General features: G+C 39.1%; 1 protein-coding gene across 2 annotated transcripts; it reads right to left on the bottom strand.

Annotated features, from left to right (window-relative positions):
• Window positions 1-22,906: 22,906 nt before the first annotated feature.
• On the bottom strand, window positions 22,907-71,625 carry HPSE (heparanase). 2 transcript variants are annotated; one of them, XM_028506252.2, is made up of 12 exons: window positions 71,256-71,622; window positions 57,322-57,467; window positions 55,222-55,347; window positions 48,000-48,173; window positions 45,962-46,130; window positions 45,582-45,629; window positions 44,996-45,089; window positions 44,221-44,327; window positions 42,894-43,008; window positions 37,377-37,495; window positions 36,112-36,258; window positions 22,907-24,512 (listed from the first exon to the last, which is right to left on the bottom strand). In XM_028506252.2, exons 1-12 carry the CDS (start codon window positions 71,492-71,494, stop codon window positions 24,353-24,355), a joined length of 1,644 nt encoding a protein of 547 aa, XP_028362053.2. In that variant the 5' UTR covers window positions 71,495-71,622; the 3' UTR covers window positions 22,907-24,352. The 2 variants fall into 2 exon arrangements, with proteins under 2 accessions (XP_028362053.2, XP_035883054.1); XM_036027161.1 differs by lacking the exon at window positions 36,112-36,258 and having other exon boundaries at window positions 71,256-71,625.
• Window positions 71,626-72,089: the final 464 nt, after the last annotated feature.

Here is a 72,089-nt window from a genome sequence, read left to right as displayed (position 1 = left end):
TGTTACCTTTGTTTAATGGAATATTATAGTTCTGAAATCACAAAATACAAGCCTCCCACTTCACTTTCTGTCTTTTAGGTTGTAGCTGTTCTAATGGGTGATGTGGTAGCTCACTGGTTTTAATTTGCATTTCCATAATGAATGTTAAGTATATTATGATATGCTTATTGGTCATTTGTGTGTTTTGGTGAAATATCCATTTGAATCAGTTGTCCATTTTTAAATTATTTTGCTTGTCTATGAGTTTTAGAAGTTTGTTTTACATTTGATAAAAAGACTTAATCAGATAGATGATTTGCAAATATTTTTTTCCTGGTCTGTGATTTGAATTTTCACCTTCTTAATGGTGTTTTTTAATATGCAAAAGTTTTAAATTTTGCTGGAGTCTAATTTATCAATATTTCTTCCATGTATTGTACCTTCGATGTCATACCTAAGAACCCTTTGCCTAACCTAATATTATAAATATTTGCTTCTATGCTTTTTAAATAAATGTTTTATAGTTTTTGCTCTAAGATTAAATATGTGATCAACTTTGCATTGATTTATGTATATGATGTTAGGTAAAAGTTTAATTTTTTTTTTACATGTGGATGTTCATTTTTCTCAGCATCATTTGTTGAAAAGACTATCCTTTCCCCATTGAGTGGCTTTCATTCCCTTGATGAAAAATAAAATGACCACACATATAAGGGTTTATTTTCTGGACTTTTGACTCTGTTTAACTGAATATTTTATATATCTACCTCTATATCTACATTACTTCTTTATGCTAGTACCACATTGTCTTGGTTACAGCAGTGTTGAAATTGGAAGTCTGAGTTTTCCAACTTTGTTACTCTACTCCGAAATTGTTTTGGATATTGTGGGTCCTTTATTTATAATTTAGAATCATGTTGTTAATTTTACCAACTAAAAAAAAAAACAATAACCCTAAACAACCAAAACCTGCTGAGCTTTTTTACAGGGGTTGCACTGAATGTTTAGACTAATTTGAGGAGAATTTCCATTTTAACAATGCTGAATTTTCTTATCAGTGAATATCAATTCTCTGACATGCTTTTAGAAACATGTATGATTTTACCAAATATTTTCAAACAATTCTATTATATCAATGATTTTCAGATAAATAACCTTTTACTTCATGACTGAAGAAAACTTTAAGATAAAGATATATAAACAACTATTCATATCAAATTAAAAAAAACTCTGAGACAATCACAAAGTTAAAGGAAAGTTCCAATAAAAGTAAATATAACTTTTTCTCCCTTGAACCATTTGAGGATGAATCACTGACATTATGTTCCAACAACCTCAAACACTTTAGGCCCTAAAGTTTGGGGATATTTCCAACAAACAAGTATAGTTTCCCCCATAAGTCAATTAAGGCATCAAAATCAGGAAAGTAATTGCTATATTTCTTTTGTCTAACCCTATTCAAGTTCTGCCAATTGTCCCAAAGATATCTGACAGCGAAGGGTCCAGTTCAGAGTCTCACCCTGCATTTTTTAAAATTGTATTTTAATTGTTGTTACAGTACAATTTTCTATCTTTTACTCCCATCCTAACCCACCCACCCAGCCTTCCCCTCTTCCCTCCCATTTCCACCCACCCCTAGTTTTTATCCATGTGTCCTTTATACTTGTTCCTGTAAACTCGTCCCTTTTTCCCCTGAGTTTCCCCTGAAATTCCCTCTCCTCTCCCCTCTGAACTCTGTCAGTCACCCTGCATTTAAGCTAACAACTCTGTCCAGATGGAGCCTTCAGAGTTGCCCTGACCCTGTGACAATGGCATTCATGAAGATGACAAGCCTCTGTGCTGTTGTGTGCTCCTCAGTTTGAGTGTCTGATGTCCTCATAATTAGATTCAGGTGAAAGAGCTTTGATGCAGTTCCCTCACTGCAAGCCTCTTGTCTCACTGTTGATGAGGTTCACTTTGATCTCTTGGTTCAGGCTTCTGCACTGTGAAGGTTCTCTCCTGTCCTTATAATTAACAACTCTTTGGTGGATGGGTACATGTAAATCCATGTTACTCACTGGGCTTTCAATTTGTCCTTTATTTGTATCTGAATGGTCGGATAATTTCCCATTTTATTCAAAGTGTTATAATCTGTTACAGTCTTTATTTGGACACTCAGATTGCCCCAACTTGGCCAGTGGGAGTTTCCTGTAAGCTGGTTCATTATTTTTTTGGCATGTCCTTCCTCATTCTGTGAGCACTTCCTTGATTTCTCACACAGACATTCAAGGTTATCTGGTACATTTCCTGTCCCAGACTGAAACCAGCCACTTCTCAAAGGAGCCCCAGCACATTTGAGAGGAAAGTGGTAATTACAACATTTATGGATGCTGGGCATTCTCACTGCTAATGGGTGGCTACTCTTAGGTCCAGTTTTTAAAGCAGGCCTCTTGGGATCTGTTTCTACAAAGGATTACAGAATGAAAAGGTTCACAGCTATTAGGCATTTATTTTTAATGTTGCAGGGTTAATCAAGAACACTGATTTTGAGACTTCTGAATTTTCAGGAAAGACATTCATTGAATAAAAGTTTGTTGCAACCCTCTCTGCACAACTCCTTTAAAGACCTCCCTGACCCTCCCCTGCTATTGGTGATGCACATAAAAAACTTAAATTCCCTTCAAAATCACCTTCTCTGTTGGCTTGATGACCCTGCAAAACCAGGAAGCACTCTATTCATGAACTTCAGCTTAACCTTTGCCAAGTGACATACAGACAGCTGTCCTAAAAGTTTGATAGTTTGGAACAGGTTTCCTACTCAGTTGGCCAAGTATGTCTAAGGTCACTTTGGCCCTACTGTTGGGACAGTATGTTCTGAACTATTTCCCAAGAAAAAGTTACCCACAATGCTTTTGCAATTTAGATGGAGGCAAAAATCATTAAAATATACTCTTGTGTTCAATTATATGTGCTCTCTCTAGAAGTTTTATTGTACTAATTAGAATGTCAGTGTTTCTCAAAAATACAGAAATTATATTTTAATCCAGTCTAATAATATTAAATATTATGAAGGCATTAAGATAATTATCTTAGAAGAATGTTTAAAAATATGAGAAAAATGCCTACTATAGACTATCAAGAAAAAGGGAAATTATGACTGATTTCATTCTGTAACATCTCAGTTTTATAAATATATCGATATACATTTACAAAATTGTATATGTAACTTAAAGATTTATGGGTGAAATCATGTGTTGGAGTGTTTGCTTTAAAATATAAAAAAGGATGGGAAAAAATGGGCAGATGAATAAAATGAAATCGGCGACAGGCTGATCCATGTGAAGCAGGATGGTGGGCACTGGTGTTCATTGGCGCATCTTTGTATACACTTACATATGCAGACTGTCCAGAAAGTATCCATCCATGTACTATGAAAAGTAGAGACATCTATTGAAGACACAAGGTACAAGAAACATTGTATACAGGACAATGATGCCTCAGTCCCCTTCAAAGTAGGCACTTGAGGACCTCACACAGTTCTCCCAATTGCCATCAGCTGTCGTATTGTATTTTCCTGAGCCTCACTGATGGTCTGAAGTCTCTTCCTTTTCAAAGGTGATTTTAGTTTTGGGAAAAGCCAAAAGTCACAGGATGCCAAATCTGGGCTGTTTGGAGGCTGAATCACCTGGGTGATCTGATGTTTTGCCAAAAAACTCCACACGAGACATGATGCATGAGTGCACACATTGCTGTGATGAAGCTGCCAATCACCAGTTGCCCACAGATGTGGCCTTCTGAATCATTCAAATAGTTTCTACACAGGAACGTTCAAGCTTAATGCAAAATTTGATGCAGATCTGATGCTGTACTTGCTCAGTCATTTTGAATGCAATAGCCACATAGTACACATGCTCACTCAATGGGGTCTACTGTCCCCGCTGATAGTACAGTGAAGTCATCCTAGTTTACACTTGTGCATTCCAGTCCATTCTCATTGGCTATGAGGTTACATCAATGTCATGCAAAGTGTTCTTGTTATAATAACAATGGCTGGACTTTTTCCGGACAGACCTCAGAATGTTAATAATAATAAAAAAAATACTATGCTGCATTAGAAAATAAACTCTGAAAGGCTATATGCCAAATACTAATAGTGAATATTTCTTGGTATCATTAGGTGTTATGGTTATTGATGATTTTATTTTCTTTATATTTTTTATTTTCTAAAGTTTCTAAAATGAGCATATATGTATAACCAGAAAAAATGACAATAACTCTCCATGTTCACCCTCTCTATAAATGCCTGTTACAAGCTGGGCTTGGAGGACTGATAGCTGAGGAGCACTGGACCCTGGAGGGGAGGCCAGTTGTCATCCTTCTTCAGCTGCAGTACTTCCCCACCTGCATCAGGGAGAAGCCCAAAGGAGAGCACCTGCAACACCCACTGATTTAATGCAAATTCCAGGCCAGGGATAACTGCTAGGATTTCAGAGCAAAAGAATGAAGCCACCACCTCTGTGTGTTTCAGTAAACTTCATGGAGACTAATTTTGTCAGACATTGCAGAATGTGGAACCCATTTTACCCTGAGAGCCTGGCTAAACAGGGGCAAAACAGGGATCAATTGCAAGAAATCGTGTATGATTTATTTATTATGTTGAAAGTATTAAAGGGAAACTCACCTGTAGAGACACCAAAGAACACACCCAAGTCTACAGTAAGGGTCCAAGGAGATGGCCACTTCTCTAGAGGGTTAGAGCTCACACTGTAGCTTAATGGATCGGCAGAAGGCACCAATGACTGCGAGACACATCTGCAAGACAGCAGAACCACTGAGTGCATGGAGCCCAACATCAGTGCCCAGAAGTGATTTAGGGCAGGGGACAATTGTGACCAAGCTTTGGCTTTGTTAGGAGAGTGTGGGCTGCTATATTCTTATTAGTCTTCCCATTTTTAATAAGAAAATCATACACACACACACACACACACCTTTCTGGGCCCCTGGATTTAATAACTCTGGCGATTAAAGCACCAACGTCTTGCATTTGAATAACAGATTAGTACACCAAAGGGTTCCTCTGTGACCCCATTACAGGCCTGTGAAGTAGGCAGGGAGATGTCACACTCATGCCCCATCCCTGGGTAGGACTATACCTTATTCACAGTCCATCTCCAGGCCTAGCATAGCACTAGTGGGCAACAGGAGCCAGCAGAGCATGAAGGGTGAATAGGCTCGAATTCAGGAAGGCTCAGAGAAGGCGTAGAGTTTGCTGAAGGTCACAAATCTGAGATGGAATCATAAATCTGTGATGTGAGCTATGGCAGCTACATCTTGGGATGGCAGCCAAAATCCATTCTCAGCCTACCACCTAGAGACAGGAACACACTTCTCCAATTCCAGCATCAGTCTCACTATGGTCAGTATGGAGTATTTTAAAATACTGTAAAAATGTCTTATAAATGACATTCAGTTGTCTCACAAAAGCTTTCTAGCCAATCAAATCTAAGATGAACATGAAAGCAGCATAGGGAATGTTAACACATTCATGATTTTAAATGGGTCTCCAGTTAATGTGAAGTGCTGTGTTCCCAGAGTGGGGCTGTAAACGAGACCAGTGAAAGCCTCATAATAAGGAGGGGAAACCCAGTGAAAAGCCTGGGGAAAGCAGTAAGAGAATCCAGGTAAGGGGCCCCTTCCATCATGACCCATAGGCTCATGGGGAGAAGCCCTGCCCAGAAGGTTTCACCATGGATATTTTACTGAATTCAGACAAAGTAACAAAATTAATCTAGAACTTAACACATAAGTAGTTCTTTTTAGCCTGCTTTTAAAGCCACCATATTTGTTTAAGGAAGAAACAGGGCCAAAGTTATGAAACATTCCTCAACCTCCTACCTCCTGGATCAGGAGTTAGTAAAATCCTAACTAGCAAAATTACTCACATTCTCAGATTAGCAACTAAAGCAAACCTTTACTGAATCCCTGCTCTGGGCAGGCACTATGTATAGCTTGAGAACCAGTTCTTCAACTCAGTGCAACAAATACAAATAATATTAACTGAGCACTTGTTACATATCAGGTGCTTGGGACATAGAAAGAAGTAAAACACGCCTGCACCCTCAGAAGCTTGAAATCTAGTGGGAAATTTAGAGACTTAACCTGAGAGCAGGATTTGTGAACACACAGGATGTAAAGAGAGCAGAGAAAGGATCCTGCATCACTCCTGGGGCTTTTGGAGGGTTCTGGGCTATGAAGGGTAAGTGAGCATTGACTAATTTCAACATAGTGACAAGAACACACAGGTTTAAAAAAACAGCTAGAAAAGTTGAATGTCCAGTCTCTAAACTCATCTCAGTCTTGGACCTGCCAAGGTCACAAACCAAGAGCCCAAGTTGGAGTGCTTTTTTATTTTTTAGAACCTTGTGTTAAAAAAAAAACCTCCCAATTCTTATGAAGACAATCTTATATTTGGATAAAGAATTAGTTTCCTCAATGCCCAGAACAACAAACTCTAATGCTCCACTCTAAAAGACACATTGAGAGTGGATACACAAATGTGGAGGAATTGAGGATGAGGTCACCTGAATTTGTCAGGATGCATCTGTGACTGATCTTGGGTAGGACAGACTGATGTTACAGTAAGTGTTTACTCTCTGGGCACCCATCAGCTGAAAGTGAGCAGGAAAGTGTGACAGACACACACTCAGTGGGAGAGTCACCATGAGTATTGAACTATCCTGTGTGAAAAGCTATAGGTGATTAATCTAAAGTAAATTGTAGATGCTGTATCGGAGTCCTCCATCTGACTTCCTTGATGATGCTGAGCAAGTGTATATCTAGGATCTATTAGGAACCTTCAGAAATTAAATAACACTTTTAAACAGACAGTATTATAAAACTTAAATTTAATATATAAACATATTTATAGGTTTTATACTAAGTCAGACATTCTAGAATGCCCATTATGGGGAAAACAGTTTACAGGATAAATTTGTCTCTCTCAATTCTTGATATTGAATTGAATACTCAATGTCATTTTTGTCCAAAAGCTGAAATTGAGTAAAAAAATTTTCCTGAGAAAAATGTTGACCTGTGCAATCAGAGATAAAGGGCTTTCCTTCTGGAGAAGACCAAAAGCCAGATAATTTCAATGCTATTTATGCTGCTAAGTATTTAAAGCTTATGGGTTTTTCATCAAATGACATCACAATATATTTCATTTCAAGTATTCACCAAAAGCATTTAGCAGTCAAAAGTTTAAGAAAAACTTTTATAAATTTAAGAAAAAGTTTATTCATCTCTTAAGATTCCTAGGGTCTATACTTGTTTTGAGCATAAATATCTTCACTGAATAAAGAGTTACTATTATAGTTTGCACTTGTGTAGATCATAAAAATGTATGATAAAAAGTATGGTTTTGGAAGATAGCAGCATTGTAGGTGGGAGCTGAGCCCACTTGCTTGTGCACCCAACTGGGACACTTAGCCGAACTTCCATAAAACACAGTGAACAGCCAAAAGAACCTCAGCTGATACGAAGTTTGGAAGCCAAAGTGTAGAGGAGATGCTTCAAAACCCATGGTAAGGAAGTTTTATAGGCCAACTGGAAGGTCACCAGGCCTGGACACAGGGGCTGCTATGGGAACATGGGAGGAGACTGGGGTCACTGATATCAGCCCCCGTGGCTCCCTCCCCTCCCATTTTGGGGAAATCCCAGACACATGGCTGGAGAGACCTGAACTGATAAAGTCCCTAAGGGGAGAAAAAGGCAGCAAGCTACACACAGCGGGTGGCATACCCAAGCCTGGGATGCGATCATGGGTGGGATCATTGCCAGATAATTTGGGAGATCCTCGTGACACCTGGAGCTGGGAGAGGAGGTGGGACATGGCTGGCCGTGACCCAGATGGACTCTAGACTTGCCAGAGGGTTGCACTCTGTGGAAAGCTGGGCGGTGGCTCAGAGCGGCAGTGGCACCCAGGAGACTATTTTCAGTAGAACAGGGGCACACTGCAGGGACCTCACTGGCAGCAGCAGGGCCAACAAAGAGGGAGGAGTGTGGGAGTGATTTGCTACCACTCATGGAACCTCATGGACTGGTCAAAGGGGTGCAAAACGAAGTAGCTTGTCCGCAGCCCGGTGCAAATGCACAGAGTGCACAGTGCAGTGTGCAGTTGCACAGTGCTCTGAAGGCCTGGGCTGGAAACTGGGCGCCTGTGAATATTGTAGCCCAGACTGAGCCCCCATCCTGGGGAAACCACAGGAAAGGAAAAAAATGGAGCCCAACACCCCTCTGCCTGAAGGAAATGGGAAGACCTGCAAAACCCACTGGACAAGTTTTTTTCCCCCCCTTTTTTTCTTTTTTCTCAAGAGTAAGACAGTAAGACCTGGAGCTGAGAGAAAACCAGAAACAGAAGCAGAAAGTCAGAAGGTGAACACCAACAGCTGAGACAAATTTCACTTTGCTCTTCATCAGAACTTGCATGTTTTTTTAAAAAAATTTCTCTTTCTTCTTTCCATTTATTCAGTTTTTTTGTGTGTGTTGGTTTTTTATTTTCTCTTTCATATTGCATTTTAATTTTTCTTCTTTCACTTCACTTGTATTCCAAATAACACACTACTCTTTGTCTTTCACTTTTTATTCTTTTTAATCAGATTCTGTATTTCTTATCATACAATTGTTATTCCAGATTCCACACAGCACCCTTCCCTAGTCTTAATCCATTTCTCCATCTTCCTGAGCTTTCTTACTGTTGTTGTAAACTTTATTTTCTCTCACACTATGCCAAGTTTGTATCTATTACTCTCACTACTTCTCCTCCATCTAACCTCACAAAAGCGATTCTCTTTCTTAAGTCAGCTCACATTCTTTTTCCCCTCTAATAAGAGTCTTATTTCTTTTCCACCATTTATAAACAGTGGCTAGTTGGGTGAACTACCATAGTTATTACTGTTCTTCTCCAAAGGATCTCCTATTTGTTTACTACTTGTATGTACTTTTTAAATCCCACAGAATACTCTCTTGCTGTCTTACTCCATTTTGCTTTCCTCCTGCCTGATCAGTTGAGGAAGGAATTTTATTTCATTGTTTTCTCTCTCTTTTATTTTTCCCCTCTCTCAACCTGGGCTTTATTCCTTCCTTTTATTAGTTTGCTTCCCCCATCCTCTCAAAATCATTTTTATTTACTGTAGACATCACTTTTTGTTTTTCTACAATATTCTCATTCCCATACCACCTTTATTAAACTTCATTCAACTTTCTTTGCTATAGACCCCGCTGTTGTTTTTCTACAATTTTGCTCCCGTTGTTCCAGTACCTTTTCAATTTTACTTCAAACTGCATAGTATACTCTTCCTTTGTGTTACCCCATTGTTCCCATTGCCCTTTCATGTTTTACTTACATTTTACATTTCACTGTCTCCCTTTCTTTGCCTTGGTTCTATCCCAGCTCTTAATCAATTCTCCTCCCTGTTACCACGTGATAATATTTTGCCCTCTTTTAGTCATCTCATATTCTCTTTGACATATCTTATAATATCTGTAATTTTTCTTCACCTTTATTAATCTCAGTTCATTTGAGATTGAATCTTAGTTCATCTCAGATTGCTGATGTGGTAGAGGGATTCATTTGTTGGCGTAGGTTTGGTCATCTGGTAATATTGCTTTGTTAATCAATACCTGTACGACAGCATACAAGACAAGGTGGGAGTTACAACTACTGGTAAACCCACTGGAGGGGAGAACCCACCAACAAAGGAGTCACCAACCAAGTATGATAAGAGAGCCCATGCAAATGGAAGTAAGGGCAACCCAAGAGCATCCAGACAAGGAGATCAAAGAGACCACACCACTGAGTCCCACAGAACCCCTACCATGGAAGTTCACCCCATGAAGACAGGTGGCAAAGCAGAGGATCAAGAATTGCAGACATAAACAAAAAGAGATACATAAAATGGGAAGACAAAAAAAGAAACTGCAATCAAAAGGAATGGAAGATTCTCTAGTATAAAAGCTAAATGAAATTGAGACAGGCAAACTATCAGACATAGAATTAAAAAGGATGGTTATAAGAAGGCACAAGGGCCTGGCTGGTATAGCTCAGTGGATTGAGTGTGGGCCTGTGAACCAAAGGGTCACAGTTTTATTCCCAGACAGAGCACATTCTTGGGTTGCAGGCCAGGTACCCATTAAGGGGCATGTGAGAGGCAACCACACACTGGTATTTCTCTCCCTCTCTTTCTCCTTCACTTCTCCTCTCTCTAAAAATAAATAGATGAGGGAAATTAGTAACAACTACAAGCTACTGAGTGGGAACTACAATAGCATGAAAAAGTAACTAGAAACTATAAGCAAGAACCAGGAAGAAATGAAGAATACAATATCTGAAATTTAAAAAAAATACACTTGAAGGAATTACAAGCAAACTGGATGAAGCAGAGGACTGAAGAAATTAGGGAGCTAGAAGAAAAGGTAGAAAGAAGTACCCAAGTAGACAAGCTGCACAAAAAAAGACTGAAAATATGAAGATAGCTTAAGAGAACTGCATGAAAATATGAAATGCAACAACGCTTGAATCTTAGGAATACCAGAAGGAGAAGAAAATGAGCAAGACATAGAAAACTTGTTTGAAAGAATAATGATAGAAAACTTCCCTAACCTGGAGAGGGGAAACAGCACACAAGTTCAGGAAGCACAGAGGGCCCCAAATGAGATGAATGCAAAGAGGCCCACTTAAGACACATCATGATTAATGCCAAATTTTAAAGACAAAGAGAGAGGACTTCTGGCCAAGATGGAGGCGTAGGTATACACACTGTGCCTCCTTACACAACCAAAAGGAGGACAACAACAAATTTAAAACAAAAAAACAATGAGAACTGACAGAAAATCAAACTGTATGGAAGTCCAACAACCAAGAAGTTAAAGAGGAAACATTCATCCAGACCAGTAGGAGGGGTGGAGATGGGCAGCCAGAGGCAGTGGCTGGAGGACTGCGTGGTACAATATCTAAGTGCAGATAAACTGGGAAGAAAAACTGGGGAGCGAGACAGACCGTGAAACCCAGGGTTCCAGCGTGGGGAAATAAAGCCTCAAAACCTCTGACTGAAAAAACCTGTGAGGATCGAGGCAGCGGGAGTAACTCCCAGCCTCACAGGAGAGTTCATTGGAGAGGCCCACAGGGTCCTAGAACATATATGACCCAGGAACCAGCACCAGAAGGGCCCAATTTGCTTGTGGGTAGTGGCTGAAGTGACTGAAAGCTGGCAGAGAGCTGAGCAAGTGGCTTTGTTCCCATAGTGACATGGGTTTCCCCAGCCTGGTGAACACCTAAGCCTCCACCCCTTACTGTGTATGAAACTGGTGCGCCAAGACAAAACAAAAATGGCCCAAATGAAAGAACAGGCCAAAGCTCCAGAAAAAATACAACTAAGCAACAAAGAGATAGCCAACCTAACAGATGCACAGTTCAAAAAACTGGTAATCATGATGCTCACAGAAATGGTTGAGTATGGTCACAAAATAGAGGAAAAAATGAAAGCTATGAAAAGTGAAATAAAAAAAATGTACAGGGGACCAACAGTGACAGGAAGGAAACTGGGACTCAAATTAATGATTTGGACCAGAAGGAAGAAATAAACAGTCAACCAAAACAGAATTAAGAGACAAGAATTCAAAAAAAAATGAGGAGAGGCTTAGGAACCTCTGGCACAACTTGAAACATTCCAACATCTGAATCATAGGGGTTCCAGAAAGAGAAGAAGAACACCAAGAAATTGAAAACTTATTTGAAAAAATAATGAAGGAGTACTTTCCCAATTTGGCAAGGAAATAGGCTTCCAAGAAGTCCAGAAAGCTGAGACAGTCCCAAAGAAGTTGGACCCAAGGACCCACACACCAAGGCACATCATCATTACATTACACATGATTAAAGTGAAGGACAGAATCTTAAAAGCAGCAAGAAGAAAGGAGACAGTTACCTACAAAGGAGTTCCCATAAGACTATCAGCTGATTTCTCAAAAGAAACCTTACAAGAAAGAAGGTTCTGGAAAGAAATATTCAAAGTCATGAAAGGCAAGGACCTACATCCAAGCTTACTCTATCCAGCAAAACTACCATTTAGAATGGAAGGGCTGATAAAGTGTTTCCTAGATAAGGTCAAGTTAAAGGAGTTCATCATCATCAAGCTATTATTGTATGAAATTTTAAAGGGACTTATCTAAGACAAAGAAGATAAAAAATATGAACAGTAAAATGACAATAAATTCACAACCACTAATAACTGAACCATAAAAAAAACTAAACAAACAACTAGAATGGGAAAAGAATCACAGAAATGGAGATCATATGGAGGGTTATCAGTGGGGGAGTGGGAGGAAGAGAGAGGGGGAAAAGGCACAGAGACTAAGTAGCATAAATGGTTGGTAGAAAATAGACATGGGAGGTTAAGAATTTTATAGGAAATGTAGAAGCCAAAGAACTTATATGTATGACCCATGGACATGAACTAAAGGCAGGAAATGGAGAACTATAATCACATAATCAATAAAATATATATGTTTAAAGAATAAAGACAAAGAGAGACTTTTAAAGGCAGCAAGGAAGAAACAGAAAGTAACATTAAGGGTACTCCGATAATGCTAGCAGCTGATATCTCAATGGAAACACTACAAGGCAGAAGGGAATGGCAAGAACATTCTGACTAATGAAAAGCAAATGCCTGCAACCAAGAGTACTCTCTTCAGCAAGGTTCTCATTTAAAATGGAAGGCGTTTCCTAGACAAGAGAAGGCTGAAAGAATTCACCTCCATCAAACCAGCACCACAAGATATGCAAAAGGGACTGCTCTAAGAGAGGAAGGAAAAGAGTGAGAGAGAGAGGAGCACAGGTACAAAGGGGAAAATGCCTAAGTACCTATCAATAATAACCTTAAATGTAAATGGAGCAAATGCTCCAATCAAAAGACATAGGGTAGCTGAATGGATAAGAGAACATGATCTGCACACATGCAGCCTATAAGAGACCCACCTCAGAACAAAAGACCTACACAGACTGAAAGAGGATGGTCGGGGAAAAAATATTCCAAGCAAATGGACAGCCAAGATAGCAATACTCATATCAGACTAAGTAGACTTCAAAACAAGGGCCATAAAAACAGAACCAGAAGGTGAGTTCATAATACGGAAGGGAAGAATCCATCAAGAAGACATAAACATCATAAATATATACGCACCCAACATAGGAGCACCCAAATATATAAGGAAAATCTTGGAGGACTTCAAGAAAGATATAGAGAGCAACATACTTACAGTAGGGGATTTTAACTCCCCACTGTCAATAATAGATCTTCCAAACAAAATATCAGCAAGTATATTGTGGCATCGAACAACACCCCAGATCAAATGGACTGATCTATATAGAACTTTTTACCCCAAAGAAGCAAAATACACATTCTTTTTAAATGCACATGGAACATTTTCAAAGATAGGCCACATGATAAGGCACAAAACAAGCCTCAAAAAATTCAAGAAAATTGAAATCATATCTAGTTGAACAACAATGAAGGAAAAGAAAAGAAATCATGTCAAGCATTTTCTTGGACCTCAAGGGCCTGAAACTAGAAACCAACCTCGAGGAAAAAACATAAAAAATTTCAAATTCATGGAGATTGAATAGCACGCTATTAAACAATGAATGGTTTAGTAATAAGATCAAGGGAGAAATAAAAAAGTTTCTGGAAACAAATGAAAATGAACACACAACAGCCCAAAACCCATGAGACACAGCAAAGGCAGTCCTGAGAGGGAAGTGCATAGTGATACAGGCTTACCTCAAAAACATAGAAACATTTCAAATGAACAACCTAACCCCACATCCACAAGAACAAACAAAGCCCATAGCAAGTAGGAGGAATGAAATAACCAAGATCAGAGCAATATTAAATGACATAGAGACTGAAAGAACAATTCAAAAGACCAGCAAGTCCAGGAGCTGGTTCTTTGAAAAGATAAATGCAGTCAACAAGCCTTTAAGCAGACTCATCAAGAAAAAAAGAGAGAGGACCCAAATAAATAAAATCAGGAATGAAAGAGAAGAGATTAGAACTCACACTACAGAAATACAAAGGATTGTAAGAAATTACTATGAAGAACTATATGCCAAGAAATTTGAAAACCTAGGTGAAATGGACAAATTTCCAGAAAAACATAATCTTCCAAAACTGAATCAAGAAGCAGAAAGCCTGAAAAGACCAATAACAGCTGGTGAAAATGAAGCAGTAATCGGAAAACTCCCAGCACAAAAATGCCCTAGACCAGAGAGTTTCACAGGAGAATTAAAAAAAAAAATTTAAGTAAGAGCCTACCTCTATCCTTCTTAGACTATTCCAAAACATCCAAGAAGAGATAATACTCCAAAACTCTTGTTATGAGGTCAGCATCATCCTAATCCCCAAACCAGATAAAGACACAACAAAGAAAGAAAACTACAGGCCAATATTGTTGATGAATATAGATTCTAAAACCCTCAGCAAAATGTTGGCAAACTGCATCCAGAAATACATTAAAAAGATTACACACCATGATGAAGTGGGAATCATCCCAGGGATGCAAGGATGGTACAATACTCACAAATCAATAAATGTAATATATCACATAAACAAAAGGAAAGACAAAAATCACACAATCATATCAATAGATGCAGAAAAAGCATTTGATAAGGTACAGCACCTATTTATGATAAAAACACTTAGCAAAGTGGGAGTAGAGGGAGCATACCTCAACATAATAAAGGCCATATATGAAAAACCTACAGACAACATCACACTCAATGGGCAAAATCTAAAAGCTTTCCACTAAGATAGAAACAAGACAAAAGTGTCTGCTTTTACCACTTGTATTCAGCATAGTATTGGAATTTCTAGCCACAGTGATCAGACAAGGAAAAAAAGAAAAAGCATAGAAATTGGAAAGGAGGAAGTAAAACTATCATTGTTTGCAGACAATGTGATAGTGTACATAGAAAATCTCGTAGATTGACCAAAATACTACTCAACCTAATAAGTGAATTTGGCCAATCAGTGGGATACAAAGGCAATATTCAGAAATCAAAGGCATTTCTGTACACCAGCAAGGAAATAGCAGAAACAGAAATCAGGAAAAAATCCCATTACAATAGCAACAACAAAAAAATAAAGTACCAGTCTGCAGTCCCACCAACAGTGCACTAGGGACCCCCTTTCTCCACAGCCTCTCCAACACTTGTTGTTTGTTGCTTTGTTTATGATGGCCATTCTGACTGGTGTGAAGTGGTATCTCATTGTGGTTTTAATCTGCATCTCTCTGATGGCTAGCGAAATTGAGCATCGTTTCATGTATCTTTGGATTTTCTGCATGTCCACCTTGGAGAAGTGTCTGTTCAACCACTATGGAAAGCAGTTTGGAACTTCCTCAGAAAACTAAAAATGGATCTGCCTTTTGACCCGGCAACTCCACAGCTGGGACTCTATCCTAAGAATACTAAAACACCAATTCAAAAGAACCTATGCATCCCAATGTTCATAGCAGCACAATTCACAATAGCTAGGTGCTGGAAGCAACCTAGATGCCCATCAGTAAATGAATGGATCAAAAAACTATGGTACATTTACACAATGGAATTCTATGCAGCAGAAAGAAAGAAGGAGCTCATACCCTTTGCAACAGCATGGATGGAGCTGGAAAGCATTATGCTAAGCGAAACAAGCCAGGCAGTGAAAGACAAATACCACATGATATCACCTTTAACAGGAATCTAAACAACAAAACAAAAAAAAACTAGCAAAATATAACCAAAGACATTGAAATAGGGGATAGTCTGACAGTGACCAGAGGGGAGAGAAGAGGGAATTTCAGGGGGGAATGGGTAGGGTTTACAGGAACAAATTTGGAGGACACATAGACAAAAACTAGGGGTGGGGGGTAATGGGGGGGAAGGGGGGAGGGTTGGGTGGGTGGGCTGGAATGGGAGTAGGGGGGAGAAAACTGTACTTGAACAATGATTAAAATAAAATTAAAAAAATAAATAAAGTACCTAGGAATAAACCTAACCAAGAATGTAAAAGACTTTACAAATTAAGTTACAAATTTTACAAATTTACAAACTTAATTTTCTTTAAATTCAGAAAACTACACAACACTGAAGAAACAAATTAAGGAAGACACAAATAAATGAAAGCATATACTGTGTTCATGGAATGGAAGAATTAACATCAGTAAAATGTCCATATTACCCAAAACAATTTATAGATTCAATGCAATCCCTATTAAAATATCAATGGCATATTTCACAGATATAGAACAAACATTTCAAAAATTTAAATGGATCCAAAAACTACCTCAAATAGCCTCAGCAATCTTGAGAAAGAAGAACAAAGTAGGAGGGATCACAATACCTGATATCAAACTGCATTACAAGGCCACTGCAATCAAAACAGTCTGGCCCTGGCTTGCATGGCTCAGTGGATTTCCTGTTTGTGAACCAAAGGGTCACAGGTTCCATTTCCAGTCAGGGCATATGCCTGGGTAGTGGGCTAGGTCCCTAGTTGGGGCACATGAGAGGCAACCACACATTGATGTTTCTCTCCCTTTCTTTCCTCCTCCCTCCCTCTGTCTCTAAAAATAAATAAAATAAAATCTTTTTAAAAAACATTCTGGTACAGGCATAAGAACAGACACATAGATCAATGGAACAGAAGAGAGAGCCCAGAAATAAACCTTTTCTCTATGGTCAATTAACATTTGACAAAGTGGGAAGGAGCATAAAATGGAGTAAAAATAGCCTCTTCAACAAATGGTGTTGAGACATCTAGGCAACTACATGCAAAAAAAATGAAACTCGACCACCAACTTACACCATACACAAAAATTAAGTCAAGATGGATAAAAGACTTAAATATAAGTTGCGCCACCACAAAAGTCCTAGAGGAGACCATAGGCAGGAAAATCTCAGATATCCCATGTACCAATATTTTCACTGATATGTCCCCTAGAGCAAGAGACATAAGAGAAAGAATAAACAAATGAGACTTCATCAAAGTAAAAAGCTCATGCACAGCTAAAGAAAACATCAGCATAATGAATAGGAAACCAACCATATGGAAAAATATATATGATACCTTAGACAAGGGTTTGATCCCCAAAATATATAAAGAACTCACATGACTCCTTTCCAGAAAAAAAAAATCCAATTAAAAAATGGACAAAGGACCTGAACAGACACTTCTCCAAGGAGGACATACAGAGGGCCCAGAGACATATGAAAAGATGCTCATCATCCCTAGCTATCAGAGAGATGCAAATTAAAACCACAATGAGACACCACTTTACACCTGTGAGAGTGGCTATCATAAAGAAATCAACAAACAACAAGTGCTGGCAATACTGTGGAGAAAAGGGAACTCTAGTACACTGTTGGTTGGAATGTAGGCTGGTGCAGCCACTGTGGAAAGCAGTATGGAATTTCCTCAAAAACTAAAAATGGGCCCTGGCTGGCATGGCTCAGTGGATTGAGCGCGGGCTGCGAACCGTAGTGTCGCAGATTTGATTCCCAGCCAGGGTACATTCCTGGGTTGCAGGCCATAACCCCCAGCAACCACACATTGATGTATCTCTCTCTCTCTCTCTCTCTCTCTCCCTCCCTTCTCTCTCTAAAAATAAATAAATAAAAACTTAAAAAAATAGTTAAAAAAACAACTAAAAATGGAACTTTCTTTTGACCTGGCAATTCCACTGCTGGGATTATACCCTAAGAATCCTGAAACACCAATTTGAAACAGCCTATGCACCCCAAGTTCATAGCAACATTATTTACAATAGCCAAGAGCTGGAAACAGCCTAACTATCTATCTGTAAATCAGTGGATCAAAAGACCGTGGTACATTTACACAATGGAATATTAGACAGCAGAAAGAAAGAAGGAACCCCTACCCTTTGCAACAGCAGGAATGGAACTAGAGAGCATTATGCTAAGTGAAGTAAGCCAAGTGGTGAAAGACAAAAAGCATACGATCTTACCTATAAGTGGAATCTATTCAACAAGACAAACAAGCAAAATATAATCAGAGACATTGAAATAAAGAACAAATTGATAGTAACAAGAGGGGAGGGGGAAGGAGGATAATGGGGCAAAGAAAGGGAAAGGTCACCAAGGAACTATATAATGGACCCATGGACAAAAAACAGGGGAGGGGAGAAGGTTTGAATGTGGGAGGTGGGGGTGGGGAGGGTGGGGGAGAGAAATGGAGTAAAATGGGGACAACTGTAACTGCACAACAATAAAAATACAATAAAAAGTATGTTGCTATAGGAGACCATTCTGCATGGTGTGGGCCCAGCTCCCACTCGGAGATACACAGGACCCATGCCCATGGATAGGTTCTCCCGTGGAGAATCAGGCCTGTAATGTACCTAGGCCACTTTGAGACTTGTTTTTAATAATAGCTTAAACTGTAGAGAGAAGTATGGATAATTTGCAAATTATGAACATACCACTAACTGCAGAAAGTTTTCCTGAGGATGAACATTACCACTATTGTTCATTTATACAAAATCTCAGATGTAAAGACATCACTGTCTTTAAGCTTTTTAAGAACTACTTCTTTATGATGAAATCTTCCTTAAAGTGATTAACAGAGTGAAGAACCTTTCCTTAATCAACAGGCAAACCGTCCAGGAGAATCCACATCAGGAGGATCCCAGAAGCTGAGAAATGATCCTGAACAACTGGACCAGACACTCATATTTAGGCTGGAGCTCTGGAGGAGAAGGGAGCAAGCTAGAAGGAGGGAATGGCCAGACACAGAGAATGCTTTTAGGGACCAAACACACAGCCTGTTTCAGGTCCTGAATGCCACAAGTAGAGGAAGAAGTCTAAAAGGGATGTGGGGTGAGCAGCTGATCACAATAAGAGATGTGGGAGATAGAAGAGATAGAAGAAACCAGAACCTTTGGTGCCCTTAAAGGACAATAATGACCTGGTGCCTGGTTATGTCGGGATGGGGGGTGGGGAGAGGAGAAGGACAAAAGTCTTCACATCAGGCTTTGCTTTGGATGATCCCCTCTGATATCTCAGCATAAGAAGGGGTTGGTCCTAACAAACACAACTGTTTCTAGACTCTCTCATTAAAAACCTAATTGTTACCTGACTTGCTGAATTACCAACTGAATTGGTAATTCTGTTAAGTCTGGCTATAGCAATAAATTTGTCACTTGAGATGAAGAAATAATATTTTTGTCTAAGTAGTACTTAAATAGTTTTTACTATAACTATTTGTTCTTTTAAAGATGATTACATGCTTAGGGAACTTAATCTACTAAATTTGTACATGACTTACTAGATGTGTAAGAGGTTTTTTATTAAATTTTAAATTTTCTTTACTCTTTTTAGGTATTATTATACTTTTTATTGAATTTACTGGTATGACATTAGTGAATAAAATTATATAGGTCTCAGCTGTACAGTTCTATAATATACCATCTGTATGTTGTATTGTGTGTTCGCCACCCAAAGTCAAGTCCCTTTCTGTCACCATTTTCCTCTCCTTTACCCTCTTCTTCTCCCTCTCTCCCTTTCCTTATGGTAATTATCATACTGTTGTCTGTGTCTATGAGGTTTATTTTTTTCTTTATTTAATTCCTTCACCATTTTTACCCATCTTCCCAACCCTCTTCCCCTCTGACAGCTGTCAGTCTGTGTTCTGTATCTATGAGTCTGTTTCTTTTTTTTTTGTTTATTTTGTTCATTAGATTCTATATCTAAATGAAATCATATGGCATTTGTCTTTCTCTCATGGGCTTGTTTCACTTAGGTTCATTCATGTTGTCACAAAAGGCAGGATTTGCTTCTTTTTATAGCTGAGTAGTATTCCTTTGTGTGAATGTACCACAGCTTTTTTATCCACTCATCTATTGATGGACACTTGAGTTGCTTCCAAATCTTGGCTATTGTAAATAATGTGACAATGAACATAGGGGTGCATGTATTCTTTTGAGTTAGTGTTTCAGGTTTCTTTGGATATATTCCCAGAAGTGGAATTGCCGGGTCATAAGGCAGTTCCATTTTTAATTTTTTGAGGACACTCCATACTGTTTTCCAAAAAGGCTGCACCAGTCTGCATCCCCACCAACAATACACAGGGTTCCCTCTTCTCCAAATCCTTGTCAACACTTACCTGTATTTGTTGTTCATTTACGATAGCCATTCTGTCAGGTGTTAGGTGATAATTTGCATCTCTCTGATGATTAGTGATGTTGAGAATGTTTTCATATGTTTTTTGACCATCTCTATGTCCTCTTTACAGAAGTGTCTATTCAGGTCCTTTGCCCATTTTTTTTATTGAATTTTTTGGGGTGCTGAGTTGTAAAAGTTCTTTATAAACTTTGGAAATTAACCTCTTACCAGCTGTGTCATTGGCAAATATGTTTTCCCATTCAGTGGGTTGTCCTTTCATTTTGTTGATGGTTTCCTTGCTGTACAAAAACTTTTTAGTTTGATGTAGTCCCATTTGTTTATTTTTCTTTTGTTTCCATTGCTTGAGAACATATATCAGAAAAAATAGTGTTACCACAAATGTCTGAGATTTTTCTGCCTATGTTTTCTTCTAAAATTTTTATGGTTTCAAGTCTTACATTTAAGTTATAAGAGGTTTTTTTTTAACTATGTTTAGGGAGGATCTGTTAAATATGCAAGTTTGCCTTATTAAATTTGGAGTGCTACAGAATCAAAATAGATTTATTTTCCTTTGAAAAGTCTATGGAAGTTTAAATAAATATGTAAGTTGTATGTAACAAAGTAACCTAAAAATCAGTTCAGAAACTAATGCCTATCATCAAATGTGTGAAAGTAAGAACAAATTTGACTTAATTAAAGGTGTCATAAAAATCAATAGTATTTAATGCCATTAAAAGGGAAGATGAAGTATTAAGTATTTAAATTGCTCCAGGGCATTCCAACCCTTAAATCTATAAAGTTGAGAATGGTATCAAATTACAAAATGTTAAGAGAGGAGTCTTGGAAATAAACCTACATATCTGCCATAGGGATGGAGTGAGTATGGGAATCTGCACTTTATGTTTTTGTAAGGCATATAATACATGAGCCAATTATCAGTAACATTTTCTAAAAGGTCATTGAAGAAATGTACCATTGAAACTAGTTATTTATTTCACTACCATTTAGGTTTAGTTTTAAATACTCCTCTTTTCATTTCATATTAAATTGTTAGATATAAACAGAAGGGTATTTATGTTAGTTTTGTTGGTAACCAAAATTCTGGTTAGAAGGATACTTAAAAGACTTAACAACCATGAGGTGATTCAACAGGCTGATGAGACACATTAGAATTTTTTTAAAAGAGAGAAAAAGAAAATGGATGCTACTGCAGACCCAACTGGCCAGCCCTGAGCACACAGTTTTACAACAGGACTTGGAAACTCCCACTATAATGGAGCTGAGGTGAACTACAGGGCCAGAGTAAAAAACAAAAGTAATTTGAATCAGTATAATAAGTTGCAGAAAATAAATATATTTGATTGATTAAGTACCAGTGGAAATGTGTAGGCTCCAAAAGTCTGAATGACACGACAGACAAGGGCTTCCTCTAAGAAAGTTAAAGAAAACCTTAATAATAATGCATTTAATAGTCATAATTACATAACAGAGAGCATTCCTTTTTTTTTTCTTTTCATCCTCACTCGAGGACGTGCTCACTGATTTTAGAGAGAGGGGAAGAGAAAGAGAGAGACATCAATCTGTTGCCTCTTGTCCTAAACCTGATGGGGGACCAAACCTGCAACCTAGGCATGTGCCCTGACCAGGAATTGAACCCATAATCTTTCAGTTTACAGGACAACACGCCAAGCAACTGAACCACACCAGCCAGGGCAAGAGAGCATTCCTTTCTTAACATAACCATGCCTCCACTGCTTCACATAACTATTCACCATTAGTAAGAGCTCACTAGTGATAATTAAAGACTTTTGAAAGGTAGCAGACAATACCTTTTCAGGTTTAAAACATCATTAAATTTTTCAGTATATTCAAAATCAAAATACCTAAGCTAGTTTTAACTTTGAATGCTCTTTTCTGTTATTAAGGAAACATCTGAATAGCTACTGTATGCCAGAAAATATGCTAAACATAGGGGATAAAAAATTATTAAGATATTATACCTCTTTCTTATGAACTTAGAGTTATGTTAGAAAGATATATATGGATATAGTTGAGATGCAGCATAAGTGTCATACTAAATGTCAAAATTGCTGTAGGAGCAAAAAAATATGACTAAAGCTACTTGAATAATAGGAGAGGTACTTAAACTGATGTTTGAGCTGGGTCTTAATAAATGTAGAAGTTTGCTGCATAGGGAGCAGTGCTAGGATGATCCAGGTGGAGAGCAGGAGCAGCACCCAAGGTACAGGAGCAAAAGGTAAAAGAGGCTGTATGTTCAGACTTCTCAACCAGTGTGTGGGACAGAGAACAGAATTTGTGGGAGAAAGACAAGAATTGAGGCTGAAGAAATAGGCAGGTACCAAGTTATGGAGGACATTGTGTGCCTGTAAGAAATAGGGAGTCATTTAAAGAATTTTAACCAGTCAGGAGAACAATTAGGAAATGTTGATTATGATGATTATACAAGTGAAAAATTAGGCCTTGACTTGATTAAGGGGCAGAGGGGACAGGGAAAAGAGAAACCAGACAGGATAAGACTTTGTGATTGAATCTTTATGTTGAGAGAGGAGATTGTGTTTGTGCCTGATGATCCCTTTTCGTCAAAATTAACTCTTTTGGTGCCAGGGAGACAGAAAGGACAAATAAAGATAGGAGGTGTAAAAAACAGGGAGGAGGAAAACAAGGCTTCCAAATGTAGGGATCTGTAGGTGTAAGCTGTCTTAAAAGAATAATTATGCACCATTGAGGTTATCAAAATTGCTTTATTTCAACTGTAGAAATATAAAAACCACATATATATAGAATATAAAGGTATTGTAGCACACCCAAACTTTAAGTTCCAACTTTAGCTCCGCATAAGTGTAATTAAATTTAATTGAGAATATATATAGTCATGGTTGGTGTAAATATAAAGAGGATTATATTTCTAAAAATTAGAATGGGAGAAAAATAATACATTCAGTCACTGATAAAAGCACAAAACTGTACCTGTGCTTTTCAGTACCATGGACTTCCCAACTCCCACTCCATCCCCAAAAGTTACTAGCAGACAATTACAGGAATTTCAGTGATGTTGGCAGTGACTGGGGAGAATGGCCATGTGATCCATTCCTGCCCAATAAGACATGAGGAGACACAAGGTTTTCTTGGAGAACCTCTGTGAAAGAGTTCTTCAAGTCTGTGAAGGAGGCACAGAAAAATTGTTCATCTTTTTCCTCTGGGTGTTGCCAGGTCTCAACAGGTCGATGGAAGAGCTATAGCTATCATGCCACCAGCTTGAGAATGGGGCCAGCACTAAAGGTGGCAGAGCAAGATGGAGGGAGCTTGCAACAAAGCCCATCCTGTTTGAATTTCTTGTTATTCAGAATTATAAATGTCCTTATTCTTAAGCCATTAGAATCAAGGTTTTCTGTTACTTTCTGTTACAAAAGTTCCCCAACTAAAATAATAACTAAAGGTAGAACAAAAGTAAACATTAACAGATGGTTATAACACATTGAACTAAATTTTCTCCTCCTGTAAATCAATTTCCCTTATAGTTATTTTTTAATTTCATTTGAATCTTACATAATCCCATCCCTCTGTCAAAATGATTGTCATTAATTATTTTTTATATGATCACATCTATCATCTGTCCTCTCACGTAGTATTACTGACAAAGACAAACAGAACAAAGAGTAGAGAAGCAGCAACTGAATCTTGCTCTCTGTTAAAGTGCAAAGAGATTTTGTCTCTCTTTTATAGACAATTTGAAAGTTATGGTAGTAAACTTTTTCTGATGGGCTCCCATGGAGCCAGTCTATGCAGGAATAAATGTGACAATCTTCTAATAACTGTTTCTTTGAGAATAAAAACAACTCAGCACTTTCTTAAAACTAATAGTATACCCTCACTTACTTGCCTCCTGGCTATATTAGAAGCATTCATATACATTTTTAATAACCTTAAATAAAAATATTAAATGCAAAGTACAATCACAGTGTTTGGCACAAGGTCTTATTACCAGCAGTGGTTTACTCAGAACAAAATACTGTGAGAAGTCTAGCCTGAAGGTGTCTCAGTGTCTCTAAAGCTCCCACTAGTTGATTTGTAACATACTTGCTTGTTTTTCTATAGCTTGAGTTTTACTTTCCTCTTCTCAATACACTTGAAAAATTCAGTCTCAGGGCTACTGTATGCCTTTCATTTTCAGAGGCAAGCAGCAACTCTGGCATTTCGTATTACAAAAAACCCATATGAGAAAGCTGGCAAGCTTAGTGGACTTCCTGGGCTGAGAGGTTTTTCTGTCAAAGCTGGCAAGGTCTGATCATCCACCATCTTCAGAGTTTTATCATTGAGTTGGACGTATCTGCAAAGTGGAAAAATACATCTAAGTTAGCCAAGTTGTATGTGCTCTGCCTGCTCTACAAAAGTCATGAGATTGTTTCAAAGCCAAAAAAAAATTTTTGTGACAGCCTATGGTATATAACTTGTATTTCAAAACTCTTATCAGTTAGGTATTTGAACTAGATGATCTCTAAGCTACACTGACAGAATTGACTAGTTGTGACAGTGACCACATGGCCTAGAAAGCCTGAAATAGTTACTGTCTGGCCTTCTATAGAAAATGGGGCACACATAATCTATACTAAGCAATATGATGGAAGTACAAAAATGATAAACATGACATGACTTCTAAATTTGTGGAAATTTTATTTGATGGAAAAATAATTGAAAACATTTTTATACAGAGCAAATATATACATTGAATGGGGTGTAAATTTCAAAATTTATATAATAATGAGAGTCAATAAAATTTCCCACTGGTAACTATGCCCACAACCCTCTAACTCCCCTCTCCTCAGGAGGTATGCATGCATTTTCTTATGTTGTGGAGATATTTTGGTAGAATGTATACTGCTGGGTAAAACAAAATGGTTTTGTTTGGTTAAACCACAGATTCCAAAAAAATTTGTTTTCTTTGCATTTCACTGTAGTATTCCAATTCAAACTGAGTCAAAGACTGGAAAAATTGTTAAGAACAAGTATTATTTCTTATGCATATTTATTGTTATAAATCAAATGAATACATGTTGGCAGCAACAAATCCAATAAAAAGAAGAGCAGATGAAGAAAGCTTTAGTCTGCTTTAAATTCCACTAATAATTACTTCTGTAATTCTAAATGATGCTCATATTTCTATTATCTTTTTCTCAAGTGTTTTTTTTTAAAGATTTTATTTATTTATTTTTAGAGAGGGAAGGGAGGGAGAAAGAGAGAGGGAGAGAAACATCAATGTGTGGTTGCTGGGGGTCATGGCCTGCAACCCAGGCATGTACCCTGACTGGGAATCGAACCTATAACACTTTGGTTTGCAGCCCGCGCTCAATCCACTGAGCTACGCCAGCCAGGGCTTTCAAATGGTTTTTACATCATGCAAAAGGTAGCACTTTTTTATTGTTGAAATTTTAGGAGATTAGTTAATGTTAGAGATATATTTATGTCAGATATGTAATACATGTAATATGTGTAGAACACTTAAAGGAGTGTGTTGCATATAGTAAGCACTGTGAAAGTATTATCATCATTATTCAGAAATAAATACAACAAAAATAACCTGTTAAATCACCCCAACTACTTTTAGTGTTTTGTGTATATTCCTTCACCTCTTTTCTATGTATGTATAACACATATTTCCATTTAAACAAAATGAGTATACTATATATAGTCTCTTAAAACTTGATTCTTCCAAAGAGGACATACAGATGGCCAATAGACATATGAAAATATGTTCAATGTCATCAGACATGTGCAAACGAAAGCTACAATGAGATATCACCTCACATTGTCAAAATGGCTATCATTAATAAATCAACAAACAACAAGTGAGGATGTGGAAAAAAGAGAATCCTACTGAACTGTTGGTGGGATGCATATTAGTGCAGTCACTCTGGAAAACAGTATCAAGGGTCCTCAAAAAACTAAAAATGGAACTGTGTTATGGCCTGGTGATTCCACTTTCCATTTCTGTGTATATAGCCAAAGAAACCCAAAACACTAATTCAAAAGAATATATGCACTCCTATGTTCATTGCAGTGGTATTTACAATAGCCAAGACATGGAAGCAACACAAATACTCATTGATAGATGAGTAGATAAAAAAAGTAGTGGTACATATATAATGGAATGTTACTTGCCCATAAAAAGAATGAAATTTTACCATTTGCAATAGCATGAATAGACTTAGAGGGTATTATGCTAAGTGAAATGAGTCAGATAGAGAAAGACAAATACCATATGATTTCAATTATATGTAAAATCTAAAGAACAAAATAAATGAATAAAATAGAAACAGATTCGTAGATACAGGGAACAGACTGATGGTTGCCAGAGAGAAGGGACGTTGAGAGACTGCTGGAAAAGGTGAAGGACTTTAGAAGCACATATCGGTAGTTACAAAATAGTCCTGAAGATGTAAAATATAGCACAGGGAATATAGTCAATAATATTGTAATAACTATGTGTGGTACCAGATGGGTACAGGAGGTACTGGGGGGAACACTTTGTAAAGTGTATGATTGTCTAACTACTATGCTGTACACCTAAAACTAGTACAAAATAATATTGAATATAAACTGTAATTAAAAAATAAAGTTAAGAAATAATTTTTTGGACTTCCGGCAAGATGGAGGAATAGGTGGACGCACCGTACCTCCTCGTACAACCAAGATTAGAAAACCAATAATTTACAACAATAATTTACTATCAGACAACCGATAGTAATGATCCGGCAGAGGATTTATCTGAATGGAAGTCGGGCAGCCAAGAAGTTGAAGTAGACGCGTTCATCCGGACTGGTAGGAGAAGACCAGCCGGGCGGGCGCGGGGCTGGCTCAGGTCGGCGGCGCAGAGGTCGGGGGAAGGTTTGGCGCGAAATCGGCGTAAAAGCCATCCGGGGGCACAAGAAGGCAGCGGTGATCCCGGAGTACGCAAGCTGCGGCTGGCAGACCCAGAGGGGTAGTGATTGTGGACCAGGGCAGAACTCACGGCCCAGAAGCCCAGACAAGGGCCTGAGTCCAGGGGAACAGAACTACCGCCATTGTTTTCTCCCACCCCGCTCCTGCTCATGCCCCACCCCACATATAACGTCACAATCTAGCGACCGGGGTGCCCAGCCCCGGTGAGCACCTAAGGCTCCGCCCCCCACCGTAACAAGAGCAACCAGACCAGGGAAAAAAAAAAAAGGAGAGACAAGGGGGAAAAAAAAATGTTTTCAACAGAGCAGATCAGTCCCCCAGGACTCATCCTTTTGAGCGACCAAGAATTAGCCAATCTATCAGATGCGCAGTTCAAAACACTGGTGATCAGAAAGCTCATGGAACTGGTGGATTTTGGACGAAATTTAGATGAAAGAATGCAGATTACCATAAAACAGATGCAGGAAGACACGCGGAGGAGAGCCAATAGTGAAAGGAAGGAATCTGAGTCTCAAAACAATACAGTGGACCAGAAGGAAGATAGAATCAACCAAGCAGGAAAGCATGATGAAATAAGAATTCAAAAAATTGAGGAAAAGATTAAGAGCATCCAAGACACCTTTAAACGTTCCAATATCCGAATTATAGGGGTACCAGAATCGGAAGGGGAAAAGCAACAGATTGAGCACGTATTTGAACAAATAATAAAGGAGAACTTCCCCAATCTGGCAAAGGGAACAGTCTTCCAAGAAATCCAAGAAGCTCAGAGAGCCCCAAAGAAGTTGGATCCAAGAAGAAACACACCAAGGCACATCATAATTACATTAGCCAAGGTAAAAACGAAGGAGAGAATCCTAGAAGCAGCAAGACGTAAGGGGACGGTAACCTACAAAGGAGTTCCCATCAGACTGTCAGCTGATTTCTCCAAAGAGACCTTACAGGCAAGAAGGGGCTGGAAAGAAATATTCCAAGTCATGAAAGACAAGGACCTACATCCCAGATTGCTCTATCCAGCAAAGCTCTCATTTAGAATGGAAGGGCAGATAAAGTGCTTCTCAGATAAGGTCAAGTTAAAGGAGTTCATCATCACCAAGCCCTTATTTTATGAAACGTTAAAGGGACTTATCTAAGAAAAGACAATAAAGAAAAGACATGTATAGTAAAAGGACAGCAAACTCACAAATATTAACAACCACACCTACAGCAAAACCAAAAGAAACTAAGTAAACAATTAAAACAGGAACAGAACCACAGAAATGGAGGGCACATGGAGGGTTAGCAGCAGGGGGGTGGGAGGAGGAGAGAGGGGGAAAAGGTATAGAGAATAAGTAGCATAGAATGTAGGTTGAAAATAGATAGGGGGAGGGCAAGAATAGTACGGGAAATGTAGAAACTAAAGAACTCTTAAGTATGACACATGGACATGAACTAAAGGGGGAAATGTGGGTGGGAGGGGGGTACAGGGTGGAGGGGAGAGAAGGGGGGAAATGGGACAACTGTAATAGCATAATCAATAAAATGTATATTTAAAAAAAAAAGAAATAATTTTTTAAAATGAAAAAAAAACCCCGATTCTTTTTCTCTGAACACATCTTAATATTTGTTCACACCATTAAACGTTCATCCACTACACTACATCATTTTATAGGTTGCACAGGATTCCATTGTGTGAGAATGCTTGTTTAGTTAATTGTCTAATGTTAGACATTTGGTGGTTTCCAATTTAGCATTATTATAAAGATTTCAGTTTTAAAGATCTTTCACACTTCATCTTCACTATTAGTCAGCAGAACTGTGTTCCGTTTAACCTTGGTTCGAGGCCCAGCTCTGGGGTCTGTACTATCTGGACTTTAAGACATAGCAATAAGATGCCTATGATTGTGCTGGAGGCTAAGGAGCCCATGCGGTGGTTGTACTTGGTCCATATGCACCAGGGTTTGTTTTCATGCCTGTATCACATCAGTTTTTCAGTGGGCTTCAAGAGGAAATGCCATGATCATCATCAGGAAACCACAAACGAAAACCAGATTTTCAAAACATCTGTATGGGACAGTAGTAAGAACTGTTCTGCATGACACTGAGGATCACTTACAAGGGTACACCAAAATGTTTCATAAAAACTTTGGAATTAGGCTACTGAGCTTAAAGATAAATCTGATCATTGTAAATTAATATTGCTCTGGGTCAGGCTGATGAAACATGGGCAAGATATTCATTCCATCAGGCTAAATTGTTTAATCACCTATGAATATGATAAGGTCTGTCCAGAAAGTATCCAGCCGCATACTATGAAAAATAGACACATTTATTGAAGAAGATACAAGAAACATTGTCCATAGGACAATGATGCCTCAGTTTCCTTCAAAGTAGGCAGCTTGGGACCTGACACAGTTCTCCCAACTGCAGCAAAATGTTCCTTCTGCCCTGGTAGCAGAAGCCATGGAACAAATTTTGACAGGACACACTTCATGCCAAGATCCTACATCAAAATCTCAGACACAGTAGTTTTTGGAATCCCCAGATCAGCTTCTAGTTCTTGCACTGTCAGTTGCCAACTTTGTTGATTGTAGCTCATACACATTGAGCATTCCCAGGTATTGTGCTTGTTAGCCTTTCAGAATGTGGAGCACTTTAAACAGATTCTTGACCATCTTTGAAGCATTTGTGTGACACTTTTATTTGCACTGCACTCATTGCATTGTTCCCCAAAGCCTTCTGAATCATCAGAATAGTTTCCACAGAGGAATGTTCAGGCTTAATACATATTTTGATGCAGATTTGTTACTCGCTCAGTTATTTTGAGTGTGATGGCCACATCACACACATGATCAATCACTCAATGGTGCCTACTGCCCCCACTGACTAGTACAGTGAAGTCATCATTGTTTATGCATGTGCATTCTAGTCCACTCTCCTTAGCTGACAGGTTACACCAATGTTATGCAAAGCATTCTGGTTATATTAACAATGGCTGGACTTTTTCCAGAGACTATCAGTGTAAGCTTAAAGCATGTCGGTGATTTCCACATCAGGCTGGACAATGTGGATGAAGTTTTATTTAAGAGGAGTAGCTTGTTTCATATTTTGAGGTTGGTAACATGAAGATGAAGAAATATAAGATGCATTTGTAAAATTCAGGTGAAATAGGGCTGGAACACAAACCAATTGTCTTTCAAATATTTGAGAGTTATTCTGGAGGAAATGAGGTAGTTGGCATTACTCCAGACTAAGGGTACTCAACTCAAATGCCCTCGGTGGCCAAGAAGGTTATATTTGCTAGTGTAGTAGGAAAGGCATAAGATAACAGGGTCACATCTAATAGAAAGAACAAGCCCAGAGTTGCCAGAGTATCCATTCTTTTTTATTCACAGTTTTACTTCTCAGTATTTTTTATTGATTATGCTATTAGTTTTTCCAATTTTCCTTCCTTTATCCCCCCTCTGCCAGACACCTCCCCATCCCTCCAGCATTTCCCCTCCCTTAGTTCATGTCCATGGGTTGTACATATAAGCTCTTTGAGTCCTCTGTTTCCTATACCATTTTTTATCTCTACCCGTCTATTTTATGCCTACCAATTATGCTTCTTCTTCCCCCTAACTTTTCCCCATCTATTCCTCCCTTCCCCCTCCCCACTGAAATCCCTCCATGTGATGTCCATTTCCCCGATTCTCTTCCTGTTCTAGTTGTTTGCTTAGTTTTATCTTCATTGTTTTTCTTTTCTTTTAGGTTCATTTGTTGATAGTTTGAGTTTGTTGTCATTTTATCGTTCATACTTTTTGATTTTCTTTTCCTTAGATAAGTCCCTTTAACCTTTCATATAATAATGGCTTGGTGATGACAAACTCCTTTAACTTGACCTTCTCTGGGAACCACTTTATCTGCCCTTCCATTCTAAATGAAAGCTTTGCTGGATAGATTAATCTTAGATGTAAGTCCTTGCCTTTCATGACTTGGGATACTTCTTTCCAGCACCTTCTTGCCTGCAAGGTTTCTTTTGAGAAATCAGTTGACAGTCTTATGGGAACCTTACCTACCTGCGTAGGTAATTCTCTTCCTTCCTCTTTCTGCTTTTAGGATTCTCTATCTTTGATCTTGGATAACTGAATGATGACATGCCTTGGTGTGTTCCTCCTTGGGTCCAACTTCTTTGGGATTCTCTGGGCTTCCCGGAAGTCTATTTCCTTCACCAGATTGGGGAAGTTTTCCTTCATTATTTTCTCAGGTAAGTTTTCAATTTCTTGCTCTTGTTCTTCTCCTTCTGGCATTTCTATAATTTGGATATTGGAATGTTGCAGGTTGTCCCAGAAGTTTCTAAGCCTCTCTTCACTTTTTTGAATTTTTGTTTCTTTATTCTGTTCCCATTGGATGTTTATTTTTTCCTTTTGTGCCAAATCATTGCTTTGAATCCTGGTTTCCTTCCTGTCATTGTTGGTTCCCCAAATATTTTTCTTTATTTCCTTTTAAATATCTTTCATTTGTTTTTTTCATTTTTCAACCAGGCTTAATCAGATGTGAGCATTTTGATTACCAGGGCTTTAAATTCTCCATCAGATAGGTTGGCTATCTCCTCAATGCTTAGCTCCCTTTCTGAAGTTTTGCTCTGTTCTTTCATCTGGGCCATATTTCTTTGCCTGAGCACACCTGTTGAGTTGTAAGGGTGGGGCCTTAGGTATTCACCAGGGCAGGGGAACCCTCTTTGCTGCACTGCAGGGCTGCCTGTGGGGGAGGGGCGAGAGAGGAAACAGTTTGGCTTGCCTGCTCATCTCTAGCTCACTTTCCAACAAACTCTCATGTGAGACTGGGAGCTTCTTCCACCGCTGCAACCCCTGTAGTACATAGTCAGCTCTAAGTTGTAGTTCATAGTCAGCTCTAAGTTTCAGTTTCGTGTTTAGCCAGCCCTACCCAGGCAGTCTGCCACCTATCCGCAGGTTCTTAATGGTCTGGTTATTCTGTTTGATGTTTTTTTTTAATTCCTTGGTTGTTGGAGTTCCATGCACTTTGATTTTCTGGCACTTCTGGTTGTTTATTGATGTTAGATTGGTTGTTATCCTCTTTTTGGTTGTGCGAAGAATCAAAGGGTTTGTACGTATGCCTCCATCTTGGCCAGAACCCCCACTTTTAAAGATTTTTTTACAAATGTATTTCATTGATCATGCTATTACAGTTGTCCCATTTTTCTCCCTTCATTCCCCTCCACCCTGCACACCCCCTCCCACCCATATTCACCCCCTTTAGTTCATGTTCATGTGTCATACTTATAAGTTCTTTAGCTTCTACATTTCCCATACTATTCTTGTCCTCCCTCTGTCTATTTTCTACCTATCATCTATCCTTCTTATTCTCTGTTACTTTTCCCCCTCTCTCCCCCTCTCACTCACCTGTTGATAACCCCACATGTGATCTCCATTTCTGTGGCTCTGTTCCTGTTCTAGTTGTTTGCTTAGTTTGTTTTTGTTTTTGTTTTAGGTTGGTTGTTACTAATTGTGAGTTTGCTGTCATTTTACTGTACATATTTTTTATCTTCTTTTCTTTGATAAGTCCCTTTAACATTTCATATAATAAGGGCTTGGTGATGATGAACTCCTTTAACTTGACCTTATCTGAGGAGCACTTTATCTGCCCTTCCATTCTAAATGATAGCTTTGCTGGATAGAGCAATCTTGGATGTAGGTCCTTGCCTTTCATGACTTGGAATACTTGTTTCCAGCCCCTTCTTACCTGCAAGGTCTCTTTTGAGAAATCAGCTGACAGTCTTATGGGCACTGCTTTGTAGGTAACTGCCTCCTTTTCTCTTGCTGCTTCTAGGATTCTCTTCTTCATTTCAATCTTGGGTAACTTAATGATGTGAATTGGTGTGTTCTTCCTTGGATCCAACTTCTTTGGGACTCTCTGAGCTTCCTGGACTTCCTGGAAGCCTATTTCCTTTGCCAGATTGGGGAAATTCTCCTTTATTATTTGTTCAAATAACTTTTTCACTTATTGCTCTTCTTCTTCTCCTTCTGGTACTCCTATAATTGAGATGTTGGAATATTTAAGGATGTCCTGGAGGTTCCTAAGCCTCTCCTCATTTTTTTGAATTCTTGTTTCTTCATTCTTTTCTGAGTGTATGTTGTTTTCTTCCTTCTGGTCCACTCCATTGATTTGAGTCCCAGTTTCCTTCCCATCACTATTGGCTCCCTGTACATTTCCCTTTATTTCACTTTTCATAGCCTTCATTTTTCCATCTAATTTGCAACAAAATTCAACCAATTCTGTGAGCATCCTGATTACCAGTGTTTTGAACTGTGCATCTGGCAGGCTGGCTATGTCTTCATGGCTTAGTTGTATTTTTTTCTGGAGCTTTGATCTGTTCTTTCATTTGGGCCATTTTTTTTTTGGTCTTGACATGCCTGTTACATAATGAAGGGTGGAGCCTTAGGTATTCACCTGGGCAAGGTAACCCACATTGCTGGGTTGTGGCACTGCATGTGGGGCAGGGGTCCAAGAGGGAACAATGGCGCTTGCTCAGCTCTCTGCCAGATTTCAGTCACTTCCCCTGCTTCCCACAAACTAGTTGGGCCCTTCTGGTGCTGATTCCCATGTAAGTGGGTTTGTGTACATGCTAGAGCCCTGTGGATCTTTCCAATGAACTCTCCTGTGAGGCAGGGAGTATCTCCCAGCACCTCAACCCTCACAGGTGTTTTCAATCCATGGTTTGAGGCTTTATTCCCTGTACTGGGACGCTGGGTTGTGCTGTTTGTCCCACCCCCCAGTTTTGCCTTGTTTATCTACATGTGAATGTGGGACCACCTGGTCCACTAGTCGCCACCTTGCTGGCCAGCTGCAGCCTCACATGCTGCACCCCATTCCACAATCCATGGCCTTGCTGGGTCTGCTAGCCACTGCCTTGCCACGAGTCTCCTCTCCTCTGGCTGCCCAACTCCACCCCTTCTACTGGTCTTGATGAATGTGTCTTCTTTAACTCCTTGGCTGTTGGACTTCCAATACAGTTCAATTTTCTGTCAGGGTTGGTTGTTTTTTGTTTTTAAATTGCTGCTGTCCTTTTTTTTTTTGGTTGTGTGAGGCATAGTAAGTATACCTATGCCTCCATCTTGGCTGGAAGTCTTTTAAAGATTTTTTACTAGCTATCAATTGTTAAATGTTGACAGCTAATTTCAAATAAAAAATAACACAGACTACTTGCCAACCTCCTCTTCCAGGAAAAGAGGGAAAACAAAATCCTCTAAACCCCTTTGTTCACAGGCATGAGGTGTAGTTTCTAACCTCTGACATAGAAAACAGAGCTAAGAGCATCAGAAAAAAAAAAAAACACAGCAGCTCCCTTTACTCCCTCCTGGAAGAACAGTCACTGGGAAAGGCTTGAGCTTGATCAGAGGAGAAATCAGAGATGAATGGTCTTAGATACCCATCTAAAGTTGGACTAAAATGATCTTAAGACACTTCCAACTCTACTGCTCATATTGAATTACTTTACAAAAGCTTTTTCTTTATCAGCATCAGACACAAATATGCTAAAAACACCCACTTCAAAAAGAGTCAGAATCCAGAGAAAGGTATCTGGAAGCCAAATATGCATTATTTACAATAGGAAAAAAATACTTTAAACAGTAGAAAAGTGGGTAAGCCATGGTGCTTCATAAAACATGCAACCCATTAAAAATGTCTACCCGGTGGTGAACACACAATACAACATACAGATGATGTATTATAGAATTGGACACCTGAAACATATAATTTCATTAACCAATGCTACCCACAAATTTTCAATTTAAAAAAACTTAAAAATGTCTACAAAGGCTATGCATGGAAAGACATGGGAAAACTTGTGGGTTCCTCCTCTCTTTTCCCCATTAGAGGTTGTACGATTACAGTTATAATAAAAGAAAGCCCAGGGAAAAAATGAAGGAATGATATTCACTGTTAATAATGTTGTCTATGGGGAACATTATTAACAGTGAATAATGTTCCCCATTACTCACTGGGGAACATGCTTACTGTCCTTTTTCAGATTATGATGCTAATTGTCACTGAAAACATCACCCATATAGCATTTGCAAAGATGGGAGGAGATGGTGAGAATATTGTGAACCCTTAATTTTTTAATTTTCAATCTGAGAATAGCCATGATGAAAAGAGCTCCTTCTAATACAGACTGAACAGAAATCTGACAATCTAACTCTTTAAAGCTCATAGTCATTCTTGAATATTCTATTAAATATGGTCTTTTATGAGACATATTCAATGACTGGCTTTTAAAACCAAAATGTGTTTGAAACAACTTTAAATAATTTGTCTAAAAGGTATATTTCTGGCTATTTTTTTCTTACTCTAATTAAAAGAACTACTTTAATGCAGTTAGAGAATCACACCTGCTCACATAATATAACAGTTTACACCAACCCCCATGCCCTTAATAGCAATTTTATACAGGTATGATTTGCTTTTGCAACTGTGTTACCAGGAATTATGTCTTTTTAAAAAAAGATTTTATATATTAATTTTTAGAAAGACGGGAATGGGAGGGAGAAAGTGAGGGAGAGAAACATCACTGAGTGGTTGCCTCTTATGTGCCCCCTACTGGGGAGCTGGCCTGCAAACCAGGCATGTGCCCTGATTGGGAATTGAACCAGCAATGCTTTGGTTCTCAGGCCAGCACTCCACCCACTGAGCGATACCAGCCTGGGTGGAATTATGTGTTTTTAGAGAAAATAATCTAAATGCATTTATATAAAGTTGTTTTAAAATGCAAACTACTCCCTAAGATAACTGCTACCTTTTGTTCATATCCTTCTGCTTTTGACTCTCAGAGTGAGTTATACCCATACTAATAGGTAATGTGTGTGTGTGTGTGTGTGTGTATACTTTCTGAATATTAAGAGTTGTTAATACTTGATATAGTTGACTATTTTTTCTCCCTATCAACACTCTCTATTCTGATAAACACTGATAAATTTGATGAAAGTTTAAAATGAACAAGGAAAATGACTCACTTGGAAAATAATCCGTCAGGTCCTGAAGGTTTTACAAGGTATCTGTCCACTTCTTTGTCAAATAAATAATGTGGTAACTGGAAGTGCTCGGTGACATTATGAAGATTTAAAGCATACAGCGTTAAATCTCCTTCTTTATACCTTGGGCTAAAAGCAAATAGATTAACTCAATAAAAATATTTATCTCACTTAAGCAATTAAAAACTTGATTACAAATACAATTATGGATAATAAGTATTTATAATAATGATGGGCCCTCTTTTTACCCTTCCTTTTATAATGATGTAAGACCACTAATGTGGTCCTATTTGAAAACGTAATTGTAAATATTGCTCTTCACAGCACCATTTTCTGTTCCAAAGCACTCTGAAATCCTTGCTGTTTTGCCAGGCTGAGTTGCTAGAAGTCAGTCAGCTTATTCATTTGCAAACATTGGAAGGTTAAATGGTAAAAGTTGAATTTTGTGGGTTCATGTGCACTTGAATTATAAACCATATAAGTAGGGGCTCTTTCTAGCCTTATGAAAAGAGTGAAGCAAACAAGAAAATTAAATCTATTGTCACTTTTCAGAATTTATCTATCCAAACTACTCCGTGACTTCTTCCCAGTGGGGCTCTTACTGCTCGTTAACTCCACTTACCAGAAACTGGAAGTGTTGGGTAGCTATTAGGCTAGAACTGGTATTTTCACTATCATTCTATCTGGAAGGTCAGATTGAAACTAAGAAGAAGAAAAAAATCTCTGAGATTTGGGAGCATTTTTTGCTATTAAGGTCTGAATACTGAACTACATAAATCTCTGTGAGCTCTTCTTCTCAGAAACTGGATTGAAACTTGAAAACAAGATTGTTGTTGTTATTGTTCTTTAATCCTTCTTATTAAATTGATCAGATATAATGCAAGGGTTTAAGTATATTCATATAATTATTTATTCATATGAATTTATATTTATATTCACTCATAGTCATTCAATGAAGTAATTGCTCATATACAAATATATTGGTACTAGTCTTCATTTAAATTTAAGCTATATATCGATTATGGGTTATGACAATTAAAGTCATTGTAAAACTCAAATGCTAATATTTAAACTATGTGTGTTTTTTTAGTTAGACTCTGGCACCAATCATTATGAATAGGAAAAAAATTAAGAACGATGACACAGCTTAGGCCTCTGGATAGATAGAGGACAGCAGGGCATCACAGTAAAAAGCTACATGCCTGTTAATTAAAACTTGGTTTATAAAGACTGTGTTGCTTACTTACTGGTTGATGTTTGTGCAATGAAGGTACACTCGAAGTTTGTTTCTGGCTCGACCTTTCACACTTGCCATTAATACATTGGTGCCCACCAGTTTCTTGAATAGAAGAGAGAGCCAATAATCCTAGTTGTGGTGGTTGGGGAGGGGAGGGATGAAAATAGATCTTTACTTAGTTCTTTATTTAACAAAACCATGCCAAGTGAGTAGTTCTACTACAAAGAGTACACCTGTTATTCTGGAGGTATTTAAATAGGATCCACCTTTTGATTTGTGTTACCCATGAGGGCAATGTTTTGCTTGCTGCTTTTTATCACAAGAGGACTATATTTCCACAATTCAGGGGGCCATGCCTGCTAGGAGATATAGATCAAGCCTGTCATTCATGACTCAGAAAGAGTTTAAATAGTTTGTTGTCTATCATCTAAGAATTTAAAGCAAGCCTCAAAGCAGAACTTTTAGACACATACAGCATAAAGACAAGTTTTTAAAATAAAGTTTCTGTTTAAGAGATTAAAATACTTCATTTAAAACCCCTTAATAGGAACTTCCAGCCAAGATGGAGGTGTAAGTAGACACGCTGTGCCTCCTTGAACACCCAAAACAAGGACAACAACAAATTTAAAAACATAAGACAACTAGAACTGACAGGAAATCAAACTATATGGAAGTCTGACAACCAAGGAGTTAAAGTAGACACATTCATCCAGACCGGTAGGAGGGGCAGGGTCGGGCAGGTGGGTGGAGAGGAGTCTCAGCAAAGCAGTGGCTAGCTGTCCCCAGGTGCCCAAGGTGGCAGCAGGCAGACCCAGGGAGGTAGCAGACTGTGGAAGGGTGCACCGCTCAAGGTGGCTGGCAGACTGGGTGGTCCCACATTCACAGGTAGATAAACCAGGCAAAACTGGGCAGCAAGACAGACCATGCAACCCAGGACCCCAGCGTAGGGAAATAAAGCCTCAAACCAGCGATTGAAAACACCTGTGGGGGTTGAGGTGCTGGGAGATACTCCCAGCCTCACAGGAGAGTTCACTGGAGAGACCCACAGGGTCCTAGAATGTACACAAACCCAGTCACATGGGAATCAGCACCAGAAGAGCCCAGTTTTCTTGGGTTGGCAGAGGTGACTGGAATCTGGCAGAGAGTGGAGCAGGCACCATTGTTCCCTCTTGGACCCCTGCCCCACATACAGTGCCATAACCCAGTGACTGGGTTGCCCTGCCCTTGTCAACACCTAAGGCTCCACCTCTCACTACATAACATGTGCCTTGAGACACACACACAAAAATGGCCCAAACAAAAGAACAGATCAAAGCTCCAGAAAAAAATACAACTAAGCAATGAAGAGATAGCCAACCTATCAGATGCACAGGTTAAAACACTGGTGATCAGGATGCTCACAGAATTGGTTGAATTTGGTTGCAAATTAGATGGAAAAATGAAGGCTATGAAAAGTGAAATAAAGGGAAATGTACAGGGAGCCAATAGTGATGGGAAGGAAACTGGGACTCAAATCAATGGAGTGGACCAGAAGGAAGAAAACAACATACAATCAGAAAAGAATGAAGAAACAAGAATTCAAAAAAATGAGGAGAGGCTTAGGAGCCTCCAGGACATCTTGAAACGTTCTAACATCTGAATTATAGGAGTAACAGAAGGGGAAGAGGAAGAGCAAGAAATGGAAAACTTAGAAGAAATAATCAAGAACTTCCCCAATCTGGCAAAGGAAATAGACTTCCAGGAAGTCCAGGGAGCTCAGAGAGTCCCAAAGCACATCACCATTAAGTTACCCAAGATTAAAATGAAGAAGAGAATCCTAGAAGCAGCAAGAGAAAAGGAGGCAGTTACCTACAAAGCAGTGCCCATAAGACTGTCAGCTGATTTCTCAAAAGAGACCTTGCAGGTAAGAAGGGGCTGGAAACAAGTATTCCAAGTCATGAAATGCAAGGACCTACATCCAAGATTGCTCTATCCAGCAAAGCTATCATTTAGAATGGAAGGGCAGATAAAGTGCTCCTCAGATAAGGTCAAGTTAAAGGAGTTCATCATCACCAAGCCCTTATTATATGAAATGTTAAAGGGACTTATCAAAGAAAAGAAGATAAAAAATATGTACAGTAAAATGACAGCAAACTCACAATTAGTAACAACCAACCTAAAACAAAAACAAAAACTAACTAAGCAAACAACTAGGACAGGAACAGAGCCACAGAAATGGAGATCACATGTGGGGTTATCAACAGGGGAGTAGGAAAGGAAGAGTGGGGGGAAAGTAACAGAGAATAAGAAGGATAGATGGTAGATAGAAAATAGACAGGGGGAAGGTAAGAATAGTATGGGAAATGTAGAAGCCGAAGAACTTATATGTATGACACATAGATGTGAACTAAAGGGGGTGAATATGGGTGGGAGGGGGTGTGCAGGGTGGAGGGGGATGAAGGGAGGAAAATGGGACAACTGTAATAGCATAATCAATAAAATACATTCAAAGAAAGGGGAAAAAACCTTAATAAAGTAATGGATTAGCCAACAATCATCACTAGATATTAAAAAAAAAAGAAAGAAAGGCAACTGGACATTATGTGTCTGTTGATGGAAGCACACAACATTGCCTATGAAGAATTCTTGCAAAACAAAACAAAACAAATCTGAGTCAGCTCAGGCCTCTAGTTTTTATTACCAGTTTACAGGAAATTCAGGGGACAGAGAAACGTGCTAAATGAATAAATTTAGCAAAATCAAGAATGTGGGAAGCACCATAGAACAAATGACCTGCTTTCTTTCATGAATAAATTCTAAGAGACCAAAAAAAAAAGAGAGGGAAAGAAAACTTAAATATTAATAGACTCAAGATATATATTAACCAAATGCTGTATGTGAGCCTTCTGGATTTGAATATACTATTAAAATATTTGCAATCATTAGAAAAATATGAAACACTAACTTAATATTTGATGATACTGAGGAATTACTGTTAATATTTTAAAGTATAATAATGATATTGTTATATTTTTACAAAGGAGAGACATGCTGAAATATTTATGGATAAAGTGATATAGCTGAGATTTGCTTGAAAGTAATACAGTAGGTGGGAGGTGAGGATTGCGTAGAATTGTAGATTAAACAAGATTGGTGATTCATATACTTTTCTCTCACTTGAATTTTTCCATAATAAGAAGTTTTAAAAAAACCACTATGTATATGCCTCAATTCTTCCTTCTTGAGCTAAGGGAAAGTAGGGTCAACAGGGTAGCTTTTGGCCCTGTGCTTAAATCAAATTCAAATCTCCTTTTGAGACAAGAGTGGAATTAATGGAATGTATCAAAGGAGACATAACTTTAGCATGGTTCGGTTAAGGGAAGAACAGAACACTCACAGGCCTGGGAGGCAAGAGTCTTTAGAATAACATGGGACAACTGTGTAACCTTGAGCAAGTCACATGACTACATCTTAATTAGAAAATTCTCATCTGAAAAATGGATCTAAGATACCTGCCTTGCTACCTTCTGGCATTGGTATGAAAATTAAATGAGAAAACAGACATGTACAATGGGTTTAAGATCAGTTCCCTTGGATCATCTTCATAGTAACACTGCATTTATTCTTGCAAGTTTTGCTAGCTGATTCTGCACCTTGAGGAAGAAGTACATTTAATGCATATAAAAGGATTTGGAAGACAAAGGTTTATGTTTGGGCACTGAGAAGATTTAGATAGCATAATAAATAACTGACACTATTTACAAAGGGTGACAAGATAAGCTGGCTAATTTCTAGGCATTCTCAAAGTGAATTTTGTGGAAACTATTTACCTTTCTTGTTCAAGGTCCATTTAAGAAAGGGTCTGGAAGCAACCTAAGTGCCCGTCTGTAAATGAATGGATCAAAAAATAATGGTACATTTACACAATGGAATCCTATGCAGCGGAAAGAAAGAAGTAGCTTCTACCCATTGCAACAGCATGGATGGATCCGGAGAGCATTATGCTAAGTGAAATGAGCCAGGTGGTGAAAGACATATACCATGTGATCTCACCTATAAGTGAAGCCTAATCAACAGAACAAACAAGCAAGCAAAATATAATCAGAGACATTGAATTAAAGAATAGACTGATGGTAACAAGAGGGGTGGGAAGAGGGATAATGGGGAGTACAGGGGAAGGATCATCAAGGAACAGGTATAAAGGACATGTAGATAAAGCCAAACAGGGTGGGAGGTGGGCATGGGTGGGACGGGGTGGAAAACGGAGATGACTATACTTGAAAAACAATTAAACAAAGAAAAAGGAAAGGGCCAGGAGTAGATTTTGATACTTGTCTAGTGAAATTATCATGTTTGGTTTAACCCTATAGATGGCTCATAATATCCTTGGGGAAGATAGATTTGATTTTGTGTAAGGTTATTTTCTGAAGAATTTTCTAAAAGTTATGAGCAGTCTTCTCCATGAGCTTGCACCACTATAGATTAAAAAGCAATTTTGTTGGGAAATCTAGCTACAAACCATAGAAGGTTAGCTTATATTTTGGCATGTGCTCTTTGCAAACCTTCTTAGCATTCCTTTTTTTAAGGAATTATTCCTAGAAAACAGACATTCTCAAATGTCAGTTTATTTTATTTTATTTTTTAGTTTCATGAGGGAAGTGGTATTATACTTCTTAATTAATGTCAACTTTAATTAACATTTAGATTTTCAAATGTCATTTTAGACAATAAAAATCAAGATCATTCTTCTAGTCACATATATATTCCAGGTGGCTTTTTAGATGGAAAGGCTACATTACCTAATTTAGCACTAGATGCAGTTGGAGGTAGGGCAGACATTAGACCTGTTTTTTAAATTCATAAATATCTTGAAGGTTATCAACAAAATAGCCAATTCTTAGGGTGAGATTTTTGAACAAATGCATGGTACTATCGGCTTATCTTAAATAAATTAGATTTTATGACATAAAGGTTTCAAAACTTTGGATATTATAAAAAATTTCAACTTTTATTTAATTCATAAAACATTTTTTGATCCAAATTTAATATCTTGTAAAACTAAAGTCATAAATTTTCAAGCAAACCCCCCTTTTTAAAAGATTTTATTTATTTATTTTTAGAGAGAGAAGAAGGGAGGGAGAAAGATCCATTGGTTGCCTCTCCCATGGCCCCAGCTGAGAACCTGGCCTGCAACTCAGGCAGGTTCCCTGACCAGGAATTGAACCAGCAACCTTTCAGTTTATAGGCTGGTACTCAGTCCACTGAGCCACACCAGCCAGGGATCAGATGACCCCTTTTTAAGAAATCCCATGCCATGTCCAAAATGGCCCACATTAAAAATATTATTCCTGGGTCTCACTGTCTTCTCCTGAGACACAAAAATGTTAGAATGGATTATCTCTAAAGTTTTCTCCTGTTCACCTCTCCAAGGTTTGGCTACTTATTGAGAACACTGCATTTATTGAGAGGATTGACAATCACTGGTGGTTAATACAAGGGGTCTTCAGTATACTCTAATCACAAAAATAGGAGAATAGTGGCTACTTACAGGTAAAGGTTCGAAGTTCTCATCCACCAAGTGGTAGTTTCCAGCTCCGAAGAACACTTGCCTCATCACCACTTCTATGCCCAGTCTGGCCGACAGGCCCAATTTATCTAGCCACCTGCAACGGAGTGAGACCCAGCTTTCTTCGGGTTTGAAAACAAAATGACTTATTTCTAATTATAGACCATTTAATTTATTCATCAATGAGGAATTGACAGGAAACCAGAAAACTGGCATTCATTATAAATAAGTTATTCAAATGAAATGGAGACTACCCTTCCCTTCACATGCTCCCAAAACAAATTCTAGAAGACTATTACTATGCCCCTGAAGTGGCATTACTATCCCCTTCAGGGTAAGGCAACATCTACAAAGCAGAGTGGACAAATTCCCACCCCTATAGATATATTCCTTGTCCTTGGGTGTACCCCTAGTTACCACGTGAGGTCTAAGGACTACAGGGTTGCTTGTAGTCAATAGTAGTAAAATGTGAAATAAACAGAATCACACTTAAACTTTTATGGACACCTCCTGTTCTTTATCCTTAATTAATGGCAAAACAAACATTTCCATTCTTTTCTCTACTCATCATGCCCCCATGAGCATAAACAATTTACACTATTCCGGGCTTACAAGAATGAAGGTAGGAGAGGAAAGAGGATAAGTCTCAATGTGAGAGCACAGAACTATAAATTAAGAGTGGGAAAAGGATTATGAAATGCAAGTTAACCAGTTGTTCTTTTTCAAAAAATTAAAATAAAAAATTTAGTTTTATTTAATAATTATAAAGCATCTTAAGGGCAAGACTACCATGATAGTATTAACACAGCTGGCAAAGTAACCAGCTGTTTAAAGCAATCAGGTTTGTGGTGGTTGGCCTAGGAGGTAATTAAGTAAGTCTTTAAATTCATTGGAAGCCCTGCTGGTGTGACCTCATATGTCAGGCTCCAATCTTGCTGGGAATCTATAAATACTGTGTAGCATGTACTACATGTGCTTCTTAGAGTCAGGGCTCTAGATACCCTACTTTACAATGTATTTTTGTTTTCACATTGTACTTTAGAAGAGGAATCCTTGGCATGTTCATGGGTCATAATTAAGGAACCAAACTTCTAAAGCAATTCATTCATACAGTGATTAGTTTGGAATACACATTAAAGATGCCCAACAAGCTTTTAGTAAATAATTTTCTTGCAAAATCTGGCACAAATTTTTGGGCTCATCCACAGAAACCATGTTTGATGAGATTTTTGGCTGGTGAGCTATTTCAACCAAATAGACTAAGAGCATGCTTCAATCAGCTCCCTGAGGTAAATGCCACTTCACTCACATAAAACCAGCTGCAAAGGTGTCGGACAGCAAGGGTGCTCCACCTCCATATGCAGAGCTTGTTTCTCCTAACCAAACTTTCTTGTGGGGTCTGGTCTTCTCAACAACCTATGGAATAGCAACATCTCCATGGTAACTGCAAACAAGCTGACCAGTTATGGTGCTGAAGATGAACAATATTCAAAATCTTGTATTCCCAGGCCCACTTATTGAAAATAGTTACAAAATATGTTCACAGACATTTAGGTCTTGGTCAATGTACTTTTACTGGAATACTAGGTATAGAAGAAATGTAAATAATTCCATTTTGATGGCCTATGAAAGTTAATTCTAACAAAAGGCTATTAGAAGTATTTTTTATTGTTATTATTGTTGGAAGTATTCTTAATTTTTTAAAAAGATTTTATTTATTTATGCTTTAGGGAGGAGAAGGGAGGGAGAAACAGTAATATGTGGTTGCCTCTCGCGTGTCCCAACTGGGGATCTGGCCAGCAACCCAGGTATGTGCCCTGATTGAGAATTGAACTGGCAATACTTTGATTCACAGGCTGGTACTCAATCCACTGAGCCACACCAGCCAGAGAGAGTATTTTAAATTTCTAATCAATGTACATGGATAAGACCTGATGCTAAGGGGAAACTGAAGGTGAATAAGACTAGTGCTTATTCTCTAAAATTAGAAAACACATAAATTCATATACATATAGAATGTAGTACCAGCTAAACCGTAGAATAAGGATTCTGGTTTTACATTAAAAAGAAAAAAAGACTATTACCTGAAAAGTTTTTTGTACAGGTGAAATAAAAGTGTCCAACACATCAGGGTTTAGAAAATCTTCTTTGGTAGCAGTTCGCCCATCCAAGTAATAGCTAAATTATTAGAAAATATTCAGAAAAAAATAACAACCTTTACTTTCTACTGTAGAGTTCATTGGCTGAACTTGCACTTTTTACTACCCCTTCCAACTTCCCTGTTATGAAAAAAAAGGCAGAAGTTCTAGTATAGAGAGACCAAGATAGAAGGGGATCAGTTACTCTATCTTGAGAAGACACAGTTGCCAGTGCAGGTACATGTGGGTTACTGTCACTTGTCCTCTGGCAAGCATATTGGCTTTAGCTACTTATCTGCTCCATGGGTTAAAGGATAGTGTGCCTTGATCATGTAGAAACAACCACAATACTTAAAATAAATTTAAATTTTTGTTTGGTTAATATTAAAATTCTAGTACAGTACTGTTTGAGATACTATATGATTCTTACTTGAACTAAAAAGCCAATTAGGAACTAAATAGAAATAATTTTTTGAAACTAAATAGTAAGTACAGCTAGCAGTTTAGTACTAAGAACAGGAGACATACTTACTGATGCCATGTAACTGAATCAATCACTTCTCCCCCAGCCTTCAGGAAACTAGAAAAAAAATCTATTATGTTATCACTAACTTCTCATAAACACAATGTATATACACAATATATGCAGAAGAGGTCAATTCCTCAGAAATGGGATGTTTACTACTTGAGGATCAGGCAAACACAAACTTCCTAATTCATGATACAATTTGCATCTAGGCACCATTTGCCCCAGATCCTTGTTATTTGGGGCCAGTCAATGTTTTCTCTTTCAGCAAACCATCTATCTAGTCGGGTAGCAAGTGGTTTAATAACAGGTGGACTGTCGAGGATACTGCACAACAGAGAAATCTTATTTTTAAGAAAAGTGATTCTGCTTCCTCAAGCTCTTACTTCCTCAGCATCTTAACAGTCTTTCCTCGAGGCTGACCGACATCAGGACCATAGAGATTTGCATTTTTGAAAGCAGATTTCTTTAGAAGTTTATGCAACTTAATAAAATCTTCTCCTAACTGCAATCCATCGATGAAAATACCAGCCTTCTTCTGGAAACTGTTAGGTTCTGAAAGAGCAATTTTCAAAAATAATCACTATGTAGAAATTTCTTATTTACCAGGAAACATAACAACAGCATATTTTAAAAGCAACAAAGCATTTTTCAAATTATAAAAACTTAGCATCCAAAGTCAAGGAAAGTCAGACTTCTAGTTATAAGGAAGATATCACAGAAAAATAAAATCTTAAATTATGTAACAAGTATGATGGGGTATTAAAACAATTTGAAATAAATAATGGGGATATTAAACAAATGGATAGCTGAAAAATTTGTGTTCAGTATTTTAATAACCTAATTTTTTTTTTGCTTTGAGGAAAGACATTCCAAAAGCAGTTTCTACAATGCAATAAAAATTATTACTAAGACATGCCCTGGCTGGTGTGGCTCAGTTTGTTGGAGCGTCATCCTGTGAACCAAAAGGTTGCGGCTTCAATTCTGGTCAGGGCACATATTGAGGTTGTGGGTTCGATCCCTAGTCAGGGAACATATGGGGAGGCAACCAATAGATGTTTCTCTACACCTCTTTCTCCCTCCCTCTCTCTCTAAAATCAATACGCGAGGATTAAAAAAAGTCTTACTGAGCCTATTTACTCACAAATTATATTTGCAAATGAGCCTAGAATTAGCAAAGCTGAAGAGATGGGAGGGAGGCACAGAGGGTGTCCAAACTACTTCCCAAATATAGCTTCACCTTGGAAACCAGACCTTTTCTTTGCAACATGGGCCTCAAAAGAGGAAAACACGTTATCTCTCTTTTATCTCACTCTGAAGAGCAGACCGAGTTGGGCTAGTGTAGGGCAGAAAGGTAGGGAAGGAGGGATGTATGGAGATGGGTATGGATGGATTCAGATGACCTATTATTCATATGGTGAATAATTCTATTCTGCTATTCTGCTAACTGCTTTCTATTCTGTTTTTGTGTTCCAAGTTGCCAGCTATCCTCAGCAACCCAATTACAAAATTTGCTTCTAGACTGTACCATAACACATACCACTACAGGCATGTATAATTTCTTGGTTTGTTTTCCTGTTGGTCTGGCTCCCTACCTCCAGAATGGAAGTTACAAGAGAGCAGAGACCTTGTTCTGGAGCCAGACTGCCTGGGTTCAAATTTTAATTTCTCTAAGAATCCTCTAAGAGTTGCACAGCATCACAAAGCTATTCAGCTAACCTTTTTGTGCCTCTTTTGTCATTGAAATGGTCATAACTGTATCCACTTCAGGGTGGTTAAAAGGTAAAATAAATTAATACTTATTAAATGCTCAGAACTATGCCCATCATACCACTACATCTCATTTCCCATTTTATCTTTGGTTCCACTGGCTAATGTGTGGAAAAGCATTATAAATATGTTTGGATCAGTGTAGCTAGTCACTTGCACTTTAGTAAGATTTTGTAAGTTCCTTGCAAAAAAGAGTGAAGAAGGAGACAATCAGGACCTCAATCTGGATTCTATACTGGGAACTTTTAGCTTGAGCATATCATGAGGATTGGAATGGGGTTGCTGAAATTAACTGACAAGTCAAGGTACAGAGAAAGGAATAGAAGAGTAAAAGCAAACTCCCCCCTTTACAGTCTTGCTGAGTTCAGCCTGCCAAGCATAATAGTCTTAATTGACCCTGAAAATCTCAAGGGAACCTGGGAGCTGTGGAAGTTGCTGGTTTCGAGTTGTTTTCAGTTCCAATGTAACATAAACTGGGATTAGCAGTAGGTTCTAGGATATGCAAAGGAGTTTTCTGCCTTAAACCATCTGAAAGTTGCACTGCTGAGCAGTGCACAAAAGTGCTGACAAGTATATCAAAAAAGAATGTCATAAATAGAAGCAAATAATGCAAAAGGGGAATTTCATTAATAAAATGTACCCAGGTATACTTACCGTTGCCTAGTTCCCAAGAAATGTTATAACTCTTAGAAGAGCAGTAGTCCAGGAGCAACTGGGCATTAGAACTGTTCCACTGCAAATCTGCTGTTCGTAGTAAGGCATTTAGACCAAAGATCAAGTGCAGGCCTGAGCAATTTGCAAAAGTATACAGTATATCCACTGAGCTTCCTAAAAGAAAAACGTAATTTAATAGTTGGGCTGGCACCTAACTATTAAATTGATAAAGGTCTCCAGATTTGTTCTTCGTAGTGAGTTACTATTTCTGCTGTTAAATCAAAGGAATTATTGTCCTCATGAGCAACTATAATTTATGACTAAGAGACAATAAAATTGGACTACAAAATAAACAAAAATCAGTGTAACTTCATTTCCCTCAGCTGTTGAATTAAGTCCCATGCAGGCACTAGAAGCTTTGGTCTGGCACTCAGATTTTGTTCAAGTGACCTCAGGTGAAGGCAAAAAACCATTCTGCACTGGCTTAGTGCTCAACATGCAAAGGCCAGAACTTCATCAGTCAACATAAACCCTACTCTTCATAATCTAAGTATCTTTACTTACAAACCTGTCATAGAATATTATCGTAAATTTAATTATATTTAAAGCATTTTTGAAAAATTCATGCATATGATTTATTAATTTTAAATGAATAGAATTTTACATTAAAAAACTTGCCTAGGGCTATAGAGTTACGGTTTCCAAACTGTGTACCAAGGCATCCTGAAGAGGCACAGTGAATTCACTGGTGTGGTCATCAGATTTAGCAAATAAAAATACAAGGCATCATGGACAGATGCCATGTTATCCAAGACAACATGGAGAGACCTTAGAATATCATATTAAGTGAAATAAATCAGACAGAAAAAGTTAAGAACCACATGATTTCATGCATATGTTGGATATAAAACTGAGAGCAACAAATGAATAAACAAAAATAACCAACAAGTGAAAACTCATAGGCACAGACAACAGTATGGTGGTTGCCAGAGGAAAAGGGGGCTGGGAGGATAGTAAATGGGGCCAAATATATGGTGACAGAAGATGCTTTGACTTTGGGTAGTGGCCACATAAGGCAAGATACAAATCATGTACCATAGAAGCATCCACTTGAAACCTACATAATCTTATAGGCTAATGTCATCCACTAAATTTAATAAATATATATAAAAACATAGGGTATCTAGTTAAACTGAACTTCAGATTCATAATGAATAATTTTTAGTGTATGTTCTATGCAATGCTTGAGAAATACAGTAAAAAAATATTATTTATCCAAATTCAGTCAACCCCACTCACAGGGGCATGGCAGGATCTTTGAAATTTGCAAGGGAAACACATCAACATCTGTTGGACATGATGAGAATTATTACTATCAGGCTGTTAGGACCTAGTAACCTAGTAGCAGCTTAATAATTGAAACTCTTAGGTATTTGGGGGGGCCTAGATATGCTGTGAAAAAAATTTACTAAGTCACTAAAGTGCCACAAAAGTTTGAAAACTTTTGAACTCAGCTTTTTAAATTATTAGCTAGTCTACAATCACTTTTTGAGAGTAGCAACATGTAATTTTTAGCATTTTCTTTAAATCAGTTATCATATGCTAAAGAAATTCTTAGATTTTCATGTGTATTTAGAGTCATTTGTTCAATAGAAATTCACCCTAGAATTCTCCTAGTTTAAAAAATAAATGTCTGTCTATCTGGCAAATTTATACCCTTTCTTCTTAAAAGTGGTTTTGTATTTTTTTGTTTTTTCCTAGGTCTTCAGCCTGGATTTCTTAGTGAAACCCTGGACTTAATATTGCTGATTAAGACTGAGAGGCAGAAATGAGTTTAAGCAAGTATTTTGGGTGTTTTCGATGTTTGCTGTGTCACCCACTTCCTCAAAACTGCTGCCTGTCATCAGAGTTATAGACATCCGGGTGTGCAAAGCTCTCTGAGTCCTGCAGCCCAGTGTTCCACTGGATCTTAGAACCACAGTTTCAGACAGCATGGGTCTTTGGAATTACTGGGTCCTCCCAAGCCTCCACCCTCATTTTTCTATGAGGAATCTGACACCCAAAGAAATGAAGTGCTTTGCTCAATGTCACATAGGTCTTCAGTGGCAGTGTCATTGCTATGGTCTGTTATAAAAGTCCTGGAACTACCTTAGTCACAGCTATACTTTAGCCTTACATATTGCAGAAAGTGTCCTGGGTCAGGACTCATAAGTCCTGAGCTCCGGACTCCACTCTCCTTCTTACAGTCTAAATGACTGGGAAGGGGTGTCAGGGGTGGGGTGGAGTGCGGTGGAGAGGGGTGATTATGGTACTTTCAAAAAACTTGAAATTGTTGCATTTTAGAATATTTATTCAACTCATGCTTTACTCTTCCACCATTCATTTTTCCAAATGACTTGGATAGTATATAGCTTGAAATTCTATTATCTGCCCCCTATAACACAGTAACATCTCCTAGCATGAGGGCTGAGTTTAAATTACTGAGTTTAAATCTACTTAAAAAAAAAAGCCTACTCACTCCTCAAAATAAGAACAATAAGAAAACTCATACCTAATTATCCAACATTTGATCATTATCCAATCTCTTCCCTCTTTGTGTAGGAGCGCATGAAAAGATACCTGGGACAAAGGGATCTAGATAACATTAAAAATTGTCACTGACTTTCCCTGACACACATTTGTATAGGTGTGTCCAGCATCCAGCATAACAGTGGTTGGTGGGGTGGAGTAGTGCAGTAATGAGGAAGAGAGGTGGAGAAAAAGAGCCAAGAATCAGCTCATTAAATGTGATTAGTTTAATAAGAGAGTCCTCCTTTCTGAAATCACATCCAGAATTACACCCGTAACATTTCTTCCTTTCCTGTCTTAACAGGTTTACAGTGTGAATTTATATTCTCATGACAAATGTTTTTGTCATCTTCTGCTTAAGTGAAACACACCAGCAATGGGTACTAGAATTAGAAAACTTACCTGTATCTTCTAGGAAACCTTTTTTATGGATACAAGCCACTAACTAAGCAAAGTGTCTTTGCCACAATGGGCTTTTGCTGTCTCTCCCATTGTATGATGCCAGCCCAATTTGCTCAGGTATTAGCAACTTCAGCTATGGATGCGGAACAGTGGGTGGAAACTCTTACTGGCTTCTGAGATACTATCACGGTAATGAGTTGTAGCCAAAATAAACATAGTAGGTTCCTATTTATATGTTTGCAAGTCATGCAGACTAAAATAGAACATTTCAAAAGAGAAATCAAATGTTTATAAATACAAATAAACTATCTGTATTTATTATATATTTTCTCATTGCCAAGAGGGTGGCTAAAGTTATACTCATGTTACTATGTAGTTAACAAAGAAATTTTTCCCTGATGAACTACGAAGGTCCAAGTCCTACAGGCAGGAAAAATGTTGAAAACCTACCATTTTGGATCTCAAAAGATCATGTGAGATATCAAGCCTTTACTTTTTAATTAAGAAAATTGAAGATAAACTGGTAAAATGTTTAACATAATAAAAAAGTGGGAACCTATAGATTACTTAATGGTGTGGGGTGTTCTCCTAGCAGGCCTACACCATAAAGATTTATTGCAAATGAGATCTTACTGCTGTAGGTCTCTTGTACTTCCATCATCCCTTTAATGGGATCAGAGATGGCCCTTCCTTATGCCATATTCTGTTCAACCATAGATCATGTTATTAAAGTATCAGAGGAGTTCCCTCATTTTAAAATGCAAAAAATAATTTAGAGAACTACATTATCTTACATTATCTATTAGCATCTAACATATTTTCTGATTTCTTATGTGTTGTGTTTTATTCTGTATCTTATATATAAAAAACACAAAAATTAAAAATCCATGGAATACACTGAAATCTGGATAATGTACAGTAAAATCTTACAAAGATAATTTATTTTCAATAATGTACTTTTACAAATGCTGGCTTCCAGCCAAGATGGAGGCAAAGGTATATATTCTTTGCTTCCTTGCACAATCAAACAAAGGATAACAACTAATTTTTAAAAAGCAACAGAACTGCCAGAAAAATGAACTGTATGAAGTCTGACAACTAAAGAGTTCAAGAAGAAACATTCATCCAGACTGGTAGGAGGGGCGGAGATAGGCAGCTAGGGTGGAGAGGATGCACGTCATGGCAGTGGCTGGCAGACTGGGTAGTCCCACATTTGTGTGTGGATAAACTGGGAAGAACAAATGGGGAACAAGACAGACTGCACAACCCATGTTTCTAGCATGGGGAAATAAAGCCTCAAAACTTCTGGTGGTAAAAACCTGTGGGGGCAGTGGCAGCAGGAGAAACTCCCAGTCTCACAGGCGAGTTAGTTGGAAAAGACCACTGGGTCCTAGAATGTACACAAAACCACCCACCTGGGACTTAAGACCAGAGGGCCCAATTCACTTGTGAGTATTGGGGGAAGTGACTAAAAGCTGTGGAGACCCAAGCAAACGGCATTGTTCCTGTCTGACCTCTCCCCCACATATGGTGCCACAATGCAGGGAAGTGGGTGGGACAACCCACCCACTGACAAATACCTAAGGCTCCTCCCCTTACCACATAACAGAAGCACTGAGACAAAGAAATATTGCCCAAATGAAAGAACAGATTAAGACTCCAGAAAAAGAACTAAGTAATGAGGAGATAGCCAACCTATCAGTTACAGAGTTCAAAACACTAGTAATCAGAGTTCCAGCCAAGATGGAGACATAGGTAGAAACCCTTCACTTCCTTGCACAACTAAAAGGAGGATAACAATCAATCTAAAACAATAAACAACCAGAAGTGCCAGAAAATCAAATTGCATGGAACTCTGACAACCAAGGAATTAAAGAAACAGTCAACCAGACTGGTAGGAGGGAGATGGGGTAGATAGGCAGACTGAGAAAACCTGGGGCCAGGCAGCAGACAATGCAGGTAGGGCTGGCTGAATGGGAAACTGAGACTCAAAACTGACTGTGGACCATGGTAGGGGTTGCCATGGTGGGAGAAACTCCCAGTCCCACATGAGAGTTTGTTGGAAAGTGGGGCTAGAGCCCAGCAAGCAAGCTGCATTGTTCCTTCTCTGATCCCTTCCCCACAGAAAGCACCATAACGCAGCAAAGAGGGTTGCCCTGCCCTGGAGAATACCTAAGGCCCCGCCCTCTTACACTTCACAGGAGCCCCAAGACAAAGAAATATGGCCTAAATCAAAGAACAGAGCAAAACTCCACAGAAAGAGCTGAGCGATGAGGAGATAGCCAACCTATCTGATGTGGAATTCAAAACGTTGGTAATCGAGATGCTCACAGAACTTACTGAGCTTGGTTGAAAAATGAAAGAACAAATGAAGACTACCCAAAGTAAAATAAAGCAAAAATATTCAGGGAACCCACAGTGACAGGAAGGAAACCAGAAATCAAAGCAACGATTTGGAATAAAAGGAAGAAATAAACATCCAACTGAAACAGAAAGAAGAACCAAGAATTCAAAAAAAATGAAGAGAGGCTTAGGAAACTCTGGGACAACCTGAGATGTTCCAATATCTGAATTATTAGGGTGCCAGAAGGAGAAGAACAAGAGCAGGAAATTGAAAACTTATTTGAAAAAAATAATAAAGGAAAACTCCCCCCATCTGGCAAAGGAAATAGACTTCCAGGAAATCCAGGAGGCCCAAAGAGTCCCAAAGAAGTTGGACCCAAGGAGGAACACACCAAAGCTCATCATCATTAAGTTACCTAAAATTAAAGATAAAGAGAGAATCTTAAAAGCAGCAAGAGAAAAGGAGAGAGTTACCTACAAAGGAGTTCCCATAAGACTACCAGCTGATTTCTCAAAAGAAACTTTGCAGGCAAGAAGAGGCTGGGAAGAAGCATTCAAAATCATGAAAGGCAGAGACCTACATCCAACATTACTCTATTCAGCAAAACTATCATTTAAAACAGAAGGGCAGATAAAGTGCTTCCCAGATAAGGTCAAATTAAAAGAGTTCATCATCACCAAGCCCTTATATGAAATGTTAAAGGGACTTGTGTAAGACAAAGAAGAAGATCAAAACTATGAACAGTAAAATGACAACAAACTCACAACTATCAACAACTGACCCTAAAAAAACAAAGGGAAAAACAAAACTAACTAAGCAAACAACCAGAACAGGAACAGAATCACAGAAATGGAGATCACATGGAGGGTTATGACCAGTGAGGGGGTAGGGGGAGAATGCAGGATAAGGTACAGGGAATAAGAAATATAATTGGCAGGTACAAAATAGACAGGGGGAGGTTAAGAATAGTATAGGAAATGTAGAAGCCAAAGAACTTATATGTACGGCTTATGGGCACGAATTAAGGGGCTGGGGGAGGGATGCTGGAGGGAATGGGAGTACTGGGAAAAGGGGTATAAAAGGGAGGAAAATGATGGGACAACTGTAATGCATAATCAATAAAATATACTTAAAAAAGAAATGCTGACTAATCCAAATTAACTTCAAGATCATTTATTTTTCAGAAGTCAAAAGAAGACAGTTTAGACTATCTGAGTAGGTTGTTCCCTTAACATAGGTCTGGGGCAAATCATCCCTTATGTGAGTATAAAATGTGAACTTTCAGAAAATAATATATTTTATAGGTAAACAAGGCTTGCTTGTTTCAGTTGCTTCAAAGCCCTGTGTGACAGCATCATCTCATTTTGAAGACTGGTTCAGTGAATGGAAATAAATTTCTGGTTAGTGAGTTTCTCCTGTGTTTGCAAAGCCACAGAGGAAAGAAAAAGAGAAAGCTGCTTGGTGGCCAAGCCTATCTGTGGAGGCCCGGGATTCCCCAGCCTGATGATACACCAACTCTTCACAGGGGTTGCTTCTTAGAGGGGAGAGAGAATGGACAACAAAGTGTGAGTGTTTTCACATTCTGCTCTTTATACTTTTGTATTTTACATGAGGAATGTATCCATGCCTTCCCTGATTTCCTAGTTCTTCAGAGAAACTAAGATTATTATTAGATTGTGAGTAAATGATTTCTATATTTCACTGTGTGGCTAACAGGTAAAGGCAGGTGAAGAAACCCTCCCCCCACACACCAGAAGTTTTGGGTTCAAGATTTCCCATTAAGTCTTAATAACATTTTAGTATTATGCAGCTTCATACTGCTGTAAGGCTCATTAGATTCAAATTCGTGTTCAAGCTCCAAATAGTTTAGGGGGCTGGGACACTTGCAGGGTGCCATTCATTTCTTACTTGAGTAGGTGCTGTTCCTGAACCTTTTGTAATACTGTTCTTTAAGTAGTAATTGCTCCTGGAATGGCCATTCCAACTGTAACCTCTTCTCTACATCAGAAGGGATGAATCCATATTTGCAAATATCTGCAAATGAAAGACAATTTAGGATAACTGTTTCAAAGTGATGAAGTTGAAACCCCTACATTTATTTAGGTAGATAAAGTCAAGTTTGCTGGCTAACCAGTTATCATGAACAAACAAAGGGCAGGTTTCCTAAGAAACATTGGCCAAACACTGGACACAGGAACACTGGACACAACCTCAAGTCATTGTGTCCATTTCTGGACACAATCCAGAAAGATCCTCAGAAACTTGAAATCACCAGAGAACCTCTCTGAAGAAAACATAGTTCAGTATTCCTAAGGTTCACCTTCAAAAATACATAGAAACTTGTTTTACATGGACTATAACTGATTTGTGGCAATATCTTTTTGCCACAATGGTAGGACAGCAAATGTTGACTTTTTTCTTCCAAATTTGGTATCTTCAAAGCTTCTAAGACCACAACACGTGCACTTGGAAAATCCACCAGTGTCCTTTCAGGCAGACTGTGCTTTATCACAAGACAGCAGGGCTGCCAGGCACTTGCTGCCAGGGTTGGCTAACCCACCAACGACTTCCTTTCTGGCAAGTGGCACACTCTGGCTTTCTGGCAGCCAGTGCCTTTTCCATCCCTACGCTCACAAAGGATGTTTCAGAGGCATTTGGATGATTCCAGTGTCCTCCACCCCTCCCCCAACCCCCAAAACAGAATAAAGAAAATTGATGAGCAAAGGACAGTTTCTGGTCTAAACTTACGAGACCTTCTGAACGCATTATGACTGGTGGGAAAGGGCCAAGTGTAAACATAAACTATTCCAAAGCACTGTTCCAAGAGAACCCTCCTGCTTTTTTTCATTTTTTCTAATTACTATTCTATCAATTTTGAACCAATTATAGGGCAACTATTCTACATACTTGCTAACTAAAGAAAATAAACAGCAGGAAAATATGTAATATGTGAAAAATGAAATATTATTCATTAATATATAAATTCTACATATTATCATTCAACAAAGTACATATTTTTATAATTATTAAGATAATGATTCAACTTCCATTTGACGCCTGTATAGCAGTTAATGAAAAACATGTGGCAAATCTTCGTGGCTTCCCAGGGCAGGTTTCTGAAGTGAAGCCAACAGACTTCCCATATCAGGATTACCTGTATTTTGCCATATATAATGTGCACCCTTTTGCACAGATTTTTGAGGGAAAAACAAGGATGCACATTTTACATGGAAAATACTAATTCTGTAAGTATATAAATGTTTTTAATTCTTTTTTTTATGCTTATGCATTAAAAGTGTAACTCTAGAAAGCAATAACGGTATCCGTATGTTCAAAAATAAATGCTAAAATTCCTTTACAATACAAAATCCAAGTATCTAAATGTAAATAAACAAAAATTGAATTAAAAAATTAAAACAAAAGATTTGTCCTGGAAGTTTGTGCTAAAAACATGGGGGTGCATTATACATAGCAAAATACAGTACCTGAGAAATTTGCTAAACTTGGAACCAAGGTTGGAGCTCAGGTATCCAAATATTAAAACTTACTCCAGGTAGTGTAGTCAACAAAGTTTGAGAACCACTGTCCTATAAGTTAAGTCTTCAAATGTATTTTAGAAGCAGAATATATCTCACATCCTCTTCCTATACCTTTCACCCACATTCTATTTCTAGAATAAAATGGTTTCAAATCCATTGCTGTGCCTTCGGCTGGAAATACTCTCTTTAGTTTGAGGCATTTCTACCTATAGTTCCCTCTAAATAGCTCTTCCAGCTGTTATCATTGTTCTATTTACACACAACTAACTCTCATTTGTGCCCAAGCACATCTTTTTTTGTGAGGTGTGTCACATTACATGAAAACATCAGGAGGAGGAAGCCTGTCCACTGCTTCCTTCTTTTGTGTGGGTGCCTCCACAGGTCAGTCAGGAGCCCTAATTCTCTTATTGAATGTCCAGGACCTACTGAAGTTAATGAAAATATATGGTTAATCTTTAAAAAGGTTTACCCTGGTTGAATTGAGATTGCCAGTAACTTCTCTCTTCAAAGCTTGGCTCTTTCTTGGGATCAAAAATGAGAAAGTCTGTCTTGGAGCCACCAAATCTCAGGTACGCAGGAGACAAACCTCTGGCCAAAGTTTGAAGCTTTGGAGAACTATTAATCAACAAAACAAAGAAACAAGCAAAATATAACCAAAGACACTGAAATAGAGAACAGGCTGACAGTGTTCAGGAGGGAGAGGGGAGGGAATTTCAGGGGAATTTCAGGGGAAAAGGGGAAGGGTTTACAGGAACAAGTATAAAGGATACATGGACAAAAACTAGGGAGGGTGGAAATGGAAGGGAGGTGGGGAAGGCTGGGTGGGAGGGCTGGGATGGGAGTAAAAGATAGAAAATTGTACTTGAACAATAATTAAAATAAAGCTATTAAAAAATAAGAAGAAGAGAAGCAAGAAATTAAAATGATTTTTCTCAGGCCAATCCAATCAAACATGTTTATTCCCTTCTCTCTTGGTGAACCTGTTTCTCAATATCTAGTTGGACAGGGCTTGGAGGGAGAGGTCATACTGCTACAAGGGATGAATCATCTCTATCTGAGCCTTTCTAATTGCAAGGCTGCCCTTCCAGGCACCTGGAGGCAGCTTGGAGCTCTGATTCTGGCTAAAGCTTATATTTTTAACTTGACAAGTAAGATAGCATTCAGTACTTTCAAAAAACATAATCATTTATGACTGTTGGAGGAAAGAGACAGAGAGTGGAAAGTACAGAAAAGATGACTTTGTGTTTCTTTCAAAAATAGACTGTCTTCAAAAATTTATTTTCCCAGAGAAGTTCATGAATGATAAGATTCTTCCTCCTTTCCCTAACCATCCCCTTCCCAAGGAAAACCAACCTTTTAAATTTAAGTCAAATAACTTAGAATTTAAGTCAAATAACTTAGAATTACATAAAAGAATTCTAATTCATGCCATTGATACCTCCAATTTGAGCAATTCTAAATGCATATCTCATCAACAAAAATGTTCCTAACAGATGCTTATTAAATGCTCAGAATGGTATTAAGTGCTACAGAATGGAATTGGAATGATTTATTATACCTTTCCTCAGAAATGATGTCATGAATCTTTAAGTGACTAAAACTAAGAAAACAGAAGACCCAGGTGACAGGGACCCCTGCCCTAGATTTCTTAAGTGTCACACCTGTGTTCCTGGCCACACTGCTTTCTAGAATACTCTTTAAACACATGAAATCAATGCTGTGTAGTTATCAGATTGGCCTGTGTTTAGTTTACATCTGGAATTATTTCAAATAAAAAATCATTCTAGGAAAAATATCTCATTGTGATATTGAGATATGTGAGAGCAATGGGAAGCTAAAACTTCAAACCTCTGAGGAATTAAAGACCTAACCTAAAATTTGAAATTTTAAGATGTACTCCTGCTTAATTATATACAGTTAATATTTTGAAAGATTTCTTTATTAAGAGGTGGAAATTGACCAAAAGATAAATCACCTGCGTTCAAAGCTTCAGCGATTTCTCCTCATCGTTTTTTTTGTTTTGTTTGTTTGTAACTTGAGAGCTTTTTACTGTATTATGTAGGCACTTTTTCCATCATGAGCCTCTTCCTCCATAAACAATGCATTTTAAATTATACTTTATAATGTTGTTTATTTATTTAAAGACAAATATACTAATATTATATATTAAAACATTTTCTTTGACTTAAAAGTTCATTTTCTCTGGATCTTAATAGAACTTAAAATATTTTCATGGGCCCCTACACATATGTGGGTTCTGGCACAAGGAAGTACAGCACAAAGTGAGACTGCAGAAATGTCATTCACCTGGAACTTGTCCTGAAAAACACCTGACAGCACCAGGACTCTAGGAAGGATTGCATCTACCATGGGATCCTTGAAATCCCTAGAAAATACATGGAAATGCTCACTTGGACTAAGTAAGGATTTTGAAGACAGCCGATTCCACTTTGCTACAATCCCAAACAAAAATAAACTGTGGAGAGGGGAAATAGAGCACTATTGTGTAATGGGCACAGAGTTTCAGTTTGGGAAGATGAAAATTCTAAGATGGGTGGTGGTGGTGATTGCACAACTATGCGGACATACTTAATGCGAGTGAACTGCACACTTTAAAAAAGTAAATTTTATGTTTGCAATATTTTACCACAATAATACGAACAACTGTAGACACAATGTGATTTCAACAATGAAAAAAATATATAAGAATGAGATAACAATGACTATTATTTTGTGATGAGATGGATGATGGACTCTTTTTTTTTCTATTGCTTTTCTGTATTTTACCAGTTTTCATAATAAGTACATATTTTAATTTATACAAGGTGGTTTTGTGTGTGTGTTACTGTTTTTTTTTAAGAATAGGTAAAGAAACTAAGATACTTAAAGGAAATATAGCCACCATTAATTTATTCAATAAATATTCATTGCAGGTCCAATTCGTGCCAGGCATATGCTAGTTTGGGAGGTACAATGGCAAACAAGACAGAAATAGCTGCTGTTCTCATGTAATTGATAGCCTAGATATAGACAAACAAGTAAACAGGCAATGAGAACATACAGGGGATCCTAACCCAGACTTTGGGCTGGGGGTAAGGGTGGTTAGAGGTTTTCCAGGGGAACTGGCTTCACTTTTAGACATTCAAAAGGAATATATCTGATCCGGATCAGAGATAGTGAAGTGGGATTGAAGGAAGTATTTCAGGTGTCAGGGAAAGTCTGCAATAACCAGGGGCAGAAGAATATACGACACCACTGAAGAGCTGACAAGTGTGGCTGGAGCTTAGACACTGGGGCCAGGGAGTTGCTGGGAGAGGTTAACAGGCAAGGAGCGGACCCGTATCACTGCAGGCCTGTAGGCCACCATGTCTAAAAGTTCCAACTTTATGTGAGAGCAATGGGGAGCCATGGAAGGATTTAAAGCAGTGCAGTGTCTTCACCAGATTTTTGTTTTAGAAAAGAACCTGGGGCTACAGTGTAAATAGGTGGACAGAAGGACCAAGAGTATGGTCATGTTAATGTAGACAGAATGTAATGGGCTGAGGTAAGGTAATAGCAGAGGGGATGGAGAGAAGTGGGTAATTCAAGATACATATGGAGGAAGAAATATCAGATTTGGTGCTTAACTGAATATTGGAGAAGAGTCCAGGATTACCCCTGGGAAGCATCTCAGAAGAAGGTTATATCATTTATTGAGATGAAGAGTAGGTGATAGATTGAAGTTGGGGATAAAGGTGAAGGAACTTGGTTTTGCAGAATTTGAGATGCCAATAGAACACTCACTCTTTCAGCAGACTGAAACACATTTCCATCAGGCCCTTGCACATGTATGTCTGGAGTTCAGGAGACACAGAGGTGAGGTATAGAATGGAGAGTCCTCAGTCTAAGAGTCAGTGACTAATAACCCCAGCCCCCAGGTGTGGAGACATGGCCCTAAAACTGATACAAGGAACTTCCTCAGGGTCACTCCAGGCTGATCCTATTCCACAGCCTTCTGCCAGACACTGATTCTAGTCCTTGATATTTTGATTGTTTTTAATGATAGAGGAAGCTCATTTAAATCTGTGTAGCTGGTATTTGTAAGCTGGGGGGAGGCTGGGCTTTCTGGGAAGTGGAGGGAAAACTAGCACCAGGTAGAAGGCACTGTGGCATCACAAGACATATATCTGCACAGCCAGGGTCAGATGTATGAGTACCAGAGCCTAGGTCCCAGTAGTAGGGACTCTACCATCTTGAGTCACTCTCAGTTATGTTACCCCACCTTTATTTCCTTCACAGCATTCACTGCTCTCTAAAATTAGCTTCCTTATTTGTTTCCTTGTTTTACTATCTATCCAAGACCCATCCTTGATGTCAGCTGTGTGAATGCAGGGACCTTACATGTGTGGCTCATCAGAATTTCCATTGTGCCTAGAAAACCATCTAGGTAAGCACCTGGCACACAGCTTGTACTTAATTAGTATTTGTTAAATGAATGAACAATTGGGTCCAGCTTGCTGAAAGGGCAAGTGGGACCAGACAAAGGCTGTTTTCTGGACAAAATTAAAACCCAGTGCTATGGCTCCTGCCAAGTAAGAGAAATCACGTGTTTGGAAGCATTGGTATTCAGGACCTTTTCGTTTGTTTCCTTTGCAATGGAACATTTTTTTGTTTTGAGAATACAATATTGATGTCCTGTGACAAAAACCAGATTGAAACAGCTGCAAAACATGTCATAAAAACAAAATTGATCAAAGATATTTTCATCATATATAGGAAAAAGAAAGGGGAAAAAACACTGCTACAGTGGCATGGAAATAACAAAAGGATACATAAACATGGCTGCAGATATTCCATTTCTGGAGCAGTTTGTTAGAGGAAAGACGTGTCTGTGGATACATTTATATTACCTTATGTGTGAAAATAAGTTGCTTATGTCTGACACAAAAGCCAAGGTGTACTGGAGCCAGCTTGTACTGGCTTGTGCCAGCTTGTACTGGCTCGTACCAGCTTGTGGAAGCCAATTGTTAAGTTTGAGAATCAGTTGTTAAGCTGTTGACAGTTTGAGATCGGCCATGGTGGGACTATTTATAACACAGAATTTTTTTTAAAAGCCTACAGCAGTTTCCCCTCCTCCTGGAGAGCCAGTTGTTAAACATTTCCTAGCATAACACTGCATGAATAGTAACTCAAGCCACGGAAGTAACTCAAGCCATGGAAGTAACTCAAGCCATGGAAGTGGGTAAGACCACTCAAGATACTATGTGAAATGACAAGGGCAGAGGAACATCAACATTTAAGACAAGCTAGAGAAAGAGATGGAGAAGAACAATTAGAGAAGTGGGGAAACCCTCAGAAATGGATGTGACACAGGCCCAAAGGAGTGAAAAAGTGTTTCAATTATCAACCTTGCTAAATCCTCCCAACAGTTTGCCAGGGCTGCAGTAACAATGTACCACAAACTGGGTATTGTAAACGAGGGGTATTTATTGTCTTATAGTTCTAGAGGTTAGAAATCTGAAATTAAGGTGTTGGCAAGGCCATGATCCCTCTGAAGTTACTGGGGAAGTACCTGTGCCAGACCTCTCTCCTTGTTTCTGGTAGCCTCTTGTACTAGCATAAATCTAATCTTCACATGACATTCTTCCTGTGTGCATGTCTCCAAATTTCCCCTTTTTATAAGGATATCAGTCATATTGGACTACATCCTGCTCCATTTCAGTATGACCAGTTCTCAACTAATTGTGTTTGCTGTGATATTACTTCCAAATCAGGTCACATACTGAAGTACAAAGAGTTAGGACTTCAACATGGGAGGGCCCCCAAAAATTCAACCCATGACAGAGACCAAAAAAGATAAGGATCGAAGTTGTTCATTGGATTTTGCAATAAAAGAAGGTCATTGATGATGTTGGAGAGATTGATATTGTAATGTACTGATGGGCACATCCTGAGGGAGGAACAGGAAAGAATGGGCAGTAAGGAACGCTGCAAAGGGGAGGAGAGATTGAGGGCAGTTACTGCAGAGGTGCATGTGCAGAGAGGAGTCTGAGATGAGGAAAGCCTTGAGAGTGTTGCTGAGAGGGAGGATCCAATAAAAACAAATAGGTTAAAGATCCAGGGAAAAGAAGAGATTACTGATAGAGCCAAGTCCTTGGGGAGGCAGGTGGGGACAGGATCTGGAGCAGAGCTATAAGAACTGGTCTAAGAAGAGACAAGGGAAGAAAGCTGGACATAGCCATGGTATGCTGGTAGGTTTGATGGTAGGAAGAAAAGGAAGTTCTTATTTACTGACCTCATTTTCTTTGAGAAAAAGAAATATGGTCATAGGCTAAGAGTTAGGAAATGGAGGTATGCTCAGAATTTTGAAGGAAGTGGAGAGTGAGAAAATCAGGGAAATGAAGAGTTAAGAAGTAGCACTAAGGGCTAAGTAAGTCTGGAGGCCACAGCTTTACAGTATAACATCAATCCTTGTGGCTGGCAGAGTCCCCTCCACCCCCCAGAACTCTGTAGCTCAGCTATAGAGGGTGGCCAATGAGGCTGGTAATTACATTATGGTGGCTTATTAATATGCATTACAATTCATGATTAGTTAACATTTTCCATTTCTAGACTTTAGATTCCAATAGGTTCCAAAGAAAGAAAATATAGATTCCAAAGAAAAAAAATATAGTTAGAGTAAGCTAGGTTTGGGGTTTTGGCAGGAACAATGGGGCTGGGGTTTGTGGATGTTACCACACTAGCTATTCATGTGATAAATCAGGAAGCCAAAGTCAGATATAGAAGAAGCAGAGACAGGAGGAGGCTGCTCAGAGAAGGTACTTAAAAAAAAATAGCTGTGGTCAGATCCACAGAGTGAAAGAGCTAAGAGAGTGAGGAGCAGAATCCAAGCATGGGAGGTTTTAAGATTTTAGATGTTGAAAGTGATGAAGAGTGAAGGCATGGCCATGGCATTAGGTAGTTGAAGCGGAGTGAAGCAGTGTGTGCTAGTAAGCTGGCTCCTTGAAAAAAAGTGTCTTATTTTTTAGTGTTTGCCCATCTCCATAATGTAAATATTTCCATTAGGGCTGATTTCAAGCTGTCAGTGTTGATGTCACTGGTGGAGTTGAAAAGAGATGCACACTTTTATAAACTGGTAAAAGCTGGTCCCAGTACAGCACTGAATGAAGGTTATTTTAGCCCTGGCCAGGTAGCTCAGTTGGTTAGAGCATTGACCTGATAGACCAAGGTTGTGGGCTCTGCCAAACATGCAGACAGTGAACCTCATAGTACAGTCATGACAGTCATCTTTAGCATGCACCAAGTTAGTGTAGACTGAGTATTTTGTATGTCTCCAGTCAGGGCACATACAAGAATCAACCAGTGAATGCATAATAGAGTGGAACAAAGAAAATTGATGTTTTTTTTCCTCTCTCTCTTAAAGAAAATGTGGGTGTGAAGAAATAGAGGGCATCTGAAGTCATCCAGGATGATGATGGGGTGTGGGAGAGGAGAGGAAGCTGAGATCAGTGGCCCATCTTCCATCAATAAAAAGTGAGTTGAGAGCAGAGCAGAGCAGTGCATGGTGACAAAAAGGAGAGGATGTGAGCCAAACATGCAGACAGTGAACCTCATAGTACAGTCATGACAATCATCTTTAGCATGCACCAAGTTAGTGTAGACTGAGTATTTTGGGCACTTGACATAAATTATTTCATTTAATCCCAAAACAACCCAATGAGGTAATTTCCTTATTATCTGCATTTTATAGACAGGGAACCTGAACAAAAGGAGACTAAGTAATTTGCCCAAGATACCAACACAATAGGGACTTAAACCACAGCAGCCTGGAATTCAAACTGGTGGGTACTGCCCTGCCCACTGTGGCTCAGTTGGTTGCAGCATTGTCTTGTAGACTGAAAATTATGGATTCAATTCCTGGTCAAGGCACATGCCTAAGTCATGGTTTTGGTCCCAGGTTGGGGCACATATGAAAAGCAATGGATCAATGTTTCTTTCACTTTGATGTTTTTTTTTTTCTCTCTCTCCCTTCCTCTTTCTCTGGAATTTAAAAACAAACCAATAAAACTAGTGGCAGCTGACTAGAAGCTGCACTGGGCAATGGGAAAAGGGCTGTGGTATGGGAGATTGCCCAGCTTCTACACCAAAGGGCTACTTCAGAGAAGGAATCACATCTACGTCTCTACTGGGTCTTCAAAGAAGAGTCCAGCTCTGCTAGGGCAAGGAGGTAGCTGGACTATCTGTGAGGAGGATAGAACAACATGGTTGATATGCAAAGGACTCCAGGGAACTCAGAGGAAGGTGTATGAGGGAAGAGAGGAATGAGCACTCAGTCAGAGGCAGAAAATGTACGTCTGACATTTTCTGACATTCTTAGAAGTCAGAAAATGTGAGTCTATGTATGTCTATAGACTTTGATTGTTTTAGGTTCTCTGTCTTTCTTGTTGTTTTTTTTTTTCCTGTCAGCAACAGGTACACAGAGGGCCTATGGCCCTTTCCAACATCAGTTATCAAACCTTGTGACTTCCAGCCAAGATGTACACATAGGTAGATATGCTTTGCTTCCTCACACAACCAAAAGAAGGACAACAACCAATTTAAAACAAAAAAGAAACCAAAACTGCCAGAAAATCAAACTGTGTAGAAGCCTGACAACCAAGGAGTTAAAGAAGAAACATTCATCTAGACTGGTAGGAGGTGTGGGGATGGGCAGCTGGGGTAGAAAGGATGCATGGCAAGGCAGTGGCTGGTGGACTGGGCAAGTAAGGCAGTGCAGTGGTACCTGGAGGACTGAGTGGTCCCACATTTGCATGCACATAAACGGGGAGGAACAACTGGACAATGAGACAGACTGCACAACCCAAGGTTCCAACATGGGGAAATAAAGCCTAGAAACCTCTGACTATAAAAACCTGTGGGGGTTGTGGTGGGTGGGAGAAACTCCCAGTCTTACAGAAGAGTCTGTTGGAGGTACCCATGGGGTCCTACAATATACACAAACCCAACCACCTGGAATTAGCACCAGGAGGGTCCAATTTGTTTGTGGGTATCAGGGAAAATGACTGGAATTGGGATGAAGGATGAGGAAGCAGCATTGCTCCTGTCTGATCCCTTCCCCCACAAATTGCATCACAACGCAGTGACGTGGGTTGCCCTGCCCTGGTGAATACCTAAAGCTCTGCCCCTTACTATGTAACAGGTGTGCTGAGATAAAGAAATATGGCCCCAAAGAAAGAACAGATAAAAACTCCAGAAAAAGAACTAAGTGATAAGGAGATAGCCAACCTATCAGATACAGAGTTCAAAACACTGGTGATCAGGATGCTCACAGAAATTATTGAGTATGGCCCCCCAAAAAAGGAAGAAATGAAGTCTATATAAAGTGAAAAAAAACCCCCCAAATATACAGGCAACTAACAGGGAAGCCAAGGAAACCAGGACTCAAATCAATGATTTGGAACAAAAGGCAGAAGTAAATATTCAACTGGAACAGAATGAAGAAACAAGAATTCAAAAAAATGAGAAAAGGCTTAGGAACTTCTGGAACAACTTGAAACATTTCAACATCCAAATCATAGGAGTGCCAGTAGGAGAAGAGGAAGAGCAAGAAACTGAAAACTTATGGGAAAAAATAATGAAGGAAAACTTCCCCAAGCTGGCAAAGGAAATAGACATGCAAGTCCAGGAAACTCAAAGAATCCCAAAAAAGTTGGACACAAGGAGGAACACACCAAGACACATCATTACCCAAGATTAAAGATAAAGAGAGAAGCAGCAAGAAGAAAGGAGAGAGTTGCCTACAAAGCAGTGCCCATAAGACTATCAGCTGATTTCTTACAGGCAACCTTCTTAAAGGAAACCTTACAGGCAAGAAGAGGCTGGGGAGAAGTATTCAAAATCATGAAAGGCAAGGACTTATATCTAAGATTACTCTATTCAGCAAAGCTATCATTTAGAATGGAAGGGCAGATAAAGAGCTTTCCAGATAAGGTCAAATTAAAGGAGTTTGTCATCACCAAGCCATTATTATACAAAAGGTTAAAGGGACTTGCCTAAGAAAAAGATCAAAACTACAAACAGTAAAATGACAACAAACAACTATCAACAACTGAACCTATAAAAAAACAAAGGGAAAGACAAAACAAACTACACAAACAACCAGAACAAGAACAGAATCACAGAAATGGAGATCACTTGGAGGGTTATGAGCACAGAGGGGGAAGTGAGGAGAACAGGGGATAAGGTACAGGGAATAAGAAACATAATTGGTAGGTAAAAAATATACAGGGAGGTTAGGCATAGTACAGGGAATGATCTCATCATTAACAAGAACCTAATCAGCAAAACGAACAAGCAAGCAAAGTATAGCCAAAGACATTGAAATTGAGAACAGGCTGACACTGTTCAGAAGGGAGAGGGGAGGGGGTAATGGTGAAAAGGGTGAAGGTTTACAGGAACAATTATAAAGGACATATGAACAACAACAAGGCGGGAGTAGAAATGGGGGAGGGAGGGAGGGAGCGCTGGGGTGGTGGAGAGGGTGCAGGGAAAATGTAGAAAATTGTACTTGAACAACAATAAAAAAATATGTTCATACACTAAAAAAAAAAATAGTATAGGGAATGGAGAAGCCAAAGAACTTATATGTATGATCTATGGACATGAACTAAAGGAGAGAATTTTTGGAGGGATGGGGTGTGCAGGGTGGAGGAGGATAAACGGGAGGAAATAAATGGGACAACTGTAATAGCATAATCAATAAAATATACTTTAAATAACTTTTGATAATTTACACAATGGAATTCTAAGCAGCAGAAAGAAAGAAGGAGCTCCTACCCTTTGCAACAGCATGGATGGAACTGGAAAGCATTATGCTGAGTGAAATAAGCCAGGTGGTGAAAGACAAATACCATATGATCTTACCTTTAACAGGAACCTAATCAACAAAACAAACAAACAAGCAAAATATAACCAAAGACATTGAAACAGAGAACAGGCTGACAGTGTTCAGAGGGAAGAGGGGAGGGAATTTCAGGGGAATTTTAAGGGAAAAATGGAAGGGTTTACAGGAACAAGTATAAAGGACACATGGACAAAAACTAGGGGCGGGGGGTGGAAATGGAAGGGAGGTGGGGAGCACTGAGTGGGTGGCCTGGGATGGGAGTAAAAAACAGACAACTGTACTTAAACAACAATTAAAATAAAAAATGTTATAAAAACAATAAAAAAGTTATTATTAATAAATATTTATCAGATTGGCAAAAAGTGATGAACTTTGCCAAACTTAAGCAAATCCTTATGAAAAGCAAGCACAACTGTTATTGCTGTCATTGTTTAGCACCACAGTGCTCCTCTGTAGTACCAGAATCTCTGTCACTGACTCAGTGCTGTTTTTACCTGGTACTAGTGAATCATGCTTGACTGAAATGGGGACTGCACTGTCTAATGTCGTAACCACTAGCCATTGGTGGCTGTGAGTGCTTGAGTGTAGCTAGTCTGAATTTGAGATGTGCCGTGAGTATAAAATATACACCAAATTTTGAAGATTTGGTTTGAAAAAGAATGTGAAATATCTTATTAATATTTTTATATTAATTGCATGTTGAAATACTATTTTATTTAAATAAAATATATTATTAAAACTAATTTCACCTGCTTTTTTTTTACCTCTTTTTAACATGGCTACTAGAAAATTTAAAGTTACACATGTAGCTCACAGATGAGGCTCACATTCTATGCCTATTGAGCAGTGCTGGTTTCAGCTCTCCCATCTTTAAGGGCCAGGGCCTCTTGAGAGCTCTGCATAGAGTCAGGCTTAGGAAGTTTTTGATTGGTTTGTTGATTAGTTACCTCTGGGAAAAAGGCAAATTGAAAAGATGGTCCTTTAAAATTCTATATTGTTCTATCATTGGCATTTACATTCTGTGTACTCTATGTTTTCTAATTGCAAATGTGAAAGAAAAAAATCTGCCATCATGGGAAACAGAACCATGCCAGAGGCCTATTTTCTGTTAGGCCTCCTTGGAAGTACCTCAGAGGTTTAGACCCTGATTCTTCTATTGTCAGGTCAGTGCTTCTTTTCACTGTATCAACCATCTCAATTTGTTTCCAACAATCTTTTTTTTAAGTCCATATCTTACTCTATTGCCTTAAACAAATATTTTTAAGCTTAGTGTTGTATTCTGAGATGGCCAGGACATTCTGGGCACTGTGCTAACCATCATGGGGGACTGGATCTTCAGATCCTGCTTTGGAAGCAGGTTTTAGATGAGAAGGAGAGGGTGCTCCTATCTCTCTGAGCTGCAGTCTTTTAGGCCTCACCTGGGAGTAGTATGGGAGTGACTGCAGATGCTTCTGGAGAGCAGGCATTGAAGATAGCCTCTGCTATGGAAGGAATGTAGAGTGGCCAGAAGCCAGCCCTGGAGAGAAGCCCATATAAAGAGGAATACAATGTGTTCAACAAACCAAAAAATAGTTCTATCTTTTGCATGCTAGGCCTTTTTGGTTTTCATTATCCTCTAGCCTTTAACAAAAAGGTGGAAGTCAGAGAGGAAGAAAGAGTGCTACGGGATTTTAAGAGATAGGTTTAAGAGGAGGAGAAGGTATCATCCTCACTAAATTTGGCAGCCTGGAAGTTCTGAGTGTGTAGGGGGCTGAGGGTCCTAGGAAATTGGTTAGCTTAACTGCAGGGTGATTTGGACCCCAAAAGTCATACTATAGGTTTTTTCATTTTGGACCTGTTTCTCCAGGAAGGTATCCCCAAATGCCCTTCCTTGAGGGAGGGGTTGGGCAGAGGCTGCAACAGCAGTAGCAGAATAGAAACTATTCTAACTGAGACTAACTGAGTTCTAACATTTCAGTAAGTGGTCATAGTCCCTTGGTTTTCACTCAAGTACCTCACACCCTATCTCCCCTTATCATCTCTCCCTGCCCCTCCAGAGCTAAGCTTGGGGTCCTCAGATATGTAGCCCTATACTTCAGAGTTTCTCCAGGGTAATCTAGAGTCTCCCAACAAGCTACTGCCTGTATCACATTCCTATCCCTAGGAAAAAGGGCAAAAAATGGAGACTCCTCCTCAAGAAATTATCCCCCTCCTGCCACAGGTGGAAAGATGGAGGTTAACTATGATCAAAAGATACAACAAGAACTGGTGAGTGGTTATCAAATACTTGCCATTTTCCTAGAAGAAGTTAGCTTAAACTGTGAACATTCTGTGTCAAACACTCTGCTAAGTACTTATTTGTTATGTCATCAAATCCTCATTACAATCCTGTGAGAAAATTTTATTCTACAGGTGAAGAAATTGAGGCTGGAGTTGCCAAGCAACCAGTAAAAACTAAGCCAACCAGCTTTGGCAGAGCTGGGAATGAAGCCAAGGTAGTCTGACCATCAACCTATTAGCCAGTGGGCTACCTGCTTTTATTTGCAGAATAAATGACTGAAATTAGTAATGGCAGCTGACAGTGTGGGCACAGGAAGGACAGCATGTAGGTGTTTGGCAATGGCAAGATACCCAGCTGTCTGGCTTGGTTGAGGTGTGGCTTTCTCTGGAGGCTCTCATGACTTAGGTGAGTGGCCTAGGTGACCTGGGAATGTCCCTGTAGCTCTTTGTTTTGGGATGGGCTTGTACCCCTGGGGCAGAGGCCAGTGAACCTGCACTGGCCAGTGAATCAGGTTTGGTCTTTCTCCTGTGAGAAAAGAATTATAGCTGATAAAGCAGTGTCACATTTTGTAGCCTCACCTTGGAGACATCTTTTTATTAAGGCTCTGTAAGGTGCTGAAATAGTCTCCCAGGTCTCATTTATTTATATTTAGATTTTTAAAAAAGTATAATATGGGAAATCTGTACCTTGTGCTTAATTTAGCTGTGAACCTAAAATTGCTCTTTAAAAGTTTATTTAAAATATACATAATATATTTTGTGTATAATTTTAAAAGATACATATGGAGTAGGTAAGCTTATTGTCCTTTGAGATTTTTTCCAACTGACTTTTCAAAAAAAATTTTTTTTAACCCTTCTTAACAGAGTTAAGCGACTGAAGCCTAAACGGTCCACAATCTTATTTGTCCCACACGGTGCTGCTAGCAAATTCAAGCGCTCACAGCCCTTCCGGTACACTTGCCCGGGTCCCTCTTCCGGGCGCATTGCTGGGCAATTGGGAAGTTTCTTTCCTAAATTTCCCCTTAATACCTGCCCCTTGGTTGGCGCTCACTGAATGAATGAATGAAGTCGGGAGGAACGAGCGGTACGGAGGGTGTGACAGAGACAGAGGCAGAGAGAGATGGCGGAGGGAGGGACAGAGAATTTCCGTGTGGCAAGAGACAAAGGAGAGGAGAGGAGGCGAGTGACTGTACAGGAGGTCAGGGATGTCAGGAAGCCAGGAGAGGGCACAAGGGCACAGGGACCCGCAGGCCTGCGCTTACCCCAGGAAGGTGAGGAACCGCGGGTCCGTGGCCAGGTTGGCGTCGATGGTGAACGACAGGAAGGCGGGGCTCACCAGGTGCACCGGCTGCTCAGTGGAAAAGTCCAGCTCCACAACGTTCTCGGTTCGCGCGGGCGCAGCTAGGACGCCGGGGGAGGAGGCACCGAGCGGCCTCAGGAGCCGCAGCAGCAGCGGCAACAGAAACGGCTTCGGCAGCCCCAACTTCAAGTGCAGCAGCATCTCGGGCTCACCTGGCTGTCCCACCAGCAAGCGACGCTGCAAGACTGGAGACCTGGCGTACTTCCTCCAGCCACGCCTCAGCGTTCTTTTCTCTTTTCCTCCACCAGCTCACTCCGCCTCACCCCACCCACTGCACCCAGCAACCCTCCTGCTCCTGCCCGAATCCCTCCCACTGCTCCATCTCTCACTCGCACTGCCACTGCCTTGCACGCGTTCCTTCCCCTCAGTGGCGGTCACGTCCACCTTCAAAATAACCCACACCCATTTGGCACGGCCACCATCCAAACACCCAGGAGGCCTGGGGAGGGAGCAGCCTGGGAGGAGCGCTGGGCATCCGGAGCCAGCTTCCGTGTGAGCTCTGCTGGGAACACCAGTGTTTCCCTCTTCCACGACTTATCCAGGTGGCTCCAGGCCTTCCGACCCTTAATTGAAACCTCCAGTTGAGCATTCATCGCTTGCCCTTTCACCTTGTTTATAAAACTTTGTTCGTTACTTGAGCCTGCCAAATTCTGATTAACCCGCAAGTGCTCTGTCCGGGGAGCTGTCTCCCAGGTATCTTACTTTTGCCTGAAAAACTGACGGGGCATTGGCTAGC

The sequence above is a fragment of the Phyllostomus discolor genome, chromosome 1, assembly GCF_004126475.2.
Source record: "Phyllostomus discolor isolate MPI-MPIP mPhyDis1 chromosome 1, mPhyDis1.pri.v3, whole genome shotgun sequence".
Taxonomy (NCBI): Eukaryota; Metazoa; Chordata; class Mammalia; order Chiroptera; family Phyllostomidae; genus Phyllostomus; species Phyllostomus discolor.
Note: the sequence above shows the minus strand (reverse complement) of the source record. Positions and strands in the feature narration are given on the sequence as shown.

Coding starts and splice junctions, on each gene's coding strand:
- HPSE (XM_028506252.2), bottom strand. CDS start 71,494: ATGCTGCTGCACTTGAAGTTGGGGCTGCCGAAGCCGTTTCTGTTGCCG. Junction 45,090..45,581: donor GATTCAGTTACATGGCATCA/GTAAGTATGTCT, acceptor CTAATAATTTAG/CTATTACTTGGATGGGCGAA. Junction 44,328..44,995: donor CTGTACAAAAAACTTTTCAG/GTAATAGTCTTT, acceptor GCTATTCCATAG/GTTGTTGAGAAGACCAGACC.